At 37.7% G+C, this 67,567-nt stretch overlaps 10 protein-coding genes across 15 annotated transcripts in view; 6 read left to right on the plus strand and 4 right to left on the minus strand.

Moving 5' to 3' along the window:
• The first annotated feature begins 608 nt into the window (after nucleotides 1-608).
• Nucleotides 609-4,593, plus strand: LOC110772837 (auxin transporter-like protein 2). Of its 2 annotated transcripts, none has more exons than XM_021977316.2 (9): nucleotides 609-1,142; nucleotides 1,323-1,519; nucleotides 1,638-1,823; nucleotides 1,926-2,038; nucleotides 2,171-2,354; nucleotides 2,467-2,564; nucleotides 3,111-3,318; nucleotides 3,532-3,789; nucleotides 4,224-4,593. In XM_021977316.2, the coding sequence occupies exons 2-9, from the start codon at nucleotides 1,343-1,345 to the stop codon at nucleotides 4,437-4,439; spliced, it is 1,440 nt and encodes a 479-aa protein (XP_021833008.1). In that variant the 5' UTR covers nucleotides 609-1,142; nucleotides 1,323-1,342; the 3' UTR covers nucleotides 4,440-4,593. The 2 variants fall into 2 exon arrangements, with proteins under 2 accessions (XP_021833008.1, XP_021833007.1); XM_021977315.2 differs by having other exon boundaries at nucleotides 609-1,118.
• A 1,354-nt stretch (nucleotides 4,594-5,947) lies between these two features.
• LOC110772828 (uncharacterized) lies at nucleotides 5,948-9,162 on the plus strand. 2 transcript variants are annotated; one of them, XM_088248333.1, is made up of 6 exons: nucleotides 5,948-6,301; nucleotides 6,572-6,667; nucleotides 6,758-6,871; nucleotides 7,913-8,204; nucleotides 8,328-8,549; nucleotides 8,686-9,162. In XM_088248333.1, exons 1-6 carry the CDS (start codon nucleotides 6,278-6,280, stop codon nucleotides 8,907-8,909), a joined length of 972 nt encoding a protein of 323 aa, XP_088104459.1. In that variant the 5' UTR covers nucleotides 5,948-6,277; the 3' UTR covers nucleotides 8,910-9,162. The 2 variants fall into 2 exon arrangements, with proteins under 2 accessions (XP_088104459.1, XP_088104458.1); XM_088248332.1 differs by lacking the exon at nucleotides 5,948-6,301 and having other exon boundaries at nucleotides 6,325-6,667.
• A 20,835-nt stretch (nucleotides 9,163-29,997) lies between these two features.
• On the plus strand, nucleotides 29,998-34,247 carry EGY2 (ethylene-dependent gravitropism-deficient and yellow-green-like 2). Of its 2 annotated transcripts, none has more exons than XM_021949863.2 (12): nucleotides 29,998-30,345; nucleotides 30,417-30,501; nucleotides 30,578-30,697; nucleotides 31,026-31,079; nucleotides 31,175-31,282; nucleotides 31,541-31,615; nucleotides 31,693-31,798; nucleotides 31,911-32,004; nucleotides 32,522-32,675; nucleotides 32,983-33,190; nucleotides 33,431-33,591; nucleotides 33,692-34,247. In XM_021949863.2, exons 1-12 carry the CDS (start codon nucleotides 30,188-30,190, stop codon nucleotides 33,938-33,940), a joined length of 1,572 nt encoding a protein of 523 aa, XP_021805555.2. In that variant the 5' UTR covers nucleotides 29,998-30,187; the 3' UTR covers nucleotides 33,941-34,247. The 2 variants fall into 2 exon arrangements, with proteins under 2 accessions (XP_021805555.2, XP_021805557.2); XM_021949865.2 differs by having other exon boundaries at nucleotides 30,429-30,501.
• Nucleotides 34,248-35,341: 1,094 nt separating this feature from the next.
• ASA1 (anthranilate synthase alpha subunit 1) lies at nucleotides 35,342-40,181 on the plus strand. The gene is made up of 11 exons (XM_021949948.2): nucleotides 35,342-35,714; nucleotides 36,155-36,327; nucleotides 36,433-36,622; nucleotides 37,404-37,555; nucleotides 37,898-38,013; nucleotides 38,104-38,350; nucleotides 38,448-38,504; nucleotides 38,600-38,752; nucleotides 38,970-39,050; nucleotides 39,422-39,508; nucleotides 39,608-40,181. Exons 1-11 carry the CDS (start codon nucleotides 35,567-35,569, stop codon nucleotides 39,929-39,931), a joined length of 1,728 nt encoding a protein of 575 aa, XP_021805640.2. The 5' UTR covers nucleotides 35,342-35,566; the 3' UTR covers nucleotides 39,932-40,181.
• Nucleotides 40,182-42,078: 1,897 nt separating this feature from the next.
• Nucleotides 42,079-42,921, minus strand: LOC110749777 (Pleckstrin homology (PH) domain superfamily protein). The gene has a single exon (XM_088249051.1). The coding sequence runs from the start codon at nucleotides 42,782-42,784 to the stop codon at nucleotides 42,353-42,355; it is 432 nt and encodes a 143-aa protein (XP_088105177.1). The 5' UTR covers nucleotides 42,785-42,921; the 3' UTR covers nucleotides 42,079-42,352.
• Nucleotides 42,922-47,625: 4,704 nt separating this feature from the next.
• Nucleotides 47,626-50,370, plus strand: CLC2 (Clathrin light chain protein). The gene is made up of 3 exons (XM_021949924.2): nucleotides 47,626-48,068; nucleotides 48,927-49,080; nucleotides 49,853-50,370. Exons 1-3 carry the CDS (start codon nucleotides 47,695-47,697, stop codon nucleotides 50,204-50,206), a joined length of 882 nt encoding a protein of 293 aa, XP_021805616.1. The 5' UTR covers nucleotides 47,626-47,694; the 3' UTR covers nucleotides 50,207-50,370.
• A 1,014-nt stretch (nucleotides 50,371-51,384) lies between these two features.
• Nucleotides 51,385-55,468, minus strand: LOC110749753 (flocculation FLO11-like protein). The gene is made up of 5 exons (XM_021949930.2): nucleotides 54,674-55,468; nucleotides 54,356-54,473; nucleotides 53,691-53,805; nucleotides 52,067-53,101; nucleotides 51,385-51,839 (listed from the first exon to the last, which is right to left on the minus strand). Exons 1-5 carry the CDS (start codon nucleotides 54,858-54,860, stop codon nucleotides 51,585-51,587), a joined length of 1,710 nt encoding a protein of 569 aa, XP_021805622.2. The 5' UTR covers nucleotides 54,861-55,468; the 3' UTR covers nucleotides 51,385-51,584.
• A 664-nt stretch (nucleotides 55,469-56,132) lies between these two features.
• Nucleotides 56,133-60,431, plus strand: LOC110749750 (arginine-tRNA protein transferase 1). Of its 2 annotated transcripts, none has more exons than XM_021949928.2 (6): nucleotides 56,133-56,923; nucleotides 57,260-57,298; nucleotides 57,461-57,611; nucleotides 57,709-58,851; nucleotides 59,441-59,747; nucleotides 59,898-60,431. In XM_021949928.2, the coding sequence occupies exons 1-6, from the start codon at nucleotides 56,764-56,766 to the stop codon at nucleotides 60,003-60,005; spliced, it is 1,908 nt and encodes a 635-aa protein (XP_021805620.2). In that variant the 5' UTR covers nucleotides 56,133-56,763; the 3' UTR covers nucleotides 60,006-60,431. The 2 variants fall into 2 exon arrangements, with proteins under 2 accessions (XP_021805620.2, XP_021805619.2); XM_021949927.2 differs by having other exon boundaries at nucleotides 56,147-56,923; nucleotides 59,889-60,431.
• Nucleotides 60,432-61,222: 791 nt separating this feature from the next.
• LOC110749763 (Yippee family putative zinc-binding protein) lies at nucleotides 61,223-64,216 on the minus strand. 2 transcript variants are annotated; one of them, XM_021949944.2, is made up of 6 exons: nucleotides 64,077-64,216; nucleotides 63,749-63,869; nucleotides 62,373-62,416; nucleotides 61,716-61,824; nucleotides 61,576-61,631; nucleotides 61,223-61,483 (listed from the first exon to the last, which is right to left on the minus strand). In XM_021949944.2, exons 2-6 carry the CDS (start codon nucleotides 63,842-63,844, stop codon nucleotides 61,399-61,401), a joined length of 390 nt encoding a protein of 129 aa, XP_021805636.1. In that variant the 5' UTR covers nucleotides 63,845-63,869; nucleotides 64,077-64,216; the 3' UTR covers nucleotides 61,223-61,398. The 2 variants fall into 2 exon arrangements, with proteins under 2 accessions (XP_021805636.1, XP_021805637.1); XM_021949945.2 differs by having other exon boundaries at nucleotides 63,749-63,859; nucleotides 64,077-64,215.
• Nucleotides 64,217-66,429: 2,213 nt separating this feature from the next.
• LHCB4.3 (light harvesting complex photosystem II) overlaps nucleotides 66,430-67,567 on the minus strand; it is a 2,206-nt gene continuing 1,068 nt past the window's right edge. The window contains exon 2 of the mRNA XM_021949873.2: nucleotides 66,430-66,873. Within this exon, the coding sequence (XP_021805565.1) occupies nucleotides 66,553-66,873 (321 nt within the window). The 3' untranslated portion in view covers nucleotides 66,430-66,552. The remainder of the gene's footprint in view (nucleotides 66,874-67,567) is intronic.

Consider the following 67,567-nt stretch of genomic DNA (forward strand, 5'->3'; position numbering starts at 1 on the left):
TTGTTGGTTCATGGTATAAATATTTTGCTTGCACCATGTGAACCCTAAAAATGAATCTCAGTGAGTACGCTGATTAAAGCTAAGATTTATGCAACAGTTAATAGAAACGCAAAGAGACTAAGACATCGAGAGAATAGTATAAATTTGGTGTTTTGGTAATTAAATTGTCTTCTCTATTTCTTAATAAGAGGAATGCTAGCTATCTTCTCTCTTACTTTTTCCTTATTGTTTTTTCCATTCACTTTATGCCACGTGTATTCTACTCACACATAAATCTATGTATTGCAAAGAGAATAAAGAGATTTTGAAAAAATTGAGTACATAAATTTGTGTGTGAGCGAAATTCATGTGGCATAAATAAGCGGAATGTTACATAGATTTGTGTCTGAGATTTGTTTCTTAAATTAGAGGAATGCTAACTACTTTTCTTCTTGCCTTTCCTTTCTTACTTTCTCAATTCACTTAATGTGTATCCATTGAATACACTAAATACATTGAGTTGTATGCAGTAAAATACACGTGGTATAAAGTGAATGAGAAAAATAATAGAGGAAAAATAAGTGGGGTTGGTAGCTAGTATTGCTCCTTAAATAACATTAAGCAGTGCACTTTTCTGCCACTCTTCTCTTAGCCTCAGTTGCTCCTTTTTGTCAGATCTCTCTCAAAGCCCAGAAATCAATCCCCAAGAAACAACAGCAACTCAAAGTTTTCTTGTTCTTTTCTTTAAAAGAGGCAGACACCCCCTTTACTTGTTGTGCTTCTTTTGACTCTGCCACACAGATTGTGCCCATTGACAGAGGAGAGGGCATTTACCTATCGAATTTGGCTGCGTCTTAGTTAAGTCTTCCTCAAGTTTCAGTATTTAAGGCACTGCCAAAGTGACAATCTTTGTGAAACGGCCAACACAAGTGGCAGTGGCACTGCTTTTGCATGCTTCTCTGGTTTCTTTCATTGAAAGGGAAAACGAGATAAAGCACTCTCTCTCCCGACTGAGGAGTTGAAGAAAGTAAACGATTTGCGAAGAGCTCGACATTTGTCCAATTTCCATAAAAAGCTTCTCAGCCTTTCCTCCTGCTTCCTCGTTATAAATCTCAAACAAACTCTCTTTTCCCAACAAGGTAACTGAAACCTCTCAGACTTGGGTACCTTTCTCTCTACTTGGTTACAGGAAAATGGCTTTTCTTTTTGGTTGCTTTTCCTTTATTTCTTTTCACAAATTTTCATCCACATAAATTTTTATTTTGTTTTGAGTTGAGCCCTCTGTTTTGGCCTTTTTTGGTTTAACTTGTTGGAGTGATTAATCTGTCTGCTACATGTTGCAGATCTATTTCACCTGTCAACAATGCAACCTCAGAAACAAGCAGAGGAGGCCATAGTCTCAAGCTTCAACCAAACTGATCATCATGATGACAGAGAGGAAGAAGAAGGACCAGATCATCAGTCTGGTTTTAGCCTCACAAGCTTTCTCTGGCATGGTGGCTCCGTCTATGATGCCTGGTTCAGCTGTGCATCAAATCAGGTAAATTTAACAAAAACCCCAGTCACAATTCAAATATTAAAGTAATATTTTTGAGTTATCTCTCTGGTAATTGAACATTCTTCTGTTCTGATGGGTTTTGACGAAAAACAAAAAACAGGTTGCTCAGGTTCTGCTCACTCTGCCATACTCTTTCTCCCAACTGGGCATGCTTTCAGGCATCATATTCCAAATTTTTTATGGTATTTTGGGAAGCTGGACTGCTTATCTGATCAGTATTCTCTACGTTGAGTACCGAAGTCGAAAAGAGAAAGAAAATGTCAGCTTCAAGAACCATGTCATCCAGGTAAAGTAAACTAATTAGCTTCCAACATTTCTCACAATGCAAAACCATTTCCACTTGAGAAAGGAAAAAAAGTAACCTCTTTCTTTAAAAAATTTTGAGCAGTGGTTTGAAGTGTTAGATGGTTTACTGGGTCCATACTGGAAAGCCGTTGGATTGGCCTTCAACTGCACTTTCCTTCTCTTTGGATCTGTTATCCAACTCATAGGTTGTGCAAGGTCTGTCATTTAAATACAACTTCTCTTTTTATTTTATGACTAATTTTTATAGACAAAATTAAAACATGGGTTTTGTTCTGTTTAATACATAATTAATTACTGATTTGGGTTTTTTAATGGGTGATTATGCAGCAACATATACTATATAAATGACAATCTGGACAAGAGGACATGGACGTACATATTCGGAGCTTGCTGTGCCACCACTGTGTTCATACCCTCTTTCCACAACTACAGAATCTGGTCTTTTCTTGGGCTTGGCATGACCACCTACACTGCTTGGTATATGACCATTGCAGCCATAGTTCATGGCCAGGTAATTAGTTTCATCAACGGTCCTGATTGTTCTAGAGTCATATCTCTGTTCTTTATCCTCCGTTGATTTCGACTCTGTTTCTTCTTCATAAGATTTAAAACATGTTTTACAGGTTGAGGGTGTAACACACTCGGGACCAAAGAAACTGGTCTTGTATTTCACTGGCGCCACCAACATACTCTACACTTTCGGCGGCCACGCCGTCACTGTGTGAGTATTTAGTTTCATTATATTTTATTGTTTAATTTGAAATAATACAATCATGATGTTCCCTATTTTTTTTTTTTCTGTGTTTACTGCTTTTTTTTTTTTTTTTTTCAGAATGGTTTTCTTCTTTACACAGTGACCATATTCATTATGCAGCTTTTTCTTGCCATTAATGGGTTGGTGAGAGAAGAGAATATCATGACAGGAAAATGAAAATGACAGAATAAAACTCGAATAAGATGGTGATTGTGCACCTTGTGGTCTACATTAAAAAATATATTCTCATTTACGTTATAGATAATCTTGACTTTGTGTCACTGACAAATCTATTTAGTACACCTTATCATTGAATTAAGAAAAATAGTCTTTCTGCTATATATTCTTAATCATAAAGTCTAATTTCTTTATTATAAAGCTTTTAGGTAGATAAGGAAAAATAAAAATAAAAAAACAGAACACTCTGTTCTAAAAGCACTTTAGTGTAATTGTGGTGGGCAAGCTCTGTATCCAGATTAGATTTTTACTGCAGGATCATGTTATTGTTTGCAGGGAAATTATGCATGCAATGTGGAAGCCTCAGAAGTTTAAGTATGTCTATCTCTTTGCTACCCTCTATGTATTCACTCTCACCCTTCCATCTGCAACTGCTGTGTACTGGGCCTTTGGCGACCAACTCCTCACTCACTCAAACGCCTTCGCCCTCCTTCCCAGGAATAAATGGCGCGATGCTGGGGTCACCTTGATGCTCATTCACCAGGTGATGATCCTTCTCAAGACTCTAATTGTTTGTACATGTTGTTTCCTAGCCATTTTGCCACTTTGCTAATAGAACATGTAGAAAGTTGTTATTGCCTAAGCTTATAATGGTTTGCTGCTTTCAATTCATAGGCATAATTTTCAAGCATGGGATTGATTGAGAACATTTTGATTGTGCTGATGTAATTTTTTCTCATGTGGTGGCATGTTACAGTTTATCACATTTGGGTTTGCTTGTACGCCATTGTATTTTGTGTGGGAGAAAGTCATAGGAATGCATGACACCAAGAGCATATGCTTGAGGGCTCTTGCCAGGTTGCCTGTGGTGATACCAATTTGGTTCTTGGCCATCATATTCCCCTTCTTTGGTCCCATTAACTCAGCTGTTGGGGCTCTTTTGGTCAGCTTCACCGTCTACATCATCCCCGCCTTAGCCCATATGCTCACTTTCAGATCTGCTTCTGCTCGTCAGGTAATGCTCCAATCTAGCCTCATTAGAGAACAGGGCACTCTGAGTCTTGTTTCATGGAATATACAGTTTTAATTCTATAGTAATCCTTGGAAGTTGAAAGTGACTTCCAATGCAACAGGCTGGTTTTTTTCCCCCACAAGTTTTATTAATGGTTGGGATTTAAATGTTTGTGTGACCTAGATAAGGTTGGTGAAATTTCCTTTTCTTGCAGTATGTGGTACCTTTCATACTTATTCTGATCTTGTAATAAATTAGGCCAGACTCACCTATTTGATTAAGTTGGCCCTATGTACCCACATTATTGGTCATACTAACTAGCTCACAATGAGGCCTGTGGTCTGATCCAACACATTATGTATGCAGCTCATTTAATCATACAGCATTGCAGAAAATTACATTACTAAATTGCAATCGGGTAATTTTCGTGTGTGCAGAATGCGGCAGAGAAGCTTCCGTTCTTCCTCCCGAGCTGGACGGGGATGTATGTCGTCAACACATTAATAGTGGTGTGGGTGTTCATAGTTGGGTTCGGGTTCGGAGGGTGGGCTAGCATGACCAACTTCATCAAGCAAGTTGACACTTTTGGGTTGTTCGCCAAGTGCTACCAGTGCCCTCCCAAAGTCTCAGCCTCCCCACCAGTACATCACTAAGTTCTCTTTTGTATCATACTCAGGGAGGCATCAGCATCTCTCCCCCACAAATGGTTGTGCTGTATCAGCCTTGTCATTCTGTGTAGCCTCTATAAATATCAGTACATTATTGTGAATGGTGAATTGGAGTTGGATATGTTTTCTTTTGTGTTTCCTTGTTTGTTTTTATAAGTGTTTCTATCTAATCAACTATGCTAGTGCAATCAATTATCAAAGGCCATTGCTGATTTTAATATAAACATGGTGCCTACAAATTTTCAAAAGACTTACCTTTGATTATAAGAGAGAACCCAATCTGGGCATCTGATGATATGACTCACATGGCTACCACATTCACTTCTGTTTATCATCAAACACCTTTCCATGTGAGCCCACATGAACCCAAAACGTATTATGTTTTGTGATGATGAACAATCTGAAATTAATCTCCTTTCACTACCTCTTTTTTTTCTTTCTTTTTTTCCTCAAATCACATTAACCCAATTCACGCTTGTCGTTTTGCCGCCTAATTGTGTTGCGTATGATATAGGTTTGACTGGTCAAACTTCAATGATGTGGGCTACTTTGATGATGTGGAATGGGAGTGTGGGTTACTTTGGGTAATAACAAACTCAAACTCCATTTTGAAACCGAACCTCCTCTAATCTTGAGATGAAGCTGACCTCCAACTTGATGAGTTGTTCATAAGGTGCAGAAGATATTTTAGAAAGACTAAAGCTTCGATAAGGTTCGGTTTTGATGTGATTTTGTGATTGGAACCAGTTCCTAACTTGCCTATCTTTTATTTTTCAATCATCTTTTTCTTTCTTCCCACAGCTGTTTCGTTTCCACACACCATTGGGATTATAAAATCATCATTGCATTTTGTTGTTTGGCAATTAGTAATTAGCACATCGATATCTCTTGTTTATTATGATTATGAATTGGTGCAATTTGCAAAAGCATTTAATTGTAACATTAATACTTGCACTGCCGACTGTGCAGACTGCTGGAAAAAAGACATTTTTAGATGATAAAGAAAATGAGTCAGTGTCTTCACTTAATACCAGTTCAACAAGTTTTTTTTGAGTCAAAACTGAGTTATTATATTTGGCACTAATTGTTCATGCTTATTATTCCCATTAGCGGGTCATGTCTTGTCAAGTATTGGTCAGTCCTATCCCACAATTTAAGACATAACCAGAAGGTGAAAAATGACATGACTAATTTCATAGAGTGGTCAAACGAGCACCAAAAACACAAAATAACGTTTTCCTTTTTTATAAGCAGTAAAGACTAGAAAGTCACATATGACATATCGGTCGGAAATATTCTTATGCCATTTATTATAAAACATCGAGTGTGGTAAATTGTGAAATTGAAGCCAACTTAAAGAAGTAAAGAACCAAAGTGAAGAGTGTGTTAATAATGGGGCTTTGCTTTTTCTTTCTTTTTAGGTGAAGATTTACTCTAGACATCTGTGAAGTTTTATGTAAATGCAATTATTATATCCTCATTGCGAAAAGGATAAAAGAAATGGATAGCCGAGCTTAAGCCCAAACATATAAGAAGTGGGGGCTAGCCCAGCATATGAACATAACACAACCGGAAGCCCCAATACAGTTGAGCTTGGATTTAGCTTTAGGATGCTAAAAATTTATTTCAAATGGGTTTCTAAAACAATTGATATGCAATGATCAGACTCTTGCCTGGATTGAAGTGTATTTTTTGGAGGAATTTTCAAGGTACTCAGTTCGCAGCTCACCTACCTCTCCAAGTTCCTTTGCCTGTTTCCATTTCGAGTAAAAGCAAATAGTAGCTGATTTGGGCCTTCAGACTCTGTTCGACTGAGCGTGACAATGGCTAGAGGACGACCCAGAAAGGTTTGGCCTTTGTTAATTTTCTCGCACTTTCTCACTAGTCAAGCGCACATTCGTCCTACTACCCCATCATCCCTTTTCTTTCCCAAGTTTATGTTTGTCTTTCCTAATTCCTTTTCGGATGGTTCAATCCGACCTGCATTTGTTTGGCCATGCTCACACATTTTCTTCTTTCCTTATGTTTTTTTTCCTTTTTTAGAAAAGTCAAGTTTTTGTTCAGCTGATTTCTCACACATTTTTTATTTTATTTTCTACTCCACTTCATATTTGCAGAGGGATTCCCGCATGGATGCAGCCATTGATGCTATGACCCGTGAAATGGGTTTTGACGAGAGACTAGTTCGTGCCACAGTAAAAGAGTTACTAAAGGTGGCTTTTATTTTTTTTTCTGTTTTCGTTGTTTGCTGAGAGTTTTGGGTTCTGGGTTTTGTTTGACGTATCAAAAGGTTTTGCTTTCAGGTTTATGGAGTGCGAGGATCTCCAGACCAAGGATGGCCCTTTATCGAAGAGTTTTCTTATAAACTCCTAATTGAGCAGCTTCTTGAAAAACAACAAGATGGTGCTGAAAATAGGGTAAGTTGATTGCTTGTTATTGTTGTGTGCTAAAGTTGCTTCGTCAGACCAAAAAAAAAAAAGTTGCTTCGTTTGTTGTACAATGCGCTGGGGGAAAATTGGGGCTTCCTGCTGCTTTGAGATTTATTCTTTCTACGCTCTTCGATTAGGCGTTCTTATTGGGTTTGTGGCTTCAGACAAAGACATAATCTTAATCACATTAAATTGGTTGCCTGGTGAATATAACAATTTTAAATCTCACATTCGAGCAAGACCTGTACCTGTTACTATTTCTGAGCTTCGTACTTTACTTCTTGCTGAAGAAAGTGATCTGAATAGAGCTGCATCTATCATGAACACACCACTCCTTGCTGCTATGATGGCTAAGACCAAGTTAACTCCTGTTCATCAAACCCAAGGTTCTCCATATTCTCAGGATCAGAGTTATCAGCATCCGACTCCAGATCACAGTTATTCTAATATAGTACTTCAGGTTATAATGGTTCGTCTTCTAATCGACAATGGAATTCCAGAGGTGGTTCTCAGGGAAACAGGTATTACAGAGGCAGGAATAACTTCAGAAACAGATATCATAAGAGTAGACATGGTAGCAGTTCATATGGTAATTCCACTTATGGTTCAGGCCAATTTTTCTATCAACCTGGTTACCTGGTGGTCATTATGGTAATTCAGGTGGTTCTGGTTTTCAACACCCTGGTTTTTTTTTGGCCCATCGGAGTGTACCTCAGAGTCAATATTATGTCCCCCCACATTCTGGCCCGGGAATTCTTGGTTCATCTACTATATGCCCTGCTGCATCACCATGGCAATCTCCTATTCAGTCCTTTCAATCTACTATAAGATTCATTTCACAGAAAAATCAAAAGCTCTGAGTTTTCTATCCTAGTTTTCGCTCTTTGTTTCTACTTGATGTTTCAGTGAGATTGCACTAGTTTTATGCCTTCGAACAGCATTCACCGGTGTTATTTTGGTTTTCACCTTGACTTGTGTTGCTCTTAATTGTATAAAATTAGTCATAATTCTGGTTTGAACTCTTTGAAGGATGCTGCTCCACAAGGCGATGCAGCTCCACCAGACGATGCTGTTCCACCAGACGACGCTGCTCCACCAGAGGACGCTGCTCCACTAGAGGACGCTGCTCCGTATGATGATGCTGCTCCGTATGATGATGCTGCTCCGCATGATGATGCATCAGCAGCAGTTGGGCCCTCAAGCATTGCTATTCTACCTACCTTCTCAGGGGCTGTGGACAGCAAATTGCAGACTCAGGATGCTTGTGACTCTACATCACAGTCTAATGGACTTATTCATGCATCACTGATTAAAACTACAGGTACATGATTTTCTAATTATTCCTAAATATTTATAGATGTTACAGTTTCAGCCATGGGCAGTTTTCATTCATACTCTTATCATTTCAGTTCCACTCCTTTATGAATGTGCACTTGTTTTGCAGGTGCTAAGGAGTGTCTCCCAGTAGATACTCTTGCACCGTGGGGGCGTAAACCTTGCTGTGGCTGGGCTTTGAGCAATGATGGGGAAGGTTTTGCAGGTGCTAAGGAGTGTCTCCCAGTAGATACTCTTGCACCGTGGGGGCGTAAACCTTGCTGTGGCTGGGCTTTGAGCAATGATGGGGAAGGTCCTGTGGAACATAAATTGGGTCCATTGCCAGAGTCAGGTAAATTACTTATCAGGCCAGCTGAGAAGTTATTCCTAAATATTTATAGATGTTACAGTTTCAGCCATGGGCAGTTTTCATTCATACTCTTATCATTTCACTTCCACTCCTTTATGAATGTGCACTTGTTTCGCAGGTGCTAAGCAGTGTCTCCCAGTAGATACTCATGCACCGCGGAGGCGTAAACCTTGCTATGGCTGGGCTTTTATCAATGATTGGGAAGGTCCTGTGGAACAACAATCGGGTCCACTGGCAGAGTCAGGTAAATTACTTATCAGGCCAGCTGAGAAGAGGAAGCGCAAGTCAAGGTGGGATGTGAGGCCTGAAGATATGCAAAGCTCTTTCACTTTGATGTCGTAGTTGTAATATGTATAAATAGGAGTCTAGTCTAGAAATCACATATTTTGGTGACAGTGATACTAGATTATTCAAATATGGTGTTGTGGCGATATTCGATGCTAACCAGTGCAACTCTAGAGAAGAGAATGCACATTTTGGAAAGCCATTGGAACCCAAATTACAATTACAAGAAGATAGTGAAAGATTGTGGGTGCTTTTGTCAATCAGTTTGTTGGTGCTTATGTAAATGATCTGATTGGTGCTTTTTATGTTCTATACTTTGTCGTTGCACTTATTTTCCATCTTAAAATTCAGCCTTTCGTTTCATTCTGATTTACAAGAAGATCAAGGAAAAGAAGAGAAAAACTCTTACGCTGCTTAAGAAGACAACTATTGAAACACTTCTGTGCTATGTTTCCTTCAAGTTTGATTAAAAACCCCACAATACTTTGACACTGTGTGTGAGCAAACCCCCTTTCCCAATATCGAGTAAAAAAAAAAAAAAAAAAAATCATATAATAAAGATAAAATTGATATGAAGGAAAGTATTTTCCTTTTCATTACCACATATTGAAACTTCATTTTTTGGCGAAATCAAATAATTTATTTAGGGACTTTATTATAGGCAAAAGGTCACTTTTGGTTCCTGTTGTTTGTCAGTTTTACCACTTTGGTCCATGTCGTTTCAATTTTGTCAATTTTGTCCCTGTAGTTTCAATTTGAAGCAATTCAAGGACAATCTCTTATTTCTGTCCAATTGGGCTCGTTTGGTACACAGGATTGGCTTGGACTGGCTTGGACTAAATTTAGTACCATGTTTGTTTTATCTAATCCTAGTCTTAGATTGGATTGCTAATACCGGGCCCACCAAAAACACCTCCTTAGGAGGGGACTACTAATCCCATGTGGAAAGGGAGGATTAGCTAGTCCTAATGGTGACCAATGTATAAAATGCATATATTATATTGTAAAATTAATAACATATATTATTATTATTAAACTTACTTACACATATACTATAATGTACATATATACATGTATATACACATAAATATATCATATATGTATATATGTATATATATATACATACACATATATACATATATAATATATATATAATATACATATACATATATACATGTATATTATTATTATAATATACCCATGTACACATATACATATTAATATTATAATAATAGCATACATGTATATATGTAATATATATTATAATATAATATACATATATTATACATATATTATATATATAATATAGCATACGTGTATATATATAATATATATATATATGTATATTATATATATATATACATGTATATACATGTATATTATATACATATACATGTATATATACCCATGTATGTATATTATATATATATATATATACTAGTATATACATATACATGTATATATGTATATTACAATATATAATATATTGTAAAATACATATATATATATATTATAAAATACATATATATATATATGTATGTATTATACCCATGTATATATTATAATATACATATATACACCTATATACACATATATTATATATGTATAATGTATGTATATATATATATATATATATATATGTTATATATAAATATATAAAATATACATATATACATGGGTATAATACACATATATATATATATATGTATTTTATAATATAATATATATATATATATGTATTTTATAATATATATATATATATATATATATATATATATATATACATGTATATACATGTATGTGTACATATATATATATACATACATATGTTTATATTATTTATAATATACATATATACATGTATATACACATACATGTCACATATATTATAAAATACATATGTACACATACATAATATATGTATTTATACATATATACATATACATAGATAGTTTTGAAATAAAAAATAAAAAATCTAGTCCTAGTCCAAGCGTACACCAAACACAGGATAAGTGTTATCCAACTTAGACCAAGCCAAGCCAAGCCAAGACAGTCCCTAAGCATAGTCCATGCCAAGACAGTCCCGTGTACCAAACGAGCCCAGTAACTTCTGTTACTCATTGAGGGGCAATTCGGTCAAATTATTAAAAAATATTCATTTTAAAAATAAACAATACAAAATGAAAAAAAATTAGTTTATAAGCATAAATAATAAATAAATAAATAAATAAATAAAAACTCTCTTCTTCTCCCTCTCTCCCGTCCCCTCCCCTCCCCTAACTTCACCACCAAACCACAACCACCACCCAACCTAAAGCTACCTTCACCACCACCACTCCAACCCCACCCAACAAGCCACTGGCCAACATCACCCACCCAGCAACTACCCTCTCACCACAAAACTTCTCAAGACACCCCACCTCTCTCTCTCTCTTCTCCCAAGCCCAACACCGACACCACACATTCACCACTCCACCAAGACCTCCCCCTCCCTCGCCCCCTGTTCCGAACCCACCTCTTCTTTCCCAGCACAACTCATCAACCCAAACCCTTCATCCACTCCTAAAAACACGGATTCCATAAACGATGTATCTGGATCTGGTCATTTGCTAACCTCTGAAATGTATTTGTAATATCCATTTGAAATGTATTTGCAAAATGAAGGCAACCCTCTATTTATTTTTATTTTTTCTTGAAGGAATTTAATTGGGTGAGATGATGAATTTTCGAAGCAGGTAGCTAGGTCCCAATATTGGTCAATAAATTCCATTTAAAAAGCAAAAAACCCATAGAAGACACATGAAGATGCAGTCAGCAAGAGAGAGAGATGAGAGGGAACGGGTTATGGGTGATTGGGGTGGCGTGAAGGAATTGAAAAGTAGACAAGAGAGAGTACACGATCTTGACGCCATAGCAGATGTGGTGGAGTTGTAATGGGTTTGGAAGATTGGGGCGGAGTGTGGACAGGTTGGATTGGTGGTTTGGGTGAGGGCTTCTCTCTCCCTTTCTTTTCTTGTTTTTCCAGCCTTTGTTTTAGTACCGAAATACCCCTAAAAAAGTAACAGAAGTTACTCTAATGACAGAAATGAGATATTGTCCTTAAATTGCTTCAAATTGAAAGGGTTAATTACTGTAGACGTCCGTCAACTATGGCACCAGTTGCAATTGGGTCCGTGAACTAAATTTTGTGGCAATTTCGTACTTTAATTTGACAATAGGGTGCAATTAGGTCATGCCGTAATTGAATCCGTCGAAATTGACCATGTGAGTGTCACGTGGTCTTGTTGGTCGGGGTATAAGTGACTTTTCGTCGTTTCGAATGAAACAAATCGAATATAGTGTTGGGTCGATTCAGCTGCATCCTCAACTTGTGATACTCGCAAGTGCACGAGCCGTTTTGTAATATAGCATATGTAAGTGCGAGGTCGATCCCACGAGGATTGGTGATTGAATGATCCAATTCATTTCCCCTACACAAAACAGAAATGAAAAAGAAAATAAATAAAAAAAGAAAAAAAAAGAAATAACTCAAGCAAATAAGTTCCCAAGTTCAATTAGATTAACGGATTGATTCTAGCTAAAGTATGATTAAGTCATGGTGTTTGGTCATAACCTTGTGTTCCTAATTCCCTAATTTGATCATTTGTTGTCTAACCTAAAATTAAGCATTAGGAACCCATTAAGCATAGAAGAACAATTTAAACAACCAAGCATGTATCTAATCCCTATTGTCGAATGTCCATACATACTCTTCATATTCATAGTTTAATTCGAATTAAAGCATGGTGTCTACTCTTAATTCAAACCAAGATAGCTAACATGCAAGCCTAAATGGTGATCAATCATTCAAACTAGCATATTAACTTATAAGCAAAATGAATAAGAACAAAAACCATAATTGAAACTTGGAAACTAATTAAACTTGAATACTTAAGAAAGAATGTACATTACAAATAAAAGTAAAGTGGAACTAAGAAAACTTGAAGGAAAATTTAGTAAAATCATTTTGTTACAACAATTGACAACTTGAAAGGAAACTAAGAGAATTTGAGAGAGAGAAGGGAAGGGAGCTCTAGAGAAGTGTTTGAGAGCTCCCCCATTTGGGGTGTGTTTTGAAGCTTGAAGGCTTCTCTATTTATAGGGCTAAGAGGGAGGAACAATATGATGAAATCCAACACCATCATTCCTCTTTTAATACAACCCATAACTCACACTTCATCTTGTCTATGTTAGTGTGGTTGGAATCAATCTCATCCCATACTTATTTTGCTGCACTTGAAGCTTTCTTCACATGGGTTTTCAAAGGTGTTCAATTGTGGCTGCCTTTTGCTGCCAACCCATGTGGTCTTCTTTTGGTTGTTGAACAAAAACGAGTCTTCTGAACCAGACTTGGTGTAGGAAGGCCAGAGGTTTCAAAACTTATCCAATGGGGCTCAAATTTGGATATGTTATAGTAGACACCCATTGGAACAATTTATATGAAGAAAGTATTCCCATCGGAGCAGTAGAAGTGTGCGTTTTGGGCCTTACAATTTGGCTGCCGAACAGAGACTGGAATTGACTTCATTTCATTTATGCTTTACATGCATGCACATGCTTTCTCTTTAATAGCTCCATTATGTACCAACTTGCTCTTTTAGAATTTCATAGCTGGAATGCCTCCCTACTTCACTCATTATGTTGGGTACAAAGTCAGTTATAGTTGGGGTGAGGCACATGGCTAAAAGGAGGCACATGGCAAAAAGCTGGCAGCTGCAAATCCTCCTGAGCAAGGTTGAGTGTTGGACGGGCTAAGCACTCCACATATGTTCAATTGGGCTGAAATTTGGATATGTTGTACTAGACACCCATTGGAACAAGTTTCATGAAGATCTTCACCTCATCCGAGCCCCAGAGCATGCTGATCCAAGGCCAAGAAGTTGACCTACGAAACTGGGCTGGCAAGGGTTTGTAGCCAAAATTAGTTTGTTTTTAAGCTCTTCTTCCATTCACCCAAATCAGGCCTTAACATGCATGGATTGCATCATTTCATCCAAAGCCATCATTGTTACCTAAAGCTCAATGAATTGAAAGATAAACACAAAAATGATTAAAAGCACAAGTTTAACTAAAAAACATAACCAAATCATAAACTAGAAGGGTACGAAATGATATACAATTATGAACCGATCATATAGCGCTGAAGAAAGGGGAAAGGACGTGAACTATCCCTTCTGAGGCAGCCATTGGAGTTGCATACGGTGAGTGATCCCTTCTGATGTAGCCATTGGAGTTAAAATTCCTGCAGCAGTGACTGAGTGAGTGAGAAAATTTCTGTGTAAGCTTCGAAATTTGGGGTTCATCGGGGGTACAGTTAAAGGTTAGGGTTTCATTTTGGGGGTAGTTGGGTTTTTGGTCCTTTTGGCTGATAGTGATGGAAGAGTTTGACTTCCATTGGGGTGGTGTTGCGCCTAAATACAGTAAGTGATTCTGCCTGTTTGAATACGTATGAGTTGGTTTTGTTTTCATCTGTGTGGTCCATAGCTTTTAAAGATTCCTTACACGCTTTGTTGCTTTATACTGTCGTTGACTGCAACACTTAGGGTTTTTTTTATCCCTTCTTGTCTTCTATCTATGCCTCACACCAAATGGACTGAAGTTATTCCATAGCAATTTAAAAACTGAATGAAATGTGTACTGTATATTTTGGTTTTGGTGCAGAACATTGAATTAAAACATGGTTTTGTTTGATTTTAGGTGTGTGTATTTTAGCATTGTTTTGACCCTTGTTTACTGTGCAGGTAACCATGAAAACTATAGTTTAGAACTTCACCATGGGGGTGTGTTGCAAAGTGGGGAGTATAAAAATGGAAAAGTTTGTTACTTGGATAATGTTGTACAGGATTTTCTGTCATTGGTAGACTTAAGAAAGATAGGGAAAGGGCTTGGTTACAATGTAGACATTTCCAACCCCAAACCAACTCTGGAAATATGGTATAGGAAGGGTGGAACCCATGGTGTAGGTGGGCTTGAACTTATCAGCTCTGATGCTAAACTGGTTGACATGCTGGGCCAAATGCCATGTAATAGGATTGTGGGGTTGTACTATATTGAAGTGGGCAATTCTAATATAGTTTGGAGTCAAGGTTTGGATGGTGCAGACAATTATGCAGAGCAACACAATGTTCAGGTGGAAGATGAAACTGGGGTGGAAGATAATGTTGATGTTGAAGATAAAGATGAAGCTGAGGTTGTAGACAGTGAAGAAGATGATGGAGAATTTGTTGATAGTGATTACGAGTTCAGTGAAGAAGAATTTGGGTTTAAGACAGTTGAAGTGCCTGTTCATGAAGGGGCAGAGGACAAAGGAGGCGATAGTAATAGGAGGCCTGGTTTTGAAGCTCCTGGAGAGGTGTCATCAGATGGCGAGCACACCTCAGATTTTGATACTGAAAGTGAGGGTGATGGGGATGATATGGAAGGGGATAATGAAGGGACAAGTAAGGTGAGAAGGAAAAAAAAACTGCCTCGGTTTAAGCAGTATAGAAGGGCGGTGGACTTAAAGAATCCTGAGTTTCGGCTTGGGATGCAATTTGAAAACAGACAGGTTCTTAAGGAGGCACTCAGGGAATATTCCATTATTCATGGAAGGAAACTGTTCTTTGAAAAAAATGACAAGATGAGAGTAAAGGCAATTTGCAACGGAGGATTAAAATGTCCATTTGTGGTTTATGCTTCACAGATTGGAAAGAATGTGCAAACATTTGTAATTAAGAAGTTGAGCTTAGAACACACATGTGGGAGGGTGGAGAAACTGAAGTTTGCTAATCCCAAATGGATTTGTGACAGATTTTCTGGCAAGATTAAGAGAAACACAGATTGGAATCTCAAAGCTTTTCAAGGAGAAGTTTTGGAGTCCTATCATGTGAGGGTGTCCAAAACTCAAGTGTATAGGGCAAAGAAATTGGCTAAAGCCCAAATTGAAGGAAACTACATACAGCAATATGCACGGTTGTAGGACTATGCAGAGCAGTTGAAGAAAACCAACAAAGGTAGTACAGTGAAAATTAAGTGTGATATGGTTGGGGGTGAAGCAATATTTCAAAGGATTTATGTGTGTTTGGCTGCTTGTAAAAGAGGGTTTTTAGAAGGGTGCAGGCCTGTAATTGGGGTTGATGCTTGCCATTTGAAAGGTCCTTATCCTGGCCAAATATTGACTGATGTAGGAGTTGATGGTAATAATGGTCTTTTCCCAATTGCATATGCTGTGGCTGAGATTGAAAACAAGGACTCTTGGATTTGGTTTCTGTCTTTGTTGATTGAAGATTTAGGTATTAGAAATGGTTTATCCTGGGCTTTCATAAGTGATAAGCAAAAGGGGCTCATACCTGCCATTGCACATGTACTACCAACTGCAGAGCATAAGATGTGCGTCCGGCACTTGTACAATAATTTCAGAGCAACACATCTTGGTCTCACTCTTAAACACATGTTGTGGGCAGCTGCCAGAGCCACTACTATTCCTTGGTGGGAAGCAGAAATGGACAAGATGAAGGAAGAGGACTTGGAAGCTTGGAAATAGTTGGTGCAGAGATGTTGTGTAGATACAGCTGCACCAAAATGGATTCAGTTGCATCCTCAACTTGTGATACTCGCAAGTGCACGAGCCGTTGGTAGTTTAGCATATGTAAGTGCGAGGTCGATCCCACGAGGATTGGTGATTGAATGATCCAATTCATTTCCCTACACAAAACATAAATGAAAACAAAAGGAAATAAATACAACAAGAAAGAAAGAAAATAACTAACTCAAGCAGATAAGTTCCCAAGTTCAATTTAGATTAATGGATTGATTCTAGCTAAAGTATGATTAAGCCATGGTGTGTGGTCATAACCTTGTGTTCCTAATTCCCTAATTTGATCATTTGTTGTCTAACCTAAAATTAAGCATTAGGAACCCATTAAGCATAGAAGAACAATTTAAACAACCAAGCATGTATCTAATCCCTGTTGTCGAATGTCCATACATACTCTTCCTATTCATAGTTCAATTCGAATTAAAGCATGGTGTCTACTCTTAATTCAAACCAAGATAGCTAACATGCAAGCCTAAATGGTGATCAATCATTCAAACTAGCATATTAACTTATAAGCATAATGAATAAGAACAAAAATCATAATTGAAACTTGGAAACGAATCAAACTTGAAACTAAAGAAAAGAATTTACATAACAATGAAAATTAAGTAGAACTTGGAAAAACTTAAGGAGAATTTCAGCACAAAGATCTCATTATAACAATTGAAAACTAGAAAGAGAAACTAAGAGAATTTGAGGGAGAGAAGGGAAGGGAGCTCTAGAGAAGTGTTTGAGAGCTCCCCCCCTTGGGGTGTGTTTACAAGCTTGGGAAACCTCACTATATATAGGCCTAAGGAAGCTGAAAATCTGAATTAAGTATGGCTAATGCATACAACACTTTGTTTTATAAAATCTGAAATGGTTGATGCACTTCACTAATGCATACAACACTTCCATTATAAAATCTGAAATGGTTGATGCACTTCACTAATAAATCCCACCAGCAGCCCTAGCTCATCTTCATGTCACCATGACCAAGCTTCCAACCAGAAATAATAGCTCATCCTGAGGTCAGCATGACCAGAAACTTCAAGGGCTTACGAATTGGGCTTCCCTTAAGCAAATTAAGACTTTAAGCACTCAAACTTGAAGTTCAGAATGTCTTCTTTCCAGCCATATATCATTTGGGCCAATCCAAGGTCGGAGGAGGAAGTTAAGGCCAAAACAAATTGCTAACTCATTTTGCGCGCTGATAAAATCCATCCTGAGCATGGCTCTGTGTTTGCTAGGTAACAGACTCCACAATTATCCAATGGGGCTGAATTTCGGATATGTTATAGTATACACCCATTGGAACAACTTTCATGAAGAATGTGGCCTCATCCGAGCTATGTAGGTTGCTGAAACAAAGCTTGCAATATGACCTACGAAACTGGGCTGGCAGGGGACTGTAGCCAAAATTGAGTTTGTCTTTAAGCTCTTCATCCATTCATCCAAATTAGGCCCTAACATGCATGGATTGCATCATTTACTATCCAAAGCCCTCATTATTACCTAAAGCTCAATGAACTGAAAGATAAACACAAAAAGGATTAAAAGCACAAGTTTAACTCAAAAACATAACCAAATCATAAGCTAGAAGGGTACAAAATGATATACAATTATGAACCGATCAAATACCCCCAAACCTAGATTTTGCTAGTCCTCGAGCAAAACAAAAGGAAAACAAAGATAAAAACAAACAAGAAGTTAACTAGACCACTTTCGTAGGTAACTCGATTGCATTGAGCATATGCAACAAGCCTTTAAACCTCTAGGCATCCCTAGTAGGAGGAGTTGTGTCTCCTGAGGGTTTAACAGTTACGATACCCACAAACGTTTTTCTAACTCTACAAAACAAAATGGTTAGAAAACTTATTAGATTTGTTAGTTCTTAAGCAAAACCAAAAAACAAAAACAAACATAAAAATAAAAACAAAACACAAAACACAAAACACAAAACACAAAAACAAAAAAAAAACAAAATCAAAATAAAAACTCAAAACAATCTTTCCGAACATTTTGTGAAGAGAAATGACTCATGCACATGACTTAAACGTTTTGACAATAAAAGCTCAATTTTAGACATTATTCACAAAGCGGCAAAGTTCAAAACATAATATGCTCAAAGTGTAGTAGTGTGATAGCCAAATGCAACAAATTCCCCAATCTTAGTTTTCACACAATTTCAAAAATCATACAAAGCACAAATTCAACTTCAAATCTCACCAAAGTTGTCCTCTCACAAATGAATCACTCGGAAGAGGGCTACAATGCAACACTCAGTTATAAACATGAGATTAGAGTTAAACCATAAGGGACTTAACTCGCAATAGAAAGATGAAGAACTTGCATTAATATGATCTCAAGAAGGATGCCAAACACTTAAAAGTAGAAAAATAAATGCAATTCAACCACATGACATTTAAGATCAATTTAGGTCTTTAGCATAGGTTGTAATGGGGCCAAGGCTGTAAGGTGAGTAAGAAATGAAGGGTATGGATAAAACAAAGTCCAAGAAACTCAAAATATAAGAGCATAAAACAATTGTTTACAAGACTTCGAATCATCACGATTAGATTTTTTTATTTTACACGATCAAAACTCCTTATACCTTCATTTACAATTATTCATACTCCTTTCCTTGAATTGAACAAACACCAATTTATTTAGAAGGCCCAAAAATGAAACCCAAAAATGAAATTTCATTCAACCACCACTTAATCACAATTTTTCTCTTTTCTTTTCTTTTCTTTCACCAATTGAGTGAATTTTTTTTTTCTTTATGTAATATCCCTTCCCAAACTTAGCATGAAAAACACATCCGAATTAGAGCTCATGAGTTCCTTAGAAAGGTAAATTCTTGTTTTTCGGGCTAAGGCGAGGAAATATAATTGGTAAAATGAAAGAAAAGGTTTACATGTAGGCTCAAAATGGTTAACAATGGAAAATCATGCTTAAGCATGCATAAGGTTAGCTTGAAAGGCACAAATGATCCAAAGAGGGCCTTAATATCACTTCTTAAATGTCATGAAATCAAATTGCATAAGAATGAATGACTTTTAAGTGTTCAACCAAATCAATGAATAATGAGATCAAACAACAACTTTGATGACAAGAAAATAAGAGTATGTATATAACACTCATGAATTGAAGTACAAGGCTTAAAAGCTCACTTTATATAGTTGGTTAAATAAGTCTAATTTATGATTCATACAATTCTTTAGATCATGCAAATCCTTTAATTGGAAAATTATGAAACAAATGGCAAGTGCAAAGAAGGTTTCGAACATGTCATGCTAGAACGATGCCAAATTAATTAATTAATTAATTTTTTTTTTACAATAAAAATTTACAAGGAAAACAAAATAAATAATAAATAAAATTCAATTTTCATTTAAGTCATGCAAACATTTATCACAATCTCATCAAATGTGTTCGGAAAGTGAATAAAATCAAAATCAAAATCAAAAATCAAAATAAAAGCAAGACTTAACAAAATAAAATAAAAATAAAAACAAGCAAATAAAAAAATAAAAAAAATAAATTAAGGAAAAACCAAATTTACATGCTAAACTCCAATACCCCCAAACCTAGAAATGAACATTGTCCTCAATGTTTAAAATTTAGGCACAAGCAATGTCAAACATAACAATTGAAGGTATTAAAGCAAATAAATAAATAAATAAAACAAAAAACAAAAATAAAATAAAATAAAATAATTACAAAATAAAAATTACAAAACAAACAAACAAATAAAAAGAAATGAAACAGTAAAACAGTCGAAACAAAAAGCCCTAAACAGACAGTCTTACGCAAACCAAAACCCAAACAATTAAAAGCCCAACCCAAAAGAAAGTTAACCCACCTTGAAACCTAAACAACGGTGAAAACCCGACCCACAATAAAATCCGAAGCCCAGACGTTTATTTTTTATTTTTTATTTTTATTTTTTTTAATTTTAAAAAAAAAGTGCATTGGGAGCGCAAAGAGTGTGATTTCTGAAAGGGAAGAGCGTGGTCCCTGATGCCTTGGTTCATGGGGAGTCACGGGTGAAAGGGGTGAGGGACGTGTCGGCGTGCAGAGGCAGCAGTCACATCCCCCAAGCCAGAATTATTGGCTTCTTGGGTGAAGCGGGACGACTTTTTTACTAGAAGGTGGTGAAAGGTGAAAATGCAATTAAGGGGGTTGGGAAACGGGTGCGGCGACATATAGAGATAAGCGGTAAGGGCCGCACAGAACTCAGAACCGCAGCGGCTAGGGTTTAGCAGACTAAGTCTATAAAAGGTAAAAAGAAAGGGTAAAAAAAACACAAACTCAGAAACACACAAAAGAGAAAAGAAAGAAAGAAGAAAAGAGAGTGAGAAATCAAATGGCCTCTAACTACCCATTTTCGTTGGATCTCAACCTAGCTCCACCGACTCAGACACGAGGCCAAGCAGCGGCACCAGTATGGATGCCCTACTTTGCTTCCGCACGGGGGCCTGTGACAGTAACTGACTCAATACTCCTGGACAACGATGTTGCCATTGGAGTGGGCAGAAATTTGGTGACTCCTAAAGATATACGTGTTCTGGGGACAAGGGATGACAACCGGGTCGTGAGCGATGCCCTGGCACTGAGCGTGCAGAGTACAGCAACAGTCGCAAGTTTGGGTCATCGCCTACTTGCGAAGTCCCATGAGGTAGAGGTGCTGAAAGGTCAGTTGGCGGCGGAGCGAAGTATGGTTGATGAGTGTCAGACTGCTATAAAAAGCTTGAAAAGGGAGAGGTCAAGGATAGTGGAGGTGAATCGACACCAGCTAGAAGTATTGCGGGACGAGAATAAAAACCTATCAAAAATGGTAGAGTTGTACTCTCGCGACATGCGAAAACAGCTGGAGGACCTAGACCGACCGGGTAAACGCAAACAAGCAGATCGCGAGAGTAGTTACGCTCAAGCTAAGATTGCGATCTTTGGGAGCTCAAGTGATGAGCCCCAAGAAGCTGTGCGTGAAGCCCAGGAAGAGGACAGCCAGAGGGCCAAACTCAAAGCTCCAATGGTCGAGACACCGAGCACTGTGAAGAAATGACTTCTACTGCATTATTGATGTTTTTATTTTATTTTGTTGTTTTTGTATTTTCGTTATTTTGTTTCGGAAATAAAATAGTAAAGTTACAGAAGAAAAAAAAAAAAAAAAAACGGAAAAGAAAGCACACTTCCCAAACTTAAATCAAATAAAGACGACAAACGGAAAAGAAAGCACAGTTCCCTAACTAAAATAAACTAAAGATGATAGCCGAAAGGGAAAAGCAAAAACACAAAGCTCTAGAAAATGAAAGTAACGGGCAAAAATATTAAACACCAGAAAACACGGAGGAAAAAAAGTAAAGTAAAGTAAAGGTGCTCCCCCTTGAAGCGATTAGGTCGAGCATGCCCGGGAAATCCGAAATGGTGTTGGCTCTCTCTCATCAGCATATGTCTATTTAAACCACACCTCTGCAAGCGGATGATACCCAGCATTTCTTCCTGCAAACTCAAGGAAAAACATCAAAAAATTCAGAAGCAAAACAAATGGCATCCTCATGCACTCACCTTGATGATCTCAACCTTGAGCTCTCACTTGCACCACCGAATGCCCAGACAAGGGCTCCTCCAAACACTGTCTTTCCAAACTCTTCATATCATCACGGCACGGCCTCAAACTTTGCTGAGGCAATACCGAACTTTTCTGAGGCACTGTCGAACAAAGCAGTGCTGCTAGGAGGCATGATTAGCAGCAAGCTCACTCCGACAGATCATCTGCATGTGGCACAGAGGTCTGATAAGGCAGCGGTAGAGGAGTCCCACAATTTAACTGTGCTCCACGCGGTCTCCGCTACCAATTTGGGCATGCGATTACTGGCGAGGACAAGGGAGTGTGCCGCGATGAGCGAGGAAATAGCTTCCTTGAAGGCTATGGTGGCGGACTTGCAGAAGCGGCTCTACTGTGCCAATCAGCACGTGGAAGCACTGCAGAGAAAAAATGAGGACCATGTGGAGCTGCTGCAGATTCTACAAGTGCGACAAAATAGAGGCAAGCCTTGATGATGATGGAGATGAAGAAGATGAAGAAGATGATGAAGAAGATGATGATGTTGTTTTTTATTTTTATTGTTTTTTATTTTTTTGTTTTGTTTTTTTTATGCAATGTTTGAAATTAAAAAAAAAATGTTTTAACACTCAGAAATAAACTAACTAACCATACCACGTAAATAAATAAATAAACTAACATAACAAAACAAAAACAGAAACAAAACAAAAACAAAAACAAAGACTCAACAAAAAAGAAAACAAAGAAAATAAAGAAAACTTAATTTAAAAACACACGAATATACAAGCAACTCACGGATGACCAGTTAAGGGCCTCAGAAAACACAGCCAGGGGATCCGGGAAGGTTGGAGGGGTCACAATGGTCCCGCTTAAAACCCAAACTTCTTAGACACCGAAGGTGTCGCCTAAATAACTCCTAGACACTGTATTAACGGAAGTGCTCACTGGGGTTACCATAAGTCGGCTCATATGAAAAATCTTTTTTTTTTTTTTTTTTTAAAATTTTTAAGATAAGAAATAAAAACAAATTAAGATAAAATGAAACAACAAACCATAAACGAAAATGAACTAAGTACTCTAAACAAACTCAAACAAACGATATAAATTATTGTACTAAAAGAAACAAACCAAGAAACCAAAGAAAAAAACAAACAACACTTTCTATCACCTATTTATCACCATTTGGACAGATTCGTTTCTATGTTTTTCAGCTTCGACCTCTGTTCAGTTTTTAGGCTATAACTTTCCAACCGTAAGTCCAAATTTTACGTTCTTTATATGGTTGGATTCAGCACAGAAAAACAAAGAACTCAGCGCGGACCAAAAGGTAAAAACAATGACGGAAAGAAACATAATTCAAAGAAGAGAAAGGATTGAAATGCTCCCCCTTGAAGCGATTAGGTCGAATGTGATGCACTTGGAGGTCGCGACTTCTCCCATTGCTCCACACTTCCCATTCTTATGATTGAGGTTGCCATCTCTCTCCATTTTTATTAAGCTATCATAAATTGCTAAAACAAACACACAAACTTGAAATGGAATTAAAAGGATTAGGAAATAAAAACTAAAATGAAAAGGAAAATCAACACACATCCAATTCCATGCTTCAAAGCAACAAGCACCAATGGGTTGTGTAAGCTGGGACTTAAACCCAGTTCTCTTGCTTGTTGGGCAATTGTCCTTTTCTGTTGGACTACAAACACAACTTGTCCATTAACGTCATTAACTTTAAAACTTGAAATTGTCTAGAAAAACATGAAAATGAAAAATAAAAATAAAACAAGTAGGGAAAAGAAATAGAACCAAACTATGTTGCCAATCCCCGGCAACGGCGCCAAAAACTTGTTGTGTAGATACAGCTGCACCAAAATGGATTCAGTTGCATCCTCAACTTGTGATACTCGCAAGTGCACGAGCCGTTGGTAGTTTAGCATATGTAAGTGCGAGGTCGATCCCACGAGGATTGGTGATTGAATGATCCAATTCATTTCCCTACACAAAACATAAATGAAAACAAAAGGAAATAAATACAACAAGAAAGAAAGAAAATAACTAACTCAAGCAGATAAGTTCCCAAGTTCAATTTAGATTAATGGATTGATTCTAGCTAAAGTATGATTAAGCCATGGTGTGTGGTCATAACCTTGTGTTCCTAATTCCCTAATTTGATCATTTGTTGTCTAACCTAAAATTAAGCATTAGGAACCCATTAAGCATAGAAGAACAATTTAAACAACCAAGCATGTATCTAATCCCTGTTGTCGAATGTCCATACATACTCTTCCTATTCATAGTTCAATTCGAATTAAAGCATGGTGTCTACTCTTAATTCAAACCAAGATAGCTAACATGCAAGCCTAAATGGTGATCAATCATTCAAACTAGCATATTAACTTATAAGCATAATGAATAAGAACAAAAATCATAATTGAAACTTGGAAACGAATCAAACTTGAAACTAAAGAAAAGAATTTACATAACAATGAAAATTAAGTAGAACTTGGAAAAACTTAAGGAGAATTTCAGCACAAAGATCTCATTATAACAATTGAAAACTAGAAAGAGAAACTAAGAGAATTTGAGGGAGAGAAGGGAAGGGAGCTCTAGAGAAGTGTTTGAGAGCTCCCCCCCTTGGGGTGTGTTTACAAGCTTGGGAAACCTCACTATATATAGGCCTAAGGAAGCTGAAAATCTGAATTAAGTATGGCTAATGCATACAACACTTTGTTTTATAAAATCTGAAATGGTTGATGCACTTCACTAATGCATACAACACTTCCATTATAAAATCTGAAATGGTTGATGCACTTCACTAATAAATCCCACCAGCAGCCCTAGCTCATCTTCATGTCACCATGACCAAGCTTCCAACCAGAAATAATAGCTCATCCTGAGGTCAGCATGACCAGAAACTTCAAGGGCTTACGAATTGGGCTTCCCTTAAGCAAATTAAGACTTTAAGCACTCAAACTTGAAGTTCAGAATGTCTTCTTTCCAGCCATATATCATTTGGGCCAATCCAAGGTCGGAGGAGAAAGTTAAGGCCAAAACAAATTGCTAACTCATTTTGCGCGCTGATAAAATCCATCCTGAGCATGGCTCTGTGTTTGCTAGGTAACAGACTCCACAATTATCCAATGGGGCTGAATTTCGGATATGTTATAGTATACACCCATTGGAACAACTTTCATGAAGAATGTGGCCTCATCCGAGCTATGTAGGTTGCTGAAACAAAGCTTGCAATATGACCTACGAAACTGGGCTGGCAGGGGACTGTAGCCAAAATTGAGTTTGTCTTTAAGCTCTTCATCCATTCATCCAAATTAGGCCCTAACATGCATGGATTGCATCATTTACTATCCAAAGCCCTCATTATTACCTAAAGCTCAATGAACTGAAAGATAAACACAAAAAGGATTAAAAGCACAAGTTTAACTCAAAAACATAACCAAATCATAAGCTAGAAGGGTACAAAATGATATACAATTATGAACCGATCAAGAGACCACCCAATAATTGGACCAGATCTCATTTTCATACAAGGTATAAGTGTGATCTTCTACTGAACAACCTTTGTGAGAGCTTTAATGCAGCTATAATTGATGCCAGAGATAATTCCATTTTAACATGTTTGGAGAGTATTCAAATGTATGTGATCGAAGGGCTGCTTGTGGTAAATGGAAACACCCTGTTGGCCCAAGGATATTCAAAATAATTGAGAAGAACAAGATGGGAGCTTCTCAATGCATTCCTAGATTGGCTGGAGAAAATGTATCAAGTCAGTCACATGTATGGTGGGGAGTTTGTTGTAGATCTTGCAGCAATGTCTTGTAGTTGTAGGAGATGGGATTTATGTGGCATACCCTGTGCACATGCTATTTCAGCTATATTCCACAGAGATGAAAACCCTGTTGAATATGTACATGAGTGTTATAAGCCAGAGACATACATGAGGTCATATCAACCAATAGTTCACCCCATCCCTTCTATGGATCAGTGGGTTAAGGGTGGCTTGCCTCCAATTAGACCTCCATTTCATAAGCGGCAACCAGGAAGACCCAAGAGAGTGAGGACAAAGGAGGCTGTTGAGGTTCAATTACCAGCCCCAAACCTACCAAACCCTTTGCCTCCAGGTTACACTGCTCCAGCATCAAAACTTAGAAGACTCTTCATTAAAATTAGATGTGGAGCATGTGGAAAAGAAGGCCACAATCGAGGAGGATGTGGAAGACAGGTTGTTTAATAAAAAAAGGTTTTGTTATGCATTTTAATTATTTGTACTGTGGTCCGCTGTGGTTGTGATTTTGTATAGTTGTGCTTGTATGTTGTGCAGGCTGAGGCAGCCCAAAATGGGAATGTTGGCCAAAATGAAGTTCAAGCAGCTGACAATGGAAATGCAGGCCAAAATGATATTGCCCCAGCCCAAACTAAGACTGCCCCAGTCCAAACTAATGCTGCCCCAACTCAAACTGAAACTAATGCTGCCCCAACTCAAACTGACACTGCCCTAGCCCAAATTGAAGTTATTAGGCGCAGAGGAAGAGGAAGAGGAAGAGGAAGAGGCTTATGGAATCCAGCTGCAAGGATGTCATCTTTACAACCAGTTAGTTGCCTATTATTCTTGCCCAACTCAGATTTTTTATGTTTGCCTATATAGTAATATATTTTGTTTGTGGTTTTTATCTTAGGTGGTAAGGGATATCAGTCAAGGAAGGGCCAATCTGCCAATGACATTCTCACAAGTGCCCTTGCAAGGAAGATTCAAACACACTGTCAAAAGAGGAGGACAAGTATAGATTGTTAAGACTGATTTTGTGGACTTTTAAGACCTATTTTTGGACTCTTATGTACTTACTATGTGGATGTGTATTTTGGGTGAACAATTATAAACTCAAGTATGCTATTTGGTAATGTTATTTTGAAGGCTCTTTTGCCTATTCTATGTAATGTTCAGGTGTATTTTGGATTGTATGTAATGTGCAGTTGGTGAATGTTAATTGGTAATTGAAGCCTTTTGGATTGTATGTAATGTGCCCCTGTTCATTTGGTATACACTGCCAATTCGGCACAAAATCAGCTTATATAGCAAAAATCTGATACATTGCCAAATATGCACAAAATAACCTTAGCCCAGGTTTCTGCCCATTTCTGCACTACCATCAAAAGCTGTTCAAGAGTATATACAACATTATGCCCATTTTCTGCCATTTCTACACTACCAAATCATCCATATTGATGAACAATATCACAATTATTAAACAAAACAGAACAACAACCCAGAACCACCTTTGTCTTTGTCGATAACTCAACATTTCCCCTTCTAGTACAACAACTTGTTGACCCATTCCCAGATTCTGTTTTTTCAAAATCTTGATTTCTTCTTCCTCTTCTCTCAGTTTTTGCTCTAATTTATTCTTCTCTTCTTCCATCTTTCTGAAATTCTCCGCCATTGCTCTCAATTCGTCCTCCATTCCTCTTACTCTTCTAAGTAACCCAGGCAAGATTTCCTTTCCTCGTGCGCATGTTTCTTTCTCCACCCATTCGAAAAAATGCACCCCCCTCTTACTATTCTGCAATTCAAACAAAACGAAACACCAATTTCAGACCCAAAATACCACCAATTTCTTTCTCCAACCATGTGAAAAAACGAAACACCAATTAACCCTTATGCAATTCAAACAAAAACTTACCCGATTATTGCAACATGCCTCAAATCTTCTTCCGGGATTCAGATCTATCCATGAAGTCCGCCGTTTGATTTCCAACCCACACTCGCAGTAACGACGCCTGCAATTTGAATCTGTCGAACTCTCCGACATTTTTCCTTCCCTCGTAGCCCCTTCTCAGGTCTTCAGTTCTTCAGTCTTCATTTGGGGGTCGAAGCCAAGGGTTTAAGGCGAGTGTTCAGATTCGAAGGAGAGTCTTCAGACTCGAAAGGACGTTTTTACCCCTCATTTTGACGGACAAATTGACAGAATTGGACGGCAGGACCTAATTGCACCCTATTGTCAAATTAAAGTACGAAATTGCCACAAAATTTAGTTCACGGACCCAATTGCAACTGGGGCCATAGTTGACGGACGTCTACAGTAATTAACCCAAATTGAAACTACAGGGACAAAATTGACCAAATTGAAACGACATGGACCAAAGTGGTAAAACTGACAAACTACAGGGACCAAAAGTGACCTTTTGCCTATTTAGGGCTGGTTTGGGGTTGCTTAACTTAAAAAATAAGCAGCTTTAAAAAAAAGTTTTGAAGATTTGGGTGTTTGGTAAAACAAAAATAAGCTGCTTATTTAATAAGTTGCTGTCATTCAAAGCTGAAAAACAGAAGCAGGTGGGGAGCTGCTTCTGAAAACTGTTGCGAGGAGAAGCATGCGGAAGGTTTAATGAAATTTTCATATTACCCATATTGCCCTTATTTGTTTCAAACAATTACAGACTTTTATCCTCGTTATCCCGGTTCGAGCCTCCCAGTAGTTGTTCCTCTTGGATTTTTTGTAGTTGTTTTGTTTTCTCTCTGCAACTTGCTCACCTCATCCTCTCTCTGCAACTTTTTCCCTTCCTCAATCCCTCAAAGCTACAAACTCAACCCAAAACCCCACCAACCCAGCTTCCTATTTTACAAACCTAGAAGATCTGCGAATTGGAAGGGAATGAAGATATGCAACTTTGATGGGGAAAATAAAGAGAGATCGGAAGGGAGAGAGAGACAAGGATAGAGAACTAGGGAGAGAAAGCAACTGTGTGAAATCACAGCAAAAACAAGTTTTGTCTTGAATATTTTGGATGAGGAAGATGACGAAAGAAAAAAAAAAGGGGGGGGGGGGGTGGGAAGGAAGAAGAAAGGAGAGAAGAGGGAGAGGGAAAAAAAAATTGGGGCCCGTGAAGGAAGAAGAAAAGAGAAAGCAGAGAAGGGAGAAAGAAGAAAAAAAGGGGAATGGAGCCTGGAAAGGAAGAAGAAAGGAAGAAACAGAGGAAAAAAAAATTGGGGCCGTGAAGGAAGAAGAAAAGAGAAAGCAGAGGAGGGAGAAAGAAGAAAAAAAAAAGGGGAATGGAGCCTGGAAAGGAAGAAGAAAGGAAGAAACAGAGGAAAAAAAAAAGGGGGGGGGGAGGGGGCCTGGCAGTGGCGGATGGGGAGGGAGAGAAGAAGAAGAGGAAGAGGAAGAAAGAAAGGGGAAAAAAAGAGTGAAGATAGATGGCGATGGAGTGGCGGGGGAGGCTGGGAAGAAAGAACCAGAGAGGAAGAAAAGAGGCCTGGGAAGGTAGAAGAAAAGAGGAAGAATTAAAAAAAAAACATGGGAAGGGAAGAAGTCTTGGAAGGAAGAAGAAAAGAGAAAGGAGGAGAAGAGGAAAGGAAAAAAGGGCGAGAGGTGGGGGGCCTGGGAAGGAAGAGGAAAAGAGGAAGAAAAGAAAACAGGAAGGGAAGAAGAATAAAGAAAGGAAGTGAAGAGGAAGAAACAAATAAAAATGAGAAAAAGGCAAAAAGAAAGGTGTCGGCTGGTTTTGAGTTTTTAATTTTTATTTATTTATTATTTTTAATAATTTGTTTTTGTTTTTGTGTGGGAAAAGTGTAAATTATAATTAAGATTCTTTAAAAAAAAATTGTAAGTGTATTGAACTTCCTTGTGTTTAAAAAAATAAATAAATAAATAAATAACACTTTTGTATTATGCCCTTTTTGGTCATTATACACTCTCACAGCACTTCTAAAAAAAAGTTTACCAAACGCTATGACACTGCTTTTTTTACTCACAACACTTTTATAAATACGAATTACCAAACACCTAGCTGCTTCACTTCACAGCTGTTTATTCTCGCAGCACAGCAGAAGCAGTTTTTTTAAAAAGCACAGCAATACCAAACTAAGCCTTAGTATGCTCGAATGATCCCGATTCGTAATCCGAGGTTCAAATTTTAATAAATAAACAAAAAGAAATAAAAGATATCATTACGCGCGTATTTAACCCAACGAAACGGAAAACAGATATTTCCTCTGCGTTTGTATGCTTCTGTGAGGATAAGACTCCTTCGCCTCATCGACATTCCGAAGCTTCAAAGTTTCAAACGAAAGCTTCTCAAACTATAAACCCTCGTCATCTCAGTTTCAATGGCGCTAGGGTTTCAACTGAATTAGAGCTTCTCGCTGACTATCTTTCAATTGAAATGAACTTATCGGCAACTTTTCGCGGGAATTTCGTTCCCTTATCGCAGTGCAGCTCTTGCTGCGATCTTCGTATTCAGCCTTATTTGGCTGCTTCGACGGGTTCTTGGCGAAAACGGCACCGTCGTAGAAGTAGTTTGAAGCTCTACCGGGTTTCGAGGTAAGGTTCTCTGTATGAGCTCATCAAATAATTATTTTGTTTTCTTCTGCTTATTTGGAATCTGATTATAGTGCGAAATTTAGAAATTTGAGGAAGCAAGAGGTTGTTTGTAGATTGAGTGAGACGCAGACCGAACCAGATAGCAATAATGATGAGGTGCAATTTCAATTTTATTATTGTTAGTGTTGATTTCTCAGCATTAGTGTGTTTCTCATTCATCTTGATGTTGTAGGAAAAAGAAGTAATTGAAAATGAAGGTGGAGATTCTGAGGAACCCCATCTTGATTCTCAGCCAATAGTTGTAGACCAAATAAACAATGATGCTGAAACTAAGGCTGAATTTGGTGTGCAGGTACTGTCTGTCATTGAAAAACTCACCTTCCCTTTACATCTGGAGTTTCTAGATTCACTTCTTAATCATAATTACTTATTGACTCCCATTCACTGGTTATACATGAAAATATTGACCTTTGGTGGTCCTGCATGAAATCCTGTCATAAAATTGTCCTTCAGATATCAGTCTCCCAACAGAAGAGGCCACCTGCCTGAAAGTTGTTCTCTCATAAATTATTCAATCTTTCTCTACTACAGACATCGACGATAAATATCTTATTTTGATGAGCAGGGTATTCAAATTAGCTCTGTTGATACTTAATGCGCTAAGGTTGTGTTTGAAACAGGATGTTGATAATAATGTAGAAGTTTCTAGTGGATCACCTCTGCCAGGTGTGAAGGTGATTATGAAGTTCTTTAATTTTCCTATATGAGAAGATACATCTTCCTGTCACCTCTTCTTTTAACATCTTCTTCTTAATAATTTCCTAAACAGCCACAGCAGGGTGAATCAATCCGGATTCCAAAGGAAACACTTGATATTCTTAAGAACCAAGTTTTTGGCTTTGATACTTTTTTTGTGACAGCCCAGGATCCATATGAGGTAAGTTGACTGGTTAAATTTCATTTAACCTTTTTATGTCTATATCATTTCTCTACTGGAAAGAAGTGAAAAAGAAAACTTGGGTAATGACAATACGGATGGGTGGTAGGAACTTTTACATGCTTATCTGTGGACTTAAACTATCCTACAGAAAGGAATTGAAAAAATGCTGATCATATAGCAAGCGTTTGAAATCTTAAGATATGCTTTCTAGCCCATGTGGTTGTACATCTCCGATTGTTGTGTTACTTCTGCCAGGCTGGAGTACTATTTAAAGGAAACCTGCGAGGAGTGGCTGCCAAAAGTTACGAAAAGATATCAAAGAGAATGCAGGTATATTTCTATCTTCTTTAGTTTCTGTTCAAATTTATGATCGATTCCTTGTTAACATCTGCACAATCTGTTTGCAGGACAAATTTGGGGATGAATATAAGCTTTTTCTTCTAGTCAATCCTGAGGATGATCAACCAGTGGCAGTTGTAGTTCCACGAAGGACATTACAGCCAGAGTCAACTGGTGATTATTTAGCTACTGCCCTGTTACAGGATTTCCATTGAAATTGTAGGCAGAAATCATTTTCTAAAGCTCACAATTTGTTACGATGATGGATTTGGTGTCAATCTTGCAGCGGTCCCAGAATGGTTTGCAGCTGGTGCTTTTGGATTGGTCACATTGTTTACTCTACTTCTTCGAAATGTTCCTGAATTGCAATCCAATTTACTGTATGCAATTTTCTTTTCTTGTATCCTCATTATGCTAAGTAAATATAAATTATTATTTTTCTATGATCTTGTATCCTCACTATGTTATCTTCTTATTTATCTATACCCTTAGATATATATAGTTTTGAATATAGAGCACACTCATGATCTGAAATACTTTAGGAGATTTTTCTCTCTGCTAATTTGTTTGAAACAGACGTCTGCATGATGTTATTTGCCATTTTATATGTGATTACTTTACTTTGAACCAACTTTTCTTGTGCAAGGACAAGTAATTCAGCAGTTATGCCCCCCTTTTCCCTTGTCCTCTTCCACAAGCCTCCTCCATTTCACTTTTGTCCTTGTTGATAAAGTTTACTTAAGAAAATTGCTAATTTAGTTTTCTTTCCCTAAATTTAAGTTATGGTTTCTAATATGTTGGTTTTTTAAGCGTTTATTTTAAATTTTGAGAAGACTACCTGGGACAACATTAATTGTTTCTTTTTGCTATTTGACGTCGTTTTTTTTAATGTCCCAGGTCAGCTTATGATAATCTTGAACTGTTAAAGAATGGTCTACCTGGAGCCCTTGTAACTGCATCTGTTTTGGGGATACATGAGCTCAGCCATGTTTTAGTTGCAAAAAACACTGGAGTCGTGCTTGGAGTGCCATACTTTGTCCCTAGTTGGCAGGTGAATTTCATAAGAAGATGTCCCCCCCCCCCCCCTTTTATAAGACAAGTTTCGTAGATGTAAATATCTGTTTGTATGTGTGCATGTAAGGCTGATTACCATCTGGAATCATCTACTTGTTCTTGGAGAATGATGTTACTTTTGGAATGCTAGTCTTGTCATAAGTTGAAAGAACTGCTAGGAGAAGTATAGAAATGATAATTTAATGTACAAAATGTATGGTGTATCACGAGGCAGACATTCTTGCTTCTAGGTGTGCGTACTGATCCATTTCAATTTTCTTTTCTAATGAGCTTTTTGCTGGCAGATAGGCTCTTTTGGTACAATTACAAGAATTATAAATATTGTACCCAAGCGTGAAGATCTTCTGAAAGTTGCAGCAGCAGGACCATTGGCTGGATTTTCCTTGGGTTTTGTTCTTTTGCTTTTAGGGTTCTTCTTACCACCTAGCGATGGTATTGGTGTTGTTGTCGATGCTTCTGTTTTTCACGATTGCTTTCTTGTGGGGGGTATTGGTAAGCACTTTATTTTAGAGATAAGTGGCGTGTAGATGCTTTATGTGATAAATAATGTGCTTGCTTGTTCAAGTGTGGCTGAATCTTCCACGGCTCTTAGAATAGTGGATTATTTTAACTTTTCATTTCAATCACCAAATCTGATTATGTAGGGAATTGACTTTATTTCAGCAATCAAAATCAGGGCTTTGTTTCCTTAAGAGAAGATATTGACTCTGACATTTTTTTTTTCTTTTATAGCAAAGCTTCTTCTTGGTGATGCGCTCAAGGAAGGCACTCCCATATCTCTTAACCCTCTGCTGCTATGGGCATGGGCCGGACTCGTTATCAATGCCATTAACAGCATTCCTGCTGGAGAGCTTGATGGGGGGAGAATTTCTTTTGCCATATGGGGAAGAAAGGTATGCGGGCCATTTCAAGTTCATTACAACTTAAACTGGAAGCTTGAAGTTGGAAATCTGATGTAAAATAATACTGATGATGGGTATTTTCATATGACAGGCTGCAACTCGCATCACAGGTGCCTCAATCGCGCTGCTCGGATTATCATCACTAGTTAGTGATGTGGCATTTTATTGGGTAGCTCTGATATTCTTCTTACAGAGGGGGCCGATTGCTCCCCTCTATGAGGAGATCACAGATCCTGAAGACAAGTATGTTGGCCTTGGCGTTTTAGTTTTGTTCTTGGGGTTGCTGGTATGCTTGCCTTACCCCTTTCCCTTCACAGAGGAAGTCATTACAAGTTTCTAAGGGAAAACTGACTCGTGCGTACATATTGGCTCAGATTCTAGTTGACACATACAACATCCTTATATAGCATGTAGTTGTTCTTCAAATGATTCACTTGAATTATTATTATTTATTAATAAAAGGTATTTTTAAAAATAAAATAAAAAACCTTGTGTAGCACATTTAGGTGGAGACAATGGTTTCTTAGATACAAGTAGTGTATACAATGAATCTCTCATAAGAGAGTTGTATAGAGACCTACCTGTACCTACCTACGCCTAACAAAATTGCAGGTAAAATAATAGTCAATATGGACACCATTTTTTTTCTGCTTTTGTTTTTAGTTTTTGCCAAAAATAGAAAAAGAACATGCCTTCAAAAATAAAAAACGCTTTTCAGATGTTGGCAGTGGAACTAGCAAAGTGAAAAAACTCTAAAGGGAATCCCAAAGGGCAATTTCTCATTGGTTGTGCTCGATTTCCTCATTACGGGACCACAGACAGACATATAAGATATATATAGCAAAACCATGGCAACTCTGAAATTTGAGAGCGACATTGTTATTAATGATTGCAACCCAACCCAGTTCGTCTGACTGGGGTTAAAACTGAAAACTGTTTTTCAAAATCAATACTAATTTATTTTTACGAGCGATAATTACGAAAAATCATGTATTTTAGATAATGTTTAATTTATACCACCCTTAAAAATGTAGGATGCATTCTATAAGGGTAGGGTAGGGGTAGGTGTAGGTAGGTGACTAATTGCTTTGATAAGATTTTTCCTTTTTATTTGGATAAGTTTTCCTGTTTTGTTGGATAAGATTAGTCCCTCCTATACCGTGCGCTAGCCTTCTCCATGTAGGTTCAATTGCGGTAACAATATTTGGCATGTGACTTGTATATCCAAAAATATGATTCTTAATTGGCATTGAAATGTACCATTTATTTGTTCGCTCATGAAGGAAATATGTAACCATCTATTTGCCAAAAAAATGTTGCCTATTCAGATTTCAGAAACTTGGCACCATGCACTAGTAAGAGAGGAGATGTATGGCCCCAAAGGCCTTGGCTCCACAAAGATTCCAAAGGGTGTACTTCAAAATTTCAACAATTTGATTTAATTCACGTACATGAATTTACAACTTTAAAATTCTAAATTCATTTTTCAATATTATTGAAAAATATTTTGGATTCGAATTCTGCTTCTGAATAATGAAAGAAAACGACCAACTCATAGTGCAGGACCACGATGTAAATTGAACATGCCAAATCTGGGCAACAAAATCTGGTGACATTGATTGACTGAATCCCAACGCTCTTAAGCCTGATCTCACTTATTTGCAAATTTTGCATGAAGTGGGTTGGTGACAAACCAAATGGAGTAACTCTGTTTCAAAAGGAAAATAAAATCCCAAAGAGAAAGTTTTGACCATTCCCAAATGTAAATGAAAATTAAGAATAAATAAATAAATCATTTATAACAAAGATAAATAAGAACAAGCAGACTGTTACATGCACACACTTTTCTTGGTACTTTTCCAGTTTCAACAGTTGGACCCCATTTTTCGCAGAGAGCACACCCCAGAGCACCACCACAAACACCGAACACAGAGAGAGAGAGAGACCCCATTTTTCCCTTGTAAGAATGCAATCCCCGTGCATCTCCCGGCGCTTGGTTCCGGCGAGCCAACGGCTGTCTCCGGTTCCGGTCATCGGCATTTCGAGCAGAAGCTCAACTTCGCTTGCATGTGTCCCTAGAACGAAATGCTGCTCTCTCTCGAACCAGTCCTTAGGTTATTTGACCTTTCTCTGCTTTATTTCCACTGTTTGGCTGCTTAGAAAATGCGGGAAATAGAGAACAAAAGCAAAAAAAGACTTCCTCTTTTTTGTTTGTTTTAATTTACTTACGTTTTTTTTGGTGCAGAAGAGGTGGGAAAGAAACGAAATTTATACTACTTAAGTTAATGTTACCAATTTCAAATGTCTTTCTTTTATGTGTATATTTGATTTGAAACAAAAGAAGAAAAGAACTAACATCAAGAACAAATTATTTTCTAATTGCTCCACTGTTTTGAGGGAGGCTTAATGGAATTGCAAAGGAAGAGTTTAGAAAATGGAAAGAAAGCTACCTCTTGTTATATATGTTTTGAGTCTAATTAGGTAGAGCTTTGGTTCTAAGGGACTTTAAGTTTTGTTTTATTCTGGTTGTTTACTGTTGATTTTCATTTGTCAGCTAATGATGTAAAGAAGTTTGAGGAAGCTTCAAAGAATGGAAATTTGGTTCCCCTTTCCAAATGCATTTTTTCTGACCAGCTCACTCCAGTTCTGGCGTACCGATGCTTGGTTAAGGAAGACGATCGAGAGGCTCCAAGCTTTCTCTTTGAGTCAGTGGAGCAAAACAATCAGGTTTCAATTCTGCTAAACGTGCTCTGATACTTTTTTTTTTTTTTTTTGAATTCATAGGTCTATTTGATTGTAAATCATAATTCAGCGTGGCATTGGATATATCAGGGGCGTTACAGTGTTGTTGGAGCTCAACCAACAATGGAAATCGTGGCGAAAGAAAATAAGGTGACGATAATGGATCATGAAGAAAGATGTTTGACTGAGGAGGTTGTAGAGGATCCAATGGCTATTCCAAGAAGAATCTCAGAGACTTGGAGTCCCCAACTTATTGATGACCTTCCAGATGCATTTTGTGGTAAGAGAAGTGAGCTTATGATTTATATGTTTTTATGATAATACCTTGATTTAGTATCATAGTTATGATTTAGAGATTTTCTGCTAGATTGTATGCTACTGGAATTTCCACATTCGTTTGTCAGATTCACTATGCTCAACCTAATATGGTTGTCTACAAGTGTATGGAAAGTATAAAGCATTAAATTGTTGTATTGTCCCGTGAACAACGTACTTATATTTCACATTGGATGCATAGGAGAAAGTACATTGGTTGTCAATTTGGACTAACTAAATAGTTTTTGATAACCTGAGCCTTTGAAGTTACTTCACAATTTCAACTCTTATGTTATGAATGCAAGGATAACCACTCTATTGAGTGTGCCTAGAGAAGCGTTGGCAGTTGACACTTACGCTACAGAGTGAAGTTACTTTGTGACATTGAAAAGTAGAGATAAATCTTTACCAAGATATGTACATATTTTTGTCAAAACTCTCTTACCGCCTTCAATGGCTCTGCACTATTTCTGAGTAATTTTAAATTTTGAATCCAATTGTTTCTTGCTCTTTGAAAGAATCTTACTAATTGCAGGCTTTCAGTTGATGAAAGCCAGCATTAACTAGATGCTGGACTGATACACTTCTTCTTTATTTCTTATCTTTATCTAGAATCTACTACTAAGATCCATTTGGTTGGTTATATTTCGCATGCTGTAATTGGTGTTTCCTTTGTTATACTAACAATAGTAGTTTCTCTTTACAGTTCCTAGAACCACACTTAATGAGAAACTGTTTATGAATAGGTGGCTGGGTCGGTTACTTTTCGTATGATACAGTTCGGTACGTGGAAAGAAGAAGACTGCCATTCTCAAAGGCCCCCAAGGATGACAGAAAACTTCCAGACATGCATTTAGGGCTGTATGATGATGTAATAGTATTTGATCACGTGGAGAAGGTACTCTTCCGATGACAGAAATCTTCTTACACGAAGTTTGATATGCATACCTTTTCCTTATCTTTTTGCCATGCATGCATTCTCTTCAAATATGACTTTCATACATTCTGTTCTTAACAAGAAGGAAAGCAATTGATTCCTATCTATTCTTCGGATGCTCTTACATTCTTCCCAAGATTTTGGCTCATTAAGAGCCACATTAAAAAGGAGGCCTATGCCAAAATTTTCATTGCCAATTACCTATGAATGGTTTTCTCACAATTTGAGTGGTAATTTAATTACTATGACTCGGTTGTGGGTTGTTGAGGTTCTTATGAGCTTTAGTAACTTTCTTCACTTCAGAGAGTTTATGCAATTCATTGGGTGAGGCTAGACCGGTACTCCTCAGTTGAGAAAGCTTATACAGATGGAGTAAGACGTTTGGAGAAATTAGTGGCTAGAGTACACGACATTGACGTGTGAGTAACTGTTGTACTTATTTTATCTATGAGTACATTTTCCTTTTGTAGTTTCATTTAGACCATATTGATCCGATTTCCAATTGTTAGCCCAAGGCTGTCTCCAGGTTCCATGAATCTACGTACTCGCCAATTTGGTCCTCCTTTAAAGAACTCGAACATGACAAGCGAGGCTTACAAGAACATAGTAAATCATGCAAAAGAACATATAGTCGCAGGGGATATTTTCCAGATTGTATTAAGTCAACGATTTGAACGCCGAACATTTGCTGACCCATTTGAAGTTTATAGAGCCTTGAGGACTGTAAATCCCAGTCCATATTTGACTTACTTGCAGGTTTGTGTCTTTTTCCTTGCGAATTTCTTTTTGGTTTGGCCAATATTTGTAAGTTTAGGATAACAATTTTTGGTGACTTTTATCTATATCCACATAGGCTAGAGGGTGTATCCTGGTTGCTTCAAGTCCAGAAATTCTAATGAGTGCAAAAAAGGTAAATATAACAAACAATTTTTATACATTTGTTTAGTTTTCTAGTGCTTTTCCTTGGTGAAATGGGAATGTTCATATTTCTAATGTGATAAACAGAAAAAGATAATCAATCGGCCATTAGCTGGAACTTGTAGAAGAGGGAAGACAACTGCAGAAGATCAAATGTTAGAAGAGCAGCTACTTGATGATGAAAAGCAATGTGCAGAGCACATCATGCTGGTTGATCTGGGTCGGAATGACGTTGGAAAGGTTTCTCTTTAACAATTACCTAATCTTGTGAACATTATTGTGCAATTACTCAACTTTCAGCTCTTCCTTAACTTATATATAATGTCCTGGTTGGATAAAAGTAATTGCAAGTCATCTTTCATATTATGCATACTCCATTGTTGCTTGTTCAAGTTGATTATTGGAAACTAAAATGTCAAACTTTTTAAACTTGTATTGGTAATGTGGCTTGATATAGGTCTGCAAATTCGGCTCCGTGAAGGTGGATAGATTGATGGAAATTGAACGGTATTCCCATGTAATGCACATAAGCTCCACGGTAAGACTATATGCCTTTAGGTGATGTTAAAGGAATGACATGTCACTGCAGTTCTCTGTACTTGTTCAAATTATGTGCGACATTAGGTTGCCAATGGAAGGAAATTGATGTATTCATTGTGAAACCCTTTTTTTTTAATAAATTAATTTCCGGCAACTTCCTCTTTCTCCGATTTGGTTGAGTTTGGGGTCGGTTAGGGTTTTTGTACTCCGACCTCTTCTCCTTCCTTTGATCACAATGTGCACTCAGATCCAAATGTTGTGGTTTCTAAATGTTCCATAGTTGAGGAAAAAATTACTTTTACAATTTGTTTTTGGTATAGAATTACTTAGAATCTGCTTTCAGTGAAATTGTCACAATCTCTGGTGCAGGTTACGGGAGAGCTGCACGATGATCTCACTTGCTGGGATGCCCTGCGAGCTGCATTGCCTGTCGGAACTGTTAGTGGTGCACCAAAGGTTGCCGGTTGACTTTTACTTTCGTCCCTTTTCAATTTACCTTCCTAAAGTTTTAGAAATCTTCTTCTCAATCTTATCATCTTTTGTGATCTAATGTAGGTGAAGGCCATGGAGTTGATTGATGAGCTGGAGGTAGCAAGGCGTGGCCCGTACAGCGGTGGATTTGGAGCGGTTTCCTTTTCTGGTGATATGGACATTGCGCTAGCTCTGAGGACCATGGTGTTTACAACAGGATCCCGTTTCGACACATTGTACTCTTACAAAGATGCCAGCCGGCGCCGGGAATGGGTCGCTCATCTTCAAGCTGGTGCTGGTATTGTGGCTGACAGTGATCCCGATGATGAAAACCAAGAGTGCCAGAACAAAGCTGCTGGTCTTGCTCGTGCCATCGACTTGGCTGAGGCAGCATTTGTTGATCAATGATGTCTGTTTTGAATCTTTGATGGCTCAAGTGGATGGATCTGTGACCTTCGAAGTGAAGTTCTCAGGCACCCACAGTTAATGTCAACTTGTCAAGAGAAAGTATCGTATACATAGTTCGTAATATGCGTTCAGTAACCAAAGGCAGAACTCTTAAGAGCATACACAATCATGCTCTCTATTTTTTAGTTTAAATTTAGCTAAAAACATATCAAAGCTATTTTATGAGCTCTTTATAAAATTTAAACTCCAATCATGCTCTCTAGTTTAGGGAGTCATAAATGCTATAACTCTTTTTTATGGATGCTCTAAAGAGTAGGAATAATACGCATGATATTGTATAATATTTACCTTTCAATATAATAAAAGGGTTCGGATTTAGAACTCAATTTAATGGATTGCCCCAAAAATTCTGAAATATCTGAATCTCCTTTCTAAATTCACCTCAAATCACAATTGGCTAAAAATATTTTATAGTAAAAATATAAACCTGCATCTGATTTTAGCTCAAGTGGCGTGGTTTGGGTTTGCTTATGTTCAGGTCTTCAGAGAGGGGGAAAACAGATGAAAAGAAAAGCACCCATGGTTTTTTTTAAACATCCCTTGACATGCATAATTTTTCTGGTGAAGTGATCACCAATGGCTGTAGAAGACTCGATAACCTCAAAATCATGACTTGCAATCTAATAAAATACTGTTATGACTAAGAACAAAGAAAAAAAGGGTCATTCGAATTCGACCAAGAGTTGGCCAGCATTTATTTAACACCAAAGCAATTCTTTGATCAGATTACTTGACTAAGATTTTCAGTATGGAATTACGAGCAAAGACTGCTTGGTAATTAGGGTGAACTCTGCATGAACTCTGAAGTCTAATCTACTAAGGCCAGGGGATATTTAACACTAATGTCTGCTGTCCTCATTGTGGGCTTCTGCATGAACTCTGAAGTCTGATCTACTAAGGCAGCTGCCGCAGGCTTGTGCTTACTGAGATTGCCAAACCTGCTTTGATTGCCTTCAAGGATGCCATAGATGATGATGATGTTCTTGGAGCACACTAAGCTCATGGAATAACTCACTTAGCTTTGATTCGTGTCAACCGGCCTCGTATAGTTGCCAGCCAACATTGTCAGAGAGTAACCGTCCTCAACCTAGAATTCCAGAGATGGGGGAACTGTTGACACTTTGTGTAGGGATATGCTCACCTATGTTGCAAGAAATACACCCTTTCAGGATAGCAATCTCTGCTTGCCAGCTGGGTTTACCGTTTACCTTAAAAAAATTCAAGGGGAGTTGTGTCGTGTTGGGGCTATTCTCCATCAATCATATCCTACAGACAGACATCTAATCTAAATCAGAGAGGAAACATGTCTTCTCTCTTGCTCTACCACTTCACAAAGTGACCTCCCCATTCCACCACCTAATGCTTACACAGACACTAAGCTGGCTAACTTTTGTAAAGCAATTCCACAGGAGCAATGCCACACAGCTCCAGAGAGGCTGTAAAGCTCTTTGTGATTGTGCTGACAAACAAGGGGAAGCCAAACCAGGCATGAAATTAGATGCTTTCCAATATCTAAATACAGCACAAATATGACATCAATGAAAAAAACCGATAACTTTCTTAAAGATTTCAACTTCCAACTCCATCCCAAAGTTAAGAGTAATTAGAAACAATCAAATTCTAACCACTGGAGCAGCAGGTTTCCTCCTAACCCATATAAGTAGAAACAATCAAATTTTGGGGAAGATTTCATCTGATGACTTCTCAGCTAAAATTCAGAAAGTCCACTATCTCTTAGAAACCTAAACTTGTTCAATAATCATACTGAACAATTACAGCTTCCATGGGGTGCTGAACTACAATCCTTAAGCACTGCCATAATCACAACCCACCTTGGATCACCAAAAGTTTAATTGTAACATATTCAATGAGATTATGGGTCATTTATACTTCAAGCATACGAACTATCATGAAGTTTTCGAAGCATGCAATCGACTGTGTAAAGCAATTGAATCTTACTTGAAATTAATCAATCCAAACTAGATCAAATTTATCCCCAATTTAAACAACTTGTAACACTCAGTTTAAGTGAATCAGAAATTGCAATAAACCCTAACAGTAAAGCAGCTCAATTTAACACCTAAAAGAAAAATCAAAAGCCAGAAATGGAAGGTAATTGAATTGACATCTGATCGTTACCAAACAAAGAGTTTAAATGCTGCAAAGACGAAGCACCATACGATCTGAAAATTCATTTACAGAAGATGAAACACAAACACATAACGAGTCCACCCAATTTTATGCACGTACAAAATTACAAGGGGTATGAATACGAGCGTCGGAGCTCTCACTCACCTATAGGCTATAGCTCTTTGGTTCACATCACAGAGTAGTAATCTGACCAAATTGCCCCTTCCCCCATCACTTGTTGCTATCGTAATCGACGACCTCGGAGTCGGTGACGGACCTCGAGTGCTGCACTATGGACCGTCCGATCGAGTTGATCCAGTCCTCCTTCTCCTTCTCCGAGTCGGCGATGAAGTACATGGTGTCGGAGCGCGTGGATAGCTCGAACGCGTACTGCTTGTTGAGGACGTCCTCGGCTCCCTTGACTGTGAGGCAGGAAGCCACTGGGATCACGCCACGTGGGCTGGAGCCGCGGGTGACGGTTGAGTCCTTGAACCAGAAGAGCTTGCCTTGCTTGAGCACGAACCACCGGCGACGCCACGTCTTTATGTACTCGCCTTGCTTGGTCAACCAACCGGTGCGTTCAGGGTTTAACCAGAACTCCACTCCGTCGTAGTCGTTGGGCTTCTCCGTCTGGCCCGTCGCGGCCCGCCATAGGCTCGCCATCGGACTTTGGGTCTGGGTCGGGTTCGGGGTGGCTTTCAGAAGCACTGAATTGAATCGCTTGCGGACGGAACGGAACCGTAAAGGTAGGAGAATTACAAATAAAAATCTGTCCGTACCCGACCAAGAGATCTAAGATTTTTATCTTATTTTTATTTGATTTTACATATTTTGGGGAACAAATGTGAATGTGGTAAATTGGTAATGAATGATTTAGCCCATGAAGATTGTATAATTGAAAATGGATCCAGTTGACTTTTATTTATCCCCTTAAAAAGTTCAATTTTTAGTTTAGGTCCTTTTGTGATTTATAATATAACCCATGTGGATCAAGGCCACAAAACAAAAATACAACCTTAACATTAGTTATTTGATGGCATTTTCATTGGACTGTTAGGTATTAGATGCAAGATTAAATTATTTATTTATGATAATTAAGATTGGGCCGCTGTACATTTCTAATGATGTTTAACAGGTTGGCCATGCATATGATGTTGAACAGCTGTTACATTTCTAGGAGAGCATCACGTGTACCATATGACTTGTTGGTTAAAAGGGTTTCCAGAAGCAATGCCCACTGCATGTGTTTCGGGGCAAAGGGGTGTAAATGTGATATACACCCCTTTATACATTTTATTTTACATCCCCATGGTGGTGATGTATATTTACATACATTTACATCTCATCATTGGAGACGATTCCGATGACTCGGGATGTATATTTAACATACACCCCCATATACACCCCCCAATTGTGGATGCTCTTAGAAGCAATCCTAAATAGCACTAAATGTGGTGATTAGACAAGAATGAACAAAATTGTTTATTAAGTTCCTCTCCTCTTAACTTTAACTCACATCTTTTTATATGATGTTAAATTGATGGTTACAATTAGTACATCCCTTACTAGACATAATCCTGCTTCAACAAACCCTATCATCTATACATCTAGCCATAATAGATGATACGATTTGTTACTGTCACCTAGGATTTCAAAGCTACTCTTCAACTGGTAGTCTAAGAAAAGAGAAGGACAAACTGATTATGTATGCTCGAAAGAAAGAATCTGAATGGAACAAAAATTCAAATGCCCCTGCACAATGGGTGCCCCAGCTACTCTGTCAGCTGAAATGTGCAGCCACTCTTCTAGACTACCATTCATCATGAATTCATAAACCAAAGCTTTGAAATCGTTTCCTTGAAAATCGATACTTGCACACGCGGTCAATAGTTTGACAATATTTCGGTGCCTAATGTTTTTCAGGGCTTCACATTCAACTATAAATCTTTCTCTTGAACTCTGAACATTAAGTACTTTGACTGCAACAATTCTTTCTTCCTCATTGAGAATTCCCCTGTACACAGAACCAAAACTACCAGCACCAATCAAATTCCGTGAAGAAAAACCATTAGTTGCTTTGAGGAGATCTGCATATGACACTTTCAAGAGTGAAACCCCCCATGATGATCCTGAAGTTGGCTTCACTCTTGCTTTTCTTGATCGATAAAGAAGCACAAAGCGCAATGCTTTTTTTGATAAATAATGAAGCACAAAGCACAAGAGTAAGCCAAGTCCAATAACTCCACCAATAGCAAATGATTTAAGTACTCTCCGCCATGGACAGCCCATCCACCCCATTTAGGCCGCAAAGTAAAGCTCAAGTTATGAAGCTGAGTCAAGACTTATGCATGAAAATTACAACTTGCAAATGCAACAACTCTAGCTCTTGATATTTAGGTAACTAGAAACAAAGGTTTTCATAAACAATTTGGTAAGTGATGAAAGCCATTGTTCTTGTAGTGAGAAAGAGAGAAAGAAATAAAGAAACAGATTGAATAGGGAAGAGTTTGATGGTCTCTGCTTATTAAAGTTGCCTTGGTGTGTAAGTTGACGCAAAGACTTAAAAAATTGACCTCGACGAAGAGAGAAACTCTCATGGGGATAGCATTTTTCGCTATTCCCTAGCCAATAATGCAATGACATATAGGATAACTTTTCTATGTGATATTGTATTCTTGGTTAGAGATAGCAAAACAGTCCTATCCCCATTACATGTAAGATTTTTTTGCTTGACGAGAGGAAAGACTTAAAAAGTTGACGTTGACAGGAGGAAAGACTTAAAAAGTTGATGTTGACAAGAGGAATTTGTAAAGTCCAAATTGACTGTTTCTATTTGTATTTTGTAGAGACAAAATCAAGGACAAATAGGAACCACGCAGATTTGCAAGGAATAAACACACTGTTGTATAGCTAATAAGTGGATCATATTGGCTAATGGTACTAAACACAAGGATTAAATTTGCCAAATTAAAAACACAGGGACTAAATTGGCTAACACAATAAAACACATGTACCATTTTGACATTGAAGCCCAAATTTAAAGACTTAAACAGTTGATGTTGACAAGAGTAATTTGTAGTGAACTTCATAAGCAGAGACAAATTGTGGCAAATGGTTTACTACAAATTGGTTGCACTAGTTTGTATGAACGTAGTTGAAGGGTTTATGCAAATGGTGGGACTCAAACAGGTTTTAAATGAGGGTCAAATAGGAATAACGAGAATTTGCAACTCAGAAAATGATGTCTGGAACCACTTTTGTAGAGAGGACTTATGCTTATAAGTGTCTTTTTAAAAACACTTTTATTAGAGTTTTTAAATGATTTTCTCACTCCCCTTTTATCCACCTACACTCCTTTTTGTTTAGAAAAATGGAGTGTAAGTGGATAAAAAGGGAGTGGGAAACTTAGTCCCCTTTTTTAAAAGCACTTTTATTAGAAGCATGTTGAAATTTGAAAGTTTTATATTATTAATTATTTTTGTCAAACATAATTAGAAGCAATCCTAAATAGCCCTAAATGAGGGTATAAGACAAGAATTAACTTTAACTCACATCATTTTATATTATGTTAAATTGATCATGAACAGAAAAGTGTGATTGAAGAGTGGTTGTAGATGAGGGATAGTTCCAGTCAAGTTGTTGGTACCTAACCCAAGACTTTTCAAATTCCCAAGGCTACTTGGAAAGATACCCTCCATGCAGATTATTTTGGTCCAAAGATAGCCTCAGAATAGAAGAAGGATTTCCAAAAGAAGGTGGGATTTCCCCAACTAGATTGTTCTTGCGTAAAGTACCTGCAGCATGGACAATGAGCCTATTTCAGCTGGAAGTTTGCCGCTGGGATTGTTGCCAACCAAGCCAAGGTATTCGAGGCTAGAGCAAAGTGACATGTTGACAGGAATATCACCACTGAAGAAGCTGTTTCCAAGGTCTAGTTTTCGTAACCGGAACAAATGACCAATTTCTTGAGGGATGTTGCTGCTGAAGCTGTTGTTTTGGAGGTGTAGTGTCCTGAGAAAGCTCAAGTTTCCAATGTGGGGAGATAAGCGACCCTTCAGCTGTCTTGATTGGAGGTCAAGCACTGTGACTCTCTTGTGTTGATGGCCACAAACAATGCCTGGCCAATCACAGACACAAGTGTAGGGACTAATTCATTCCAAGAGCTAAGAATGCCCAGGCTATCATTCATTTCAGCTTTAAAGGCAAGCAAGGAGATTCTATCCACCTCATTTCCTCTTGGACTTGTGGAGGCAGAGCTAAGTAGAAAGAGTTGCATGAAAATTGACCAAATGCTAATCAAGCTACCTAGGAACTCCATTTATTTAGTTCAGTTTCTTTAATATTTGTTCCCATTTCACCTTTTTGAAGTGTTGGGTTTTTCTTCTTTGGACTTCTGAGATGAAAAGCAAACAGTTTCTGATTTTTTTTAAAAAGTAAATATTACTAGTGTTTGCATCACTGCAATTTGAACAGTTATGCAAATTGCAGAGCCTACACTAGGAAGGTTGCCAAGTTGCAGCCAGCCACCACTAGGAGGATAGTGAACCAAAATTGATGATGGGGTTGCTGACTTGAGCAATACGCAGTGTACAAGTTGTGGAAACTCAAATCACAGAGATATCAAGATCAAAATAGCACAAGTAAGAGAATTAACCCATTACTTCATTCACTTTGTACATCCAATTCGTTGTTTATCCTAGACCATCACCCTAGTTGAACTTAACTTTGATTTTGTTTTTCGGCAAATTTAGAATTTATGAAGAATATACATGGTTTGAAACCTAAACCGAACCAAACAATATCGGGCTCTCCCCTACTGAGAAAAGTCCAAAATTAGGGGTGTAAGTTGGCAAGTCCAAATCAATTACGACATTCGAAAGTTCTGAAATCTAAAAATTCCGATAAAAATTGAATTGGAATTAGAATGTATCTAGAGATTCCGAAAATTCCAAATTCCGAAATATATTGGGGTTTCAAGCTTAAATTACTCACAATTACTAATTTCATGTTGAATTAAATATAATTTGATCACCAAATAGACATAGACAAGTTATTTCATAAGTAATAACAACATATAAGTACTATCATTATAATAGTTTCCCAAGCTTACTGGATGAGTTTTCAATTTGGAGTCAATTTTAATCCTTCAAATGGTTGGGCATGTTTAGATTTTTGAAGTAGTTTCCGTAATTTTCCAAAAATATTCCGAAATACGTAAGTTCTGAAATTTTCCAAAAATTCCGAGTTTCCAAATTGGAATGGATATTAAAATTCTGAAATTTTTTGTAACAAAATTGGAATCGAATTTTCATCCCGAATTTTTTTGGATTAGAATTGGAATCGTGATTCCCATCCTCCGAAAATCAGCCCTACCCAAAATAAAAAAGCATGTGAAATGGATGTGGGCCCAACATGTGTATTGAGCCCATATCTCAAATTAAAGCCCAATATTTCCGCCCAGCACAACGCAACCTACTGATATTTCTCCAGTAATTAGCTGCCTTTGCGAGCATTTCGCTTGGTCGTTAAGAGCAGAGAGAGAGAGGCCTTTCTTACGTGTCAGTAAATTGATCATGGCTTCGTTCACTCAACCCGAAGACGACTCAGTTCCGACCACGGGGTCAACTCGCCCATTCGACGACGATGGTTACCTAGGCTACGACCCCCGTCTCCCCTCCGTGCGATTCGAATCCTTCGTCGCCACTAACTTTGCCGACTCGGAGTCGGTCAAGGATTCGGCCACTGACTCACCGCTCTTCCACGGCTCCGCCGTAGATGACGCGTACGTCGCTCAGCAGGCGACGGAGGGCCTTTCTCCTCCGTCGATCTACCCTGAATCAAACGGCCAGGGCTTTGATGGAGGGTTCGGCGAATCCAACGATCCGATTTTGCCGCCTCCGTCGGATATGCTGCCTGAGGAAGGCTTTGCTCTCAGAGAGTGGAGGAGGTAGGGTTTCGAATTTCGCTTGTTTGCGATTGAACCAATAGTTCTGTTGAGCAATCTATTAAATTAGGGTACTGTTAAACGAACCCTAGAAAATTAACTGAGTACAACCTACTGACAAACTATGTGCTGAATTACTAATTTATCCTAATCTAAAATGGGCCATCAAGAATCCAGGTGCGGAAAAAGATTTTTCTTCTTCTTTTAATGGTTTATTGGATCTACTGGTTCCATTGGAACCCAGGTGCGGAAAATATTTTTTTTCTTCCTTTAATCGTTCATTGGACATTAGAAAACCTGTATTTAGTTCTTCTTAAGGGGGCAAACTATATTGATGGAAGGTTTGAAGCTCAAAATATAGAAATAACATAATTTGCTACCATACTGGTGTGGGAGTTGCATCTTGCTGTATAAGCAGCACATAAATCAGAAAGTTTGTTAGGCACAAATTTTTATGTAAATCTGGAGATAATGGTCTTTACAAAACTCAGAAATCTACTTTTGATGGTTTTATTATCTCTTTCCTAGAGCTCACTCTCGCTCTCTCTGGTTTTTAAACTCTATTCAGTGGGGGGAAAAGCCCTTTTTTCTTCTTAATGAAAAAAATTCTGGGCATCAGAGCAGTGCTTAAAATCAGAATCTGCTGTTTCTACAGACATTGGACATTTTGGCAGCGCAGATAAATTTAGAATTGTAGAGCTAGCAGCTGATTCACAAGGGTCCTGTGGACCACCATGAATGGGACAAAGTTTGTGTGATAGGGTGTATTAGGGTGTACTTAGAATATGGTGGTAAATTAAATGTTTGAATCATGTGAGGTTGTAAAGGAGTTCTCATAAACCAAACTTTTGTGGCATTCAGACAGAATGCAATTGAGCTGGAGGAGAAGGAGAAGAGGGAAAAGGAGTTGTTAATCCAAATAATTGAGGAAGCAGATGAATTCAAGATTGACTTCTACCAGAAGAGGAAGATCACTTGTGAGAATAACAAAGCTGCTAACAGGGAAAGGGAGAAGGTTAGATCAAATGAACTTTCAGAAAGATTTGATTAGCACTATTCTCTGTTTTAAATGAGCTCTTTTGAGTACTAATGTTAACTTCATACTTCACTGTCTCAAGTTTAAGTTTTTGTTGGCATGCATAATAAGATCATTTGAGCTGATGCCGGTAGTGTATTTATTTCATGTAGCATTAGTTCTTGAATTGCTGATTCTTTCAATAATTGAATATGGGTCCAGATAGGCGTTGAAGAAGAGTCAGATCTTGTTGATACATAGAAGATTATAACTTTTATTCTCTTTACTAGGACTGAAAACTTAGTTATACTAAGTGATAATCACAATTATCTAGGATTCACTACATGAACCTCAGGTAGACCGTTTCCTTGTTATCCCTCACTGTAAACTAAGTACTAATAGTACTGTAGAAATCATCTGAAATGTGTCCTCTTTCTCATTGTAAGAATTTGATTTTGATTTTGATTTTTTTTGTTAAGATATTGGTAACAAATTTCTGATAGTGTATTCAGCGTTATGATTTAAGTGCATGTATATTGTGAGTTTTCCACTACCAGAATGAACTCTTGATGTTTCAAGTGTCATTACCTTGTCAATTGGGAATCTAGTTTGGACTTTGTTGGGATTTAAAAATGACATTACTTTACAGTTTCTTTCTCCTCTAAATATCCTTATCGATTTCTCTTCTAACTTCTAAGATTAGAAGAAGTAAAGAGTTATATATACCTTCCCAACATATATTGTTTTGAACTTGTATTTTTGTGTTTCTCAGCTGTTCCTGGCCAGTCAAGAGAAGTTCCATGCTGAGGTAGACAAGAACTACTGGAAGGCAGTTGCAGATCTAATTCCCAATGAGGTGCCAACTATAGAGAAGAAGAGAGGGAAGAAGGATCAGGAAAAGAAACCTTCCATTATCGTGGTACAAGGTCCAAAGCCTGGAAAGCCAACTGAACTTTCAAGGATGAGGCAGATACTTTTAAAATTGAAGCATAATACGCCTCCCCACCTTAAGCCTACACCCCCAGCGCCAGCCCCTGCTAATGATGCTAAACCTAGTAGTTCTTCTGCTCCACCCAAGGCTGCTGCTGTGGCAGCTGCCCCTGAGGCTGTAGTTGCTGCTGCATAATTTTACTGGCCATCTTTGTCAGGATTATTTCGTAGTAACCAAGTACTTTCATTGCAGTATTGTGGAGTTTTTCTTGCTGAACATATTTCTGATGGATATATTCAGTTCTAAAATTTTGTGTTTTATATGTACAAAAGTGAATTAGAATCCAAATTTTATGATAATATTTCATTTTCAGTAGGTTTAGTAAATCCACCTCTCGTTGCAGCTCTTGAAGAATCCTCATATACATAATAAATAATAATACTTTTAGTTAAATTTTCATCTACTGGTTGAAAGAATGACTTCATTCATATAAGTAAATGTTATGCTCGTGTTGAATGTGTAATTTAAGGCCCTGGTTCGTGAGGTATTGATTAATTAGACTGCTAGTTGCGTCAGCAACGGCATCTAACTTGTGGAAAGAGGTACTTTAAGAAGCAACTGTTGCAATGTTGAGAGTTTGGTGCGACAGCACTGGAATGAAATTATTAAAAAACTCTAATGCAACGGGGATAACACTTTTTGCTATCCTCGGCCAATAACATATGTGATAATTTTTCCACTTGTGTCATTGTGGCGATGGAAAATTTTGTTTTTCTCATTGATGGGCTGGGTGTCGTGATCCTGAAGATACATGCATGATGGAAGTCAATATTAAAGTGGTCCAGCTCTGAAATTTGGGTGAGAAATTCTTCTGTCGCACATCTGGCTTTTACTGAAATGCCAAACATCAGTGGTCCTTAAAGTTTGAGGACGCAGACGCAGTAGACGAAACTAGGACTTCAAACAAACAAAAACAGCCGACGGTTTTGATTCCTAAATTTCAGAAAGAAAGAAGAAAAAAAAATGATTGTTTTACATTGGCTCGTACAAAGCAATTTTAATTTTCAAATGAGCATAGTAAAAGCTTTTACAACTACTTCCGCTAACGTATCAAATAAAAAAACTACTTCCGCTACACTATCAATTTCTCCATGAAGCCGTTTAGAGAAAGAAGGAAACATTTTTCCTTGTAAAAGTAATGCCATCAGCAAATACCAAGTTTCCTTTTAATGGTAGCGTTCAACTCGACAAAGATTGGGGTAAGGACTTTGGAAGCAACATAATCTCGGGTTCACCGATAACAGGGATCTAACTTTTCAATACAAGTATCCGTAGAAAATGAGCTAAGAAAGGCTGTTCAGCACATAACTAGATTTCCTAATATTACAAATATCATGAATTACATCACCGCCAGCATTTGCAATAAACTTTACATTAAGCATAGAGGCACAATTCTAGTAAGGTGTCTCGGGAAATTGGTTTTCTTTTGACTATCAAGATGATTGGAACCCAAACTAAAAATACAAGGTAGATTAGAGATGCAGTTTATGTGGGATGATAGGACCCCGAACCATTACCTACCCCGCACACTAGCAGGAGATCGACCCCCTCTTTCACTGCCATTATCTTCTACTTCACTCCCATCTAAACAAATGCCATTGTTGTTTACACTGACTTCAGAGCTAGCATTACTGCTAGTGGCAAGAGGAGAATCTGAAACGCTAACCGTTCTGCTTCGTGCAGGCCCTGATCTCACACTGTACATAGAGGATGCAGGAATATTTGTCATTAAAGGTCGTAAATTACCTGGAATGCTTCGCCTTATGTCCTGCAGCAAACAGTTGAATCAGGAAAATGTAAACAATACCAAACTTGTATCAAACAATTTCTCTAAAATCAAGTAAATTCTGACTGCTCAGCAGCTTTGAGGGAATGAGGGAAAACTATCTTCGGCCACAGAGAATATGAAATACTTCCACAGAATAACAAGCACAATTTTGTACTAAGACACCAGGGATTCTAGTCTCAACTCATAAAATGTAAAGACATGCTTACCATGTGACGTATAGCCATATCAAGGGATTTCTTTGAGAGTGTTCTACCAAAGCCTGAGCTGTCTGGGGATGAAGATGACTTCCCAGAGTGGTTACCATGAGGAGAATGTTTGTCCTCTTGCTTTGGTGGTGCCAGTTTCCTCATATTTATTACCCTCTCGACCATTTTTGTTCCAATTAAAACAGGGCTCACATTGTCATTAACTTTAGAATGCCCCCGACTGAATGCAGGAACAGAGCTCCCACTTGTATGACTAATGCCATTGGGAGCCCGTCCTCTTGAAGGAGAGCATGATTGCCGTCTTGGTCTTCCATTAGAACCAGGCTCAACAGAAGAAGATCGAGAACTGGGTGCTCCAGGCCTACCTCTAGAGGCTGAAAGTGGTCTATTAGGAAGTGTTGTCCTTAAATTTGGTGGAGCATCAAGTGAGAAACCCGGCATTTCTGAGGGCTTCCATGGTCTAGATTTCACTGTAGGGGACGCACCACGTGATGGCACTGGATTTCTTGCTGTTGCAGGAACTGGCTTGGAAACTGAAGGAGAGGGCCTTGATGGAGGAGCTGATATACTAGGTGTAGTGGATGGCATGGACGGTCGACGAGTTGGTGTTGATGCTCTTGAACTTGATGCAGACTTGGGTGGGGGTACAGTGGGTCTGGAAGTTGGTGTTGAAGATCTTGCCATAGACCTTGACGGTGTAGAGGATCTTGAGGGAATAGTAGATTTAGTTGCAGAAATGGTAGATTTAGGTGAAGGAATTGTGGATTTTGTTGTGGGAACTGTAGGCTTAGCTGCAGAATTTGTGGACTTGTTTAATGGCAAGCTTGCTCGAGAAGTAGGTGTTGACCATCTTGAAGGTCTAGGCGCAGAAGTCAATGTGGGGCGTCCAGTTGGTGTTGCAGGTCTCGATCCTGGACCTCCTGATGATGAGGGCCTCCGGGTCCCTGAACTTGAAGAACTCAACCCAGGGGAAGAAGTTGGTTGTTTAGACACTAAGTTGCTCCTAGCAGCAGGTTCTGGCTGGGGGTTTGCTAACTATGACCAAAATGAAGAAATAACTTAGAAACACTACGTGAAATGCAAGCACAATTAGAACTCAAAATTCATGAACTTAAAATTACCATGAAATCCACCCTTATTTCAGAAGACTGATAAATGAGAGAAACATCATCGTTATTTCTATTAATTAGAACATTCTAAGCTCAATAGTAGTTGAATCTCCTCTAACTTGCATATTACAGATAAGTAATTTTCTTTTAAATGCAGTTTCTAAGTTAAGCAACGTAGAGTTTGACAGATGTAGAATTAGTTCAAAAGTTCAGATACTCATGTAACTGCCAATTAAGCTTCATATCCTAATGATATCTTTTGCAACTTCTCTGATTCCTAATGAAACCCTTGTTTTTCGAAAGATTAACAACAGTCCAGCATAACTATTAATTGTCAGAGTAAAGAAGAAAGTCCTGAAAAATCAAATTCCATACGAACTGGTGGCTTCTGCTTTTAAAAGATTAAAGATGGATGCTAACATTCAAGTCTGTCGACTACCATGCACATAATGATAAATCCCACCCACTTACACTTAGAATTGCAACCCAGTTGATACACTTAAGGAAATGCTTACTCTAGATTTGAGTGCAGTAGGACGAGCCTTTGGGGTTCCAAGCTGACTCATCATGGTCCTATGTGATTCCATCTCCAATGAAGGAAAAAGAGGAGTCCCGGGTGGAGTTAAAAGCCTGAAAGGAGAATAAAATAGTTTTTTGTTAAAGCAGAATAAATTAACTAATGCCAACTTAGACAACACTAGTCATTTAAGATGCTTTTTAAGAACAAAAGCAAATGTCTGTACAGACTTCTTATTTATTAAAACACGTCCATGGTCATGCATTTCCTTCCTCAGAAGTTCCTACATTGCATAGGTATGCAAAATTTCTAATGAAGATCTATTAGAAGTAAAACAAAGGGAAGCCAACAGGGTTTGGCCACCTTGATAATAACCAACTCACCCCACATTAGGCAGTAATCAGCAGGCCACAGACTATATCGCGTACTGTTGGACTTTGTTCAAAAACTTTATAATCCAAAACATTTCATATGATATAATTGGAACAAAAATCAAATTCTTCAACCATCCTAAGTTTAAAGCATATGATTAACCTAATTTAGAAGTTCCTTAATATACAGAAAAATTTCAGAATCATAGCCTACAAACATTATAAATGAAAAAATATATGGCCTATACATAACATTTACTTTAAGAAAATGTAAAACACATTATGGCATTACCAATCATAATCATTCTTATCATTGTCTGAATTGAGAAAATCATCAGCACCAGTTTTGCGTGGAGGTGCTGGCGTTGATGAGGAAATATTGAAAATGGGAGAAGTTCCGGGTTTCGACCCTGCAATGTCGGGGTTACCAAATTGGAAACACATCAATAATCAACACCAAAGCCTAAATAGACAACATTCCCAACAATTCAAGCGAAGTACAGATTATCATAGCATCAGTTCAAGTAAAAAACACATTAACGATCAATAACGCGAAACTTGAAATCCTACATTGCCGTCCAAAACCTAAATATTTCGGCATAAAGAGTACCTAATGGTGCATCGAACTCTTCAGAGCTGTTAAGAAGAAGATCATTTCGTTCTTTTTCGCGCTTCTTCATCTCTAGGAACAAAGCGAGCTCTTCTTCCTTCTCCTTCCTCACTGAGGCTCTCAGCTGCTGCCTCTGTTTCATCATCGCTTGCATTTGCGATTCCTGAGCCCTAAAACTACGATTCATCTCGACAACGCAAAGTCCAGGCAACCCAAGACTAGGCCCAATAATCACAGATCAAAATAATAATAAACAAACTAAAACCTAATTCCAACCACCGCTCAAACAACAATTGTCGCATAAAACGTGTTGCCGTCGTCACCAAACGAAGTTCAGCAACTGTTAGATCTGAAACCGAGGGTTAATTGGTGCACAAATTCGAAGGCTACGAATTGGCATTTTGTTTCACTTTCTTCCAATCGTAAAAGCTGAATAGGAGTGTAAGAAGGGTGAGAAATATGAAATCTTGAACTGTCCTCATCTATAAGGAACCGCCATTGTTGAGGAACAGAGCTCAAGTGTGTGGAAGCTTAGAGGAGAAGAGAGATTGAGCTTCAAGGAACCGCCATTTTGAGAAGCTCAGCTCGAAACGCAGGTGAGTCGAGTAGAAGTTGTAGAGAGAATCCTTGGAAGATCGGAGATTTCACAGTGGAGAGAGAGTGAGGGGGAAGAGGAGTGGCATCGAATGGTAATTTAGGAAAGAGTTAGAGTCTGAAATGGGGAAAATGAACGGAGATGCACCGTGCAGCTCTCGTTGTTTCTCTCACTTAAAGCCTACGTTTTCAGGTCGTGGCTTTTGGTGGGTAGATAATCACGATAATGCCCTCTTTTCTAATTTATTTCATTTTTGTTTTGAAATTTGAAATGGTTGTATTTGCAGTTAAGCCCATGTACTTTTATGTAATTCTGATAGATGCCTTCGAGGATTGTCTTGGTTCTGTCAAGATGAGTATTGTTTTTGTTTGGATGTCCCGTACATCATACTCCAGGGTTACATTATCTAGGGGTGGGCACAGTTCATATTGGATCAGTTTTACTTCAAAATCACTACTGAACCAATTACAATATAAAGGTTTAATTTAATTTAATTTTGACAAAAATTATGAAAGAAATCAATACTCGCCTTGGATAATAAAGAGGTTTTCCTTATTTTTCTTTTTCCTAATGTTTTCTAAAATAGGTCCTTTTTTGTTGATTTTTATGAGATGTATTATAATATTTGATGGATTTTAAATTTGAGATCTCTTAATTAAACGAAATATATAAATGACTATTAACTATATTATCTCTCGATTATTTTCGAAAAATGTCTGCCTTTTTTCTTTTGATAAATCACTCCTCTAATAATAGCTACTTATGGTTTGATTTATTTATATTTAATTTTTAATTTTTAAAATCACGTTTGGACCGAACCAATATGGTTTGATTCAGTTTCGAAAACTTGTCCAGTGCAAATTTACTTACAAGTAATGGAAATCATAAGAAAGAGAAATGATTTTCATTATCGACTACTCCTGCATTTAATATGTAGACCCCAAACTTAAAATCTTTAATCAAAGATCGAATCAATTAAGAGGAGTAGTTGATGCGATTCTTATTTCTTGTTTATTATATTTCATTTCTTTGTATTCCCATTACATGTAAGTGAGTATCAAGTCACGCATTACGGTTTGGATGGTTTGATACGCCCTTTAGGTTTTTTTTTCGGCCGCTCATTGATTGATTTCCTTTTGTTTTTGGTCGCCCGTGGATTTCTTTTTGGGAGGGGAAAGAAAATGAAAAAAAGTAAAGAGAATAACGTGCTGAAAGAAGATGAGTAATTGTACTTAAATTCACCAGCAAGTTCCCGAGTCTCTGTTCCTTCATTTGTCCGCAGAAAATAAAATATTTTAAATACTATATAAAAATCAAGTCAGATATACAAATGAATAAACAATTTAAGTTGAATTGAAAATCGGCCGCCGAGATCAGAAGGAGAGGGTCGCACGGTTGGTACCGCGCACCACGACGTCGTTCGGAAGGCAAGACGCGGTCCAGAGTCTCCGATGCAAAAGCAGAACTGAGCTGAGCTGAGAGAATCAAATCGGGAATGGCGGGGAAGACGAAGAAGAGCGAGGCAAGCAGTAGCAGCAGCAGAAACAGCAGCCGTAGCAGTAACCACAGAGGGGAAAGCGTGGTGGTCGATTATGGTAAAAACAAAAGCTCTTGCGGCTATTGCAAATCGTCTGCTCGCTCCAGTATCTCTCATGGTCCGTCTTTCTGATTCTAATCAACCCTTTCTCTTTATCTGTGCTTGATCAAGTTTTCGCCTCTAACTTCATAATTTGGTTGATCTTGCTAAAATTTGAACAGGTTTAGGAATTTAATTATATGGTTTAATTTGAAATGTGAAATCGTCGTGCTTGTTCCTATCTGCTAACAAGTTATGAGATTTCTAAAAGCAATGCGAATTTGGCAGACTTTTTAGCACAAACATTCATATGTCTTTTATGTGATTAGTCATCGCCTGTGTTTAAGTTCTTTTGCTCCTTTTTACGTGCATTTGATATTTCTGATACATTTTTAATGTGTCGTTGGTTAAACAGGATTGGGGACACAGAGCATTACGATCAATGACTACCAAGGTTGGTTTTCTCTTGGATTCTCGTTATATTTTGTGAACAATACTATTGTTATTGTATTGGTAACCATGATGAAGAACCTCTCTTGATCAAAATGTCATCATTTTAGTGATTACAGTCGTACCTTGAATTTTTTTTGTTTATATTTTATGTGTCTCTTGCTAGACCTTCTTGACCGGGGTTGGAGAAGATCTGGTTGTTTCCTTTACAAACCTGAGATGGAAAAAACATGCTGCCCTGCTTATACTATTCGTCTGAAGGCCGGTGATTTTGTTCCTTCTAAAGAGCAACTTCGGGTGTCTAGGCGAATGCAAAGGTATTGTTATGTCGCCTTTTATTACACTCCACCTTCTCCATGTCTTTAAACTTCTAGAAAAACGTATGTTTATTCTGGTTTATATATTTTATCCTAGATTTTTAGAAGGTACCTTGGATTGTAAAAGACCAGTGGAGACTGTAGAGGATCCAAATGCTTCTAAGGACACGTGCAGCCGTACCCATCTTGGAGTTTCAAGCTTAGCTGTGAAAGAATCCTCTTCCAATAACAATGAAGAGAAGGATGGGGAAGAAAACATTGTGCGATTCTTATCAGATCAAGTTGGTAGCGTAGTTCATGCTTGCTCTGAAAGTGGAGAATTTCCTGACATTCAATTTCCAAAGGCTTCCGTTAAAAAGGTTTCACAAGCCAAAAGAAAGATTTTGGTCGAAGGATCAGAAGATCTCTTATACTCGACCAATATTGCATTCCAAATAGCGGCTACTATAAAGCGGTCTCTACCAGATCAGAAGGACGGCAACCAGGGAAGATTTTCAAGGAATATTACAGATGAAAATGGGCCTTCTCCAAAACTTATTGCTGAAAAGCTAGAAAGTTTCTTGAATCAGTTGGCAAAAACTTCTGGTCTGTCAGTCAGGGCTTGCAATGGACACTTAAATTTTTATTCAGCCGCAAAACATGCTTCCGCATATGAAAGTTCTCAAACTGTTAGTGTCTCTAAAGGATCTGCTGCCAGTTCTGTAAGTAAAGGATGCAGTTTGAAAAATAGCTCTGAAAATACTCAGGTAAAGAGGCGGAGGCTCGAGATTCATTTGAAAAGGTCCAGTTTTGATTCAGAAGAGTATGCCTTGTATAGACGGTATCAAATGATGGTTCATAATGATACCCCCGATCATGTTACGGAAAGCTCATATAGGAGGTTCTTGGTTGATACTCCCTTAATATTTGTTCCTCCAACTGGTGATGGTACAGTTCCACCTTGTGGCTTTGGCTCTTTCCATCAGCAATATGTGATTGATGGAAAGCTTGTTGCAGTCGGTGTTATAGATATCCTCCCTAGATGTTTGTCAAGTAAATATTTATTCTGGGACCCAGATTTTGCCTTCCTATCACCTGGGAAGTATTCAGCACTGCAAGAAATAAATTGGGTGAAAGAGAATCAAGCACATTGCTCCACTCTTCAGTATTATTATCTCGGTTATTACATTCACTCTTGCAGTAAGATGAGATACAAAGCAGCATATTCCCCATCTGAGCTACTCTGCCCTCTACGTTACCAGTAAGTTCCCCTTTGCATATACCAGCTGACCATGGAAAGCTGTTAACAGTTTCACTTTACTAATTAGGTTGAAAACAAGTAAGGTTGAAAATTTTCATTTGTACATTTGTGGTTGATATGCCTGCTTTGAACTGTACATTTTGCCTACCATAGTTAAATCATTTTTGTGGAGGGCATCCAGGTTGAGATTACAAATTATCTAGTTGAGGTGGTTACACAAGCACACTGGGAAATGGGAGAATTAGGTTAAAGTAAAAGGCCAGTAATCTAATCTGTTTCTGAGTGGTGATTAGGTTGACTACACCCTAGTCACTTGGGAACATGTAATCAAGCAATCTGGGAAACTTAAGAAAACAGAACCGTGAGTTACTCCTAACATGCTCTGGACTCTCAAGCTCCTGGATCTTCAGCATGTGAGGGATGCTCTCTTGATAAAGAAACATGCAAGCTGAAGTTTTCATATGAGATCATTATCTACTTCATATACATGTCCAATTGAAGCTTTTCTTTTCATATTAATCAAGAAAATTTGCTAGTGTCCCGAAATTCCAAGTTTTTGGTGGCTAACAAACTGAAAGTTTGACTTCAGGTGGGTTCCTTTTGCCATTGCTAAGCCTTTGCTTGATAGAAAGCCGTATGTTGTTCTATCGGATTTTTCCACGTTACAAGATAGAGAGTCCTTGCCGCCTCATGTTTCTGAAGATGTCATGGAAATGCAACATGATGACATTGGGAAAGAAGACACTAATGATTTTCTTATGTATGACGATGAAGGGATGATGGAGCCTGAATATGGAAGCTCAGACAACGAACAACATCTGGCATCTGTTGATGTAGAAGATGGAGATGTCGGTAACATTTTAATCGGGTTGAAGGGATCTCGTGTGAAATTCAAGGTATGTGTACTCAATTTTTTTATGGTGTTCATTGAGCATGTCTGAAATTTTCAGATACCTGATTTAAAACTACTTAAGCTTCCCACCCAAATCCAATCCCTTTCTTGTCTTCATAGTTACACCACTGTGTTTCTGTTGAAGGATCTAAAGTTTGCTTTTCGCCCATCGGAAAGGAGTTACTTGGAGTTCCAGCTGCGTAGATATATGAGAGTTGTAGGTGAAGCCCTGGCTGAGCGAATGGTTTATTCACTTGAGTGATTTGGTTGTTCTTACGAGCCTTCATTAGATTTCATCACATATGAAACATTATATATTGTAGTTGGAGCCAACTCTTATGCTCGACTCAATGTCTGGTCATTTTAGCCGGGGCTAGAAGCGAGGGCCAATCACGAGTTCCCCCATATTTTGAGTTGGACACTTGTTTGCTGTTCCGTGGCTTATGTTCGATAGTCAATACAGACTCCTGCCCCAGATTCATCTGTTTGTATGTTTTTCTTGATGTCAAGTTATCAATTTGCATCATTTCTCTATTGAAACGAATGGGATTTTCAGATTCAAAATCTAGACGCAGCATCACACGTGTTTCCTGGTACATGATAGCTTTCCTCTATTTAAGACATCCATTATGCTTTGTAAATTTGTCCGAGTTGCGTAAAATACAAAGCTTGCTTGCTTTGCCCTTCAGAGCAGTCATCGCATAATGTGATTCGTTTCTGAGATTAGTTTACCCATTTTTTACTTTCACCAGTGTATAAAACAAAAGGGACAGTAAAAGGAGAAAAAGCTTTTTACAGGCTTGCCCACTTGAATGAGATGCACAGGAAACCATAAGAGAGTCGAGAAAAAAAAATTGAGAAAAATGTTGAAGTCATAAAATGATAAAGAATGACGCCCATTAAGATGGTTTTGTAGCTTTAGGCTTCGTAGACCTAATTTGGTCACCATCTGTTATGCAGAAAGAAAAAAAATTTGTAATAGGGATATCATTGTTTTGTTATCTCCGGTCAATAACACAATGACACATGGAAAAGTTGTCCGACATGTCTTTGTGTTATTGACTAAGGATAGCAAAAAATATAATTCCCATTACATGAATTTCTCTTGTTACGTAGGCTACCGAATTATTGGTTTGGTAGCTGCCCTTCCACAAATTTTCAATATGCAAGTGGAAAAATACTAAAAAGAAAAAAAAGAAGAAAAAGGTGGATGCTTTGTAATTATTTGAGCAGCAGGAGAGGAGACATGGAGATGGATTTTCAAAGTGACATCAGCCAACTTTTTTTCTTCTTCTTTTTTTCCCGCCATATTGTTGGGAATAGTTTCGAATGATGGCAATATTACAATTTGCAACAACAGTGCTTCCATCACACAACTGTTAACCAAATATTTTAAAAAAAGAGTTCCTTTTACAACACAGACCTTTTAAGAGCAAACATAATTTGGAACCAGATGTATTATTTTGAAAAGAGGCTACATTAAGAGCAAACCGAATCAAATTTGAACACAATCAAATGTTTACATTTAGATGTTATTGAAGGCAAGTTTAGATAGTTGCCGAAATGAGGAATTAAGAGCTTAATAATTCACGAGTAGAAGAAGAAGAAGGTTGAGATTCAAAGAATGTACAATTGAATGTGAAAAAGGGTAACCATCAAACATCATCTGCATCACTGCTTCCGACTTGTGCTTCATGACTGACCCAATAATTGCTTCCATCAGGCCCGGCCATCTTAACCCTGCTCAAGAATGAAACTCACAACCTTATTTTTACCGAACTGAATTAGATTGGAATTCAAATTTTGTTTCTCCGTATGACTCTACTACTGACCGCTCAAGTACGGATTTTCCTTCCTTGTACTTCTGGCTCTTTTCGTGGGCAGTCTCCTGAAAGAAAACATCGAAACCAATAACAGCAGAAAACAAGTATACGTAAATAATGACAATTATATTCATGCCTCATAATCTTACATATTTCCACCCCACTATTGATCCACATCCAACACAAAAAATGTCAGCAACAGTGTGCAACCCCGTCATCATCTGTCTCTCTTCTTTCTCTCCGGAAGTTACATTCACTCTGTAAATGATTGGAGATGCGAATCACATATCTAAAAGCAACTCATTGCAATCACATACTGCTTAATGACAAATCTTGTTGAGTGAGCTTGCAAATGAGAATGCCCATGATGATTATCAACGATTATCCTATTTCAGACTGCAATATCCACATCATTTCATTTGACTTTCTGCCGTGTTCAGGCATAATTTGACAGACTAAAAATGAAAAATAAGAGTAAGAGACCAAGTGTTTGAAGCTATTGATGGCAGCTCTTGTAAAATTCAGTGAAACCGAAACTGACCAGTGCTGTATAATCAAAAAAGCACACATGCAATCAATTAATGTTTCTAATAATCAAATTCAAGGATGATCTTCAGACATGCTTTGTGTCTTGATCATGTGTAAAAACATAAACAGAATATTCTTTTACTATTCCAGCATCTGTAACTTCCATGTGGTATTGGCTGAGTTCGGTAAGGGTTGCTGGTTTACAAAAAGTATTCTCCAGTGGATCTAGTCTCAGCATCAGACAAGGGAAAGATGTCCAAATATGAAGAAAAACTTACACCTTACTGAAGAGATAAGCCTTCCCATGCCTGCAGTGGAAAGACTGAATGAAACACAGGCAAAACATGTAGTCAGACAATGTACTTCCATTCCAATAAAACTACCAATCAACATTTGTTGGACACTCCAAATGAAAAGGGAAAAGAAGTGGCAACTACATAAAAGAAGAAACAGAACAAGCCTTAATAATACTGAATGATTATCAAAATAAATCCTAACCGTCATCTTCTTCTACCTCCTTATCTAAAAATTAAAGATAGCACAGACTAGTACCATCTATCATTTCACTCTACTTAGAGCCCTACCTTATTTTAAATTATATTACTTTGAGACAATACAGATACACTCATTCATGGACAAATCTTCTAAAATTAGTTTTGTCAGCTGGACACAAAAAGTCCAAAGCTATGTGTCACGAGTCTCAAAGCTAAAAGAAAACATGTCAAAACTGAAGGCCATGATCTATTTGTGCTTGGTAAGTTTGAGAAGCACCCGTGGAATTAAAGACGCACTTGAAAGCAATGAATAAGATTTTTTTTGTAGATTTCATACTACTTGATGAAAGAATTCGAGTAAGTGTAGCAGCCAACCATAAACACTATCTCACATGTGACGTGACCAAACTGGGCATACTGGATAATCTGTTTCCAGTAGCATGGCCCTCGGAGAGGGCTGGGAAATACCCTAAATTCTAACAGCTATATCATAAGCCACCATGTCCTCTCTCAGTTGAAAAGAGGATAAGCCTTCAATTTAGTTCTAGCTGTCCTCTTCATTAAAAACTAGCATCAAGTCCTTTTTGCATTCCCGCAGGACAAATAATTAATGCAGCATTATTTTTATCCTGGATACAAGTTCTACCTTATGTTATAGGATCCAAATGCCTTAATAACATCCCTTACCTCATTAATCAATAAATTTCAACTAACAGATACGCTACTGTGAATGTGGAATATTCAACACAAATCTAACTATCAAGCTCACCAAAAAAAAAAAAAAACAATTACCATTGAAGAACCATGAGAAACAATAAGGGATTCAACTACACACTTAATGAGATCTTGTACTAATGATTATCAAACACCAAATTAACCCTCTTTTCATCACATTAATGTTGCCTTACAGTTCAAGTTAGACAAAACCAACTTCCAAGAGTAACTAAAGGAACATAAATTCATAATCACAAAAGCAGACTAACTAATACATTTGAGTCTTCGACCCAGGATACCATCAAACAGCATACATATTATCTTCCAAGGGAAAAAAACAGAAACAGGCAACAATTCATCAATACCCGTATGAAAATTTAAGCAGAATATCACAGAAAAGAATAAACTTTGACTGATCAAAGCTGGAGAGAGATCAAATTAACAACCTTGGAAACTATATCCTCGCAAAGAGCTAGATGGGTTCGGCAGTGCTTGCAGCTATAGATCTTCCCCTCAAGACTCTGCACAAACAACCTTCCCATGCCTCCACTATGCTCCTAAAATTTTCTTAACCAGCAAAAATTCGAAGACAAAATGAAGATTCAGATAAAGGGTCGTCGTTAAAATCAAAGAAAAACCAAAAGAAGATTGATATGAAAGAGATGAATCTACTGCGCGAGAATAAATGGAAAACAAAGCCAACAGAGAAAGAAAAGGCAGATGCAAGAAAGGAAAAAGAGAAAGACGGAGAGAATTGCTTGAATATTTATTTACCTTTGCCTCTTATTGTTTCTGGTGCAGTCTGTAGTTGCAAGAAATGTGGACCTGAGCTATCACATTTTCACAAATAATATCACTTTTATGTTGAAGTGGCAACCAGACAAGACGTGTATACTACGGTTTATTTTATTTTATTTTATTTTTTTTATGGCCCTTTATGCAATAAAATAGCCTCTCTTCTTTTTTTGCTTTGTTGAAAAAATAAATTCGTATTCATAGTTTTGTTGGTTTTGCAATGGTCACCTCTGTTTTCTGCATATTTAGAATTACATCAACGCATTTTTTTCATTTCGTGTATGTTTTGGTTATATAAAAAACTGAAATTATCTGCATTATTGTTTTGGTTAGGTAATGCTTATGCTTCACAGACAAATGAATGATACTGCTTAGAAAAAGGGGTCACCAAGAACGCGTCAATCACGTGGACACTTGCAATAGAAGCTGTTCGTCCTTGTCATGATCGCCAGCACTAATTATTATGGGTTATTTTTTTCTTTTCTTACTGAGCGAACAACTTGTTTAACCTCATCTGCTAACTTGTTTAATCCTCGTCTCGTCCGTGAAGAAACTTTTGACATTAATTTCTTGCAAGAAAGAGTGGTAAACAAGCTTTTCCATTTTTTTTCTTTTAGAAATGGCGCATCAAGCTTTTCAAAAAGAGAAACGTGTTGCCATCTCCCAAAGGCCCTTCATAACTTGACAAAGAGAAATTCAAATTGGTACCTACCCAAGATTTGAGTCATATTTTTAAAGCTATCCCTAGTTAGTTTAGTTTTATTTAAGCTTCTCCAAATGAAAATAAGTTAAAAGGGGTAATTAGATGCGAATATGTTGAGTGAGGCTTGCAAAACTCCAAGGGTAGTGGAAACCAAATTTGGACCCCTTTATCAAGTTATTTATATGCTATTATCGGAGAGGAGATGAGAGGGTGGGTGGGAGTGTGACACACATTAACAAGCCGACCCCATTGGGCATTTTTATACTTTATGCTGATGAGATACTTTTAGGCATCTAGCACCCACTAAAATTGCAAAGAAATGGTTATATAAAGATTGTCAAATCTTAACCAATTGCTTTATTATATTATGAATAAGAAATCAATTCACTGTGCAGATGATTGGAGTTTAGGTGATAGCTTCATAGAAGGGGAGCTTCCTCTTCTCTAGGGTGCACAAGATTCAATCCAATTCGTTCAAATTAACTGATTCAATCTAATTCAATTTAATTTCAATCAGTTTCGATGATTTGGCGAATTGGATTGGATTTGTAATTTACAAAACCAACATGATTGGATCAGATGATGGATTTGCTCATGATAATCTAATCAAATCCAATCAAATCCAATCTATTTAGTTTTATGCTTATTTTGCTCCTGTAGGTATTTGTAATTGAAAAATTATGACTATTTTAAGTCATCTAATGAATTTATATTTAATATATTATATAATCAAAAAAAATTTCTCTATTATTTTATTTGTATTTTACACTTACGCCTATTAATATGTTTGGTTAGATGGATAGATGTTTAATATTTTATTAGTCTTTTTTCATTATCAAAACCGATCATCCAATCTAATAACAATTAGATCAGATCATATCAGATTGGATTTAAACATCTAATATGATGAATCGGATTGAAAAAAATCATAATCCAATCTATATCAGATCATATGCGGATTGACTAAATTATATTAGTTTCGAACCGACGTACACCCCTACTCTTCTCTGTCATTGTACAAGTCCTTGAACCTAAAATAAGTACTAAGAGGCTACAATGAGGGGGTAATAGTTAGGGGGAAATAACTAGGAGGTCGTTAATAGTCGTCCAATTAAGTGCATAATTATTATTGGACTGCTGGATTTTACCCCCTCATTATAAGAGCACTTTAGTTGCAAAACACATCCCACCAAGCAAATCCAGCTCGGGCAAAAGGTGGGCCCCATAAGACTGGAAAACCAACAAAAAAATTGCTAGGACAAGTACTATTCATGTGAATAGTATCAACCCTTACCTCCCCTTGCCTTTTACCATGGCAAATGGGTGGAAATGCTCTTATAGTGCTAAAAATCCGTAAGTCCTTGAACCCACTGCCCAATAAATGCTCATTAACTTGTTGGGCCCTCTTTTAAATATAAGATGTAGCCTTATTTTGGACTCTGGTGTAAAGAATACATGTTACAAATTTTTATTCCTTGTTTTTTAATAAATGAAGTGTGAGTTACTAATAATAATGTTACATGATAATTTTTCCTTTTTTTTTTTTTTCTTTCTCCATTATACATTTATAAACACCTTATTTAAGACATGAAAGCAACAAGAGTATATAGGTGCAACAGAAACAGCACATACACATAATACAGCAATTAATTAAACATTATATGAATATACAAAAGAGAAGTGAGGAGGGCACTCTTAGTCTTTGGGTTGCGATTTTTGTGGACGAAAGTGGGTTGTTATTATTTTGAAAGTTTATTTGTTAAAGGTAGCCACAAAACTGATAGGGCCCTTCCCTGTCACAGCAGCTTGGATGCCAAAAATGAGGAAGGCTACCATGGCAAGACGGGCATGCTTGATCTCAGCTAATTGAAGCCTCTCCTTCTCATCCGGGTCAGAGGCCAGGCCCAGTGGGTCAAAGAACTTGCCACCCGGGTACAGCCTTTTCTCTGGGTCCAGCTCAGCATTCCTCTGGAACTCAATGTACCCAATCACCAATACTTCAATCCAAATCAAAGTGGTTAAGGAAAAGGGAAGGGGAAGCCCAAGGTACGATGATCCTTCAATCAATTCAACCTGTTTTTAAACAACAATAATCAAATTATAATATTTTTAACTAGTTAGTCGAGGCAGTGAGCCTGTTCCATTGCACCCAAGTTCGGATCTATCTCTTTGTAGATATATTAATTTGTGTAATCTTTGGATCTAATGGGCAAGTAAGTAAATAAATTAAAGTTAGGTAGAGAACAAAAACGAATTTTGGCGTGATCTCTTGGCAATCATTTTCATCATTACCAAATTCATCGTCAATAAGGACCTTACCTTAGGAGTTAGGGCCACCATGTTTTTTCGCATGGATAATAAGAAGACACGATCACCAAAAACCTGTGCCTGCTTATATTTACGTACCTCCTTACCTTACATACATACAAAATACAAGATACGGCCTATGTGTCCTTCAAATTTAATTAAATAAATATACAACTTCAATGGGGATGGATCATGGATAGTGAGGCATATATTACTTCTACTTCTACACACATCTTTATCTCTATCCACTCCATTCTCAAAGATTGTATACTATAATGATTTTTAAAAAAATACAGAGAAATTTTTAAAAATATTTTTGTGTAAGCCGATGAGTGTATGAAACTAGATTTTTTTAAAAAAAATTAAAGGTTTTTTCAATCGACAAAGAGAAAAGTAGATTTTCTATTTATACTCTTATGTTCTTTACTTCGTTATCATTTTTTTTTTAATACACCCATAT

This window comes from Prunus avium, chromosome 2 (assembly GCF_965620075.1).
Source record: "Prunus avium chromosome 2, drPruAviu1.hap1.1, whole genome shotgun sequence".
In the NCBI taxonomy this organism is placed as follows: domain Eukaryota; kingdom Viridiplantae; phylum Streptophyta; class Magnoliopsida; order Rosales; family Rosaceae; genus Prunus; species Prunus avium.

Bases quoted from the DNA above. Each gene is read 5' to 3' on its own strand.
- LOC110772837 (XM_021977316.2), top strand. From the start codon at position 1,343: ATGCAACCTCAGAAACAAGCAGAGGAGGCCATAGTCTCAAGCTTCAAC. The intron at 2,039-2,170 runs GTCTGTCATTTA...GTGATTATGCAG, and splicing joins CAACTCATAGGTTGTGCAAG to CAACATATACTATATAAATG. The intron at 2,355-2,466 runs GTAATTAGTTTC...CATGTTTTACAG, and splicing joins CAGCCATAGTTCATGGCCAG to GTTGAGGGTGTAACACACTC.
- LOC110772828 (XM_088248332.1), top strand. From the start codon at position 6,392: ATGTTTGTCTTTCCTAATTCCTTTTCGGATGGTTCAATCCGACCTGCA. The intron at 8,205-8,327 runs GTACATGATTTT...CTTGTTTTGCAG, and splicing joins ATCACTGATTAAAACTACAG to GTGCTAAGGAGTGTCTCCCA. The intron at 8,550-8,685 runs GTAAATTACTTA...CTTGTTTCGCAG, and splicing joins GGGTCCATTGCCAGAGTCAG to GTGCTAAGCAGTGTCTCCCA.
- EGY2 (XM_021949863.2), top strand. From the start codon at position 30,188: ATGAACTTATCGGCAACTTTTCGCGGGAATTTCGTTCCCTTATCGCAG. The intron at 31,799-31,910 runs GTGATTATTTAG...TCAATCTTGCAG, and splicing joins ATTACAGCCAGAGTCAACTG to CGGTCCCAGAATGGTTTGCA. The intron at 32,005-32,521 runs GTATGCAATTTT...TTAATGTCCCAG, and splicing joins GAATTGCAATCCAATTTACT to GTCAGCTTATGATAATCTTG.
- ASA1 (XM_021949948.2), top strand. From the start codon at position 35,567: ATGCAATCCCCGTGCATCTCCCGGCGCTTGGTTCCGGCGAGCCAACGG. The intron at 35,715-36,154 runs GTTATTTGACCT...TTCATTTGTCAG, and splicing joins TCTCTCGAACCAGTCCTTAG to CTAATGATGTAAAGAAGTTT. The intron at 36,623-37,403 runs GTAAGAGAAGTG...GTTTATGAATAG, and splicing joins CCTTCCAGATGCATTTTGTG to GTGGCTGGGTCGGTTACTTT.
- LOC110749777 (XM_088249051.1), bottom strand. From the start codon at position 42,784: ATGGCGAGCCTATGGCGGGCCGCGACGGGCCAGACGGAGAAGCCCAAC.
- CLC2 (XM_021949924.2), top strand. From the start codon at position 47,695: ATGGCTTCGTTCACTCAACCCGAAGACGACTCAGTTCCGACCACGGGG. The intron at 48,069-48,926 runs GTAGGGTTTCGA...TGTGGCATTCAG, and splicing joins GCTCTCAGAGAGTGGAGGAG to ACAGAATGCAATTGAGCTGG. The intron at 49,081-49,852 runs GTTAGATCAAAT...TGTGTTTCTCAG, and splicing joins CTAACAGGGAAAGGGAGAAG to CTGTTCCTGGCCAGTCAAGA.
- LOC110749753 (XM_021949930.2), bottom strand. From the start codon at position 54,860: ATGAATCGTAGTTTTAGGGCTCAGGAATCGCAAATGCAAGCGATGATG. The intron at 54,474-54,673 runs GTACTCTTTATG...CCGACATTGCAG, and splicing joins AGAGTTCGATGCACCATTAG to GGTCGAAACCCGGAACTTCT. The intron at 53,806-54,355 runs GTAATGCCATAA...TTCTCCTTTCAG, and splicing joins GATAAGAATGATTATGATTG to GCTTTTAACTCCACCCGGGA.
- LOC110749750 (XM_021949927.2), top strand. From the start codon at position 56,764: ATGGCGGGGAAGACGAAGAAGAGCGAGGCAAGCAGTAGCAGCAGCAGA. The intron at 56,924-57,259 runs GTCCGTCTTTCT...TTGGTTAAACAG, and splicing joins TCGCTCCAGTATCTCTCATG to GATTGGGGACACAGAGCATT. The intron at 58,852-59,440 runs GTAAGTTCCCCT...GTTTGACTTCAG, and splicing joins CTCTGCCCTCTACGTTACCA to GTGGGTTCCTTTTGCCATTG.
- LOC110749763 (XM_021949944.2), bottom strand. From the start codon at position 63,844: ATGGGAAGGTTGTTTGTGCAGAGTCTTGAGGGGAAGATCTATAGCTGC. The intron at 62,417-63,748 runs GTTGTTAATTTG...TGTTTCATTCAG, and splicing joins GCGAGGATATAGTTTCCAAG to TCTTTCCACTGCAGGCATGG. The intron at 61,484-61,575 runs GTCAGTAGTAGA...ATTCTTGAGCAG, and splicing joins GGAAAATCCGTACTTGAGCG to GGTTAAGATGGCCGGGCCTG.